The 70,476-nt window shown below is 31.3% G+C and overlaps 3 protein-coding genes and 1 non-coding gene across 4 annotated transcripts; all 4 read left to right on the top strand.

Annotated features, from left to right (window-relative positions):
* The first annotated feature begins 18,071 nt into the window (after window positions 1-18,071).
* Window positions 18,072-29,854, top strand: LOC131169579 (protein SIEVE ELEMENT OCCLUSION B-like). Its single transcript, XM_058128764.1, has 7 exons — window positions 18,072-18,189; window positions 19,029-19,157; window positions 28,513-28,694; window positions 28,775-28,831; window positions 28,960-29,402; window positions 29,482-29,588; window positions 29,679-29,854. Exons 1-7 carry the CDS (start codon window positions 18,072-18,074, stop codon window positions 29,852-29,854), a joined length of 1,212 nt encoding a protein of 403 aa, XP_057984747.1.
* On the top strand, window positions 26,061-26,167 carry LOC131170029 (small nucleolar RNA R71). The gene has a single exon (XR_009140971.1). It is a non-coding gene; the product is annotated as a small nucleolar RNA R71 (small nucleolar RNA).
* LOC131169620 (protein SIEVE ELEMENT OCCLUSION A-like) lies at window positions 29,592-31,573 on the top strand. The gene is made up of 3 exons (XM_058128798.1): window positions 29,592-29,800; window positions 29,900-30,370; window positions 30,580-31,573. Exons 2-3 carry the CDS (start codon window positions 29,972-29,974, stop codon window positions 31,216-31,218), a joined length of 1,038 nt encoding a protein of 345 aa, XP_057984781.1. The 5' UTR covers window positions 29,592-29,800; window positions 29,900-29,971; the 3' UTR covers window positions 31,219-31,573.
* A 25,925-nt stretch (window positions 31,574-57,498) lies between these two features.
* Window positions 57,499-60,703, top strand: LOC131169618 (protein SIEVE ELEMENT OCCLUSION B-like). Its single transcript, XM_058128797.1, has 7 exons — window positions 57,499-57,839; window positions 57,920-57,976; window positions 58,105-58,547; window positions 58,626-58,732; window positions 58,823-58,944; window positions 59,044-59,514; window positions 59,713-60,703. The coding sequence occupies exons 1-7, from the start codon at window positions 57,606-57,608 to the stop codon at window positions 60,346-60,348; spliced, it is 2,070 nt and encodes a 689-aa protein (XP_057984780.1). The 5' UTR covers window positions 57,499-57,605; the 3' UTR covers window positions 60,349-60,703.
* The last annotated feature ends 9,773 nt before the right edge of the window (window positions 60,704-70,476 follow it).

The following is a 70,476-nucleotide window of genomic DNA, read 5'->3' as shown; positions in this document are numbered from 1 at the left end:
GGACTCGGCGTCCTCGGCATTGAGTTTGCCCACCATCGTTCGAGGTTGCATGCGGGCGACTACGATACCTACAAATGTAATGGCGGCCCACTAGTGATATTGTCGCTCTGCGGTTGAAGCCCTCACGGTTTTTAAAGCGGCGTCGATAGGGTTACAAACCATCAACTTATATACCCGGCATCTCTCAGTGTTTTGTCGATGTAGGATTTGCCTAGGTGTTACAAATTCAACATGAACTCAAGAAATAGATATATTGTAACACCTCAGCAAATCCTACATCGACAAAACACGGAGAGATCTTCGGGTTTATAAGTTGGTGGTTCCTAACCCCTATTAACGCTGCGTTTAAAATCATGAGGGCTTCGGCCAGAGCGGTTAATATCACTAGGGGGCCTGCCATTACATTTGTGGTGTGAGCGCCCCTTGAGCGATGGTGGCAAACTCGGCGAGGACGCTGAGTCCGATAAGGGGGTGGATTGTAACACTCTGTGGCAAATCCTACATCGACAAAACACTGAGAGATCTCTGGTTTATAAGTTGGTGGTTCCTAACCCCTATTGACGCGCGTTTAAAGCGAAGTGAGGGCTTCGGCCAGAGGCGGACAATATCACTAGTGGGGCCATTACATATATAATAGGATTCACTTATTAAATATATGAATCTCACATATTTATGTCTTAAATTCATGGTGAACTAGGTTTTAAGATTGAATTAATTATTTAAGTTAGATTTCATTTATTTCGCATAAAATAATTTACATATAAAAAATATTTTTCATGAAAATTATTTTTTAAGAAAATATTTTCTATTATTTTTTATTACAACGTTAAACTAATGATATATGTTTAAGTTATACATATATTTAGAAGTGTTTGCATATTTAAATAAAATCATCAAAATTCAGAAAATGACTTCTTTTTTTACAAAAAGAAATCATTTACCTTAAAAATGGCTTAATTTTACTTTTTAGTAGAAAAATATTTTCTATTACCCCATTTTCTGAGCGTCCTAAATATTAAAAATATTTTTTATAAAAAATAAATTTTACAAAATAAATATATATATATATATATATATATATATATATATATATATATATATATATATATATATATATATATATGTATGTATATGATTTTTTTTCTGTCAAAGTACTAAGAAATAATTGATTGTAGCTAATTGCACTAAGGATACTCTAGCTGATTATATTTGAAATAATTATTTTTTAAAAGGCTTTAATTTATTTTTCTATTTTGTAAAATTTTTATTTTCGAATATTGTTATTATTATTTCTCGACCCTTGGAATATTCCTTAAAACTGGCTTTTGTTGTGAAATCAGTCCAAAGATAGTTGTGCAATTTAATTAAATGGAATCGTTTGTGATGTGAATTTAGATTTCCCTATCGTGTGCAAAATAATTATAAATTGAGCAGTGAAAGCGGTAATTAATTCTGAATCGCCAGAATGTGTTTATCTTTATAAGCTAATTAAACTTATTTATAAACTTTAAAAATAGATTGATATATTTATTTATAATCATTTTTGAACTTATAAATTAAACTTATAAGCTAAAAAAAAAATTGAGAGAAATCAGTTTTTCATTTTGGTACTTATAAGGTTTATACTTATAAACTAGTTTGATCAAGTATTTTACTATATTATTCTCATTTAATTTTTAAAATTTAATCATAAATCTCATTTAAAATCATTTTAATAATAAATATGCTTGTAAACTATTTTTTATCAAATACATTAATTGTTTATTAGTAACTTATAAAAACTTTAACGAAATACATAATTGTTTAAAATTTTAAATACATATAAGTTCAAATTAACTTATAAATATAAAACCTTTAAGTACCAATGTCTATTCATTGGAACTCATTTTGTTGTTTTTATTTTTCCTTCCTTGATTTGATTAACAAGTTTTGAAGTTGTATTTAATAAAATCTGTATTTAGAAGAGTCTTTGCTAAGTATTATCTAAATATTTTTAACTGTCTGTATATTTATTTTAAATAAAATTTAATTTTATTGTCAAAGAAATTTCTACATAAATTTCCACACAAATAACTTAGTCGTAATTCAAATCAGAGATATTTGAAGGACCATTTAAACAATCTTTTTTACTACAAAACAAAATTATCGATGGAAAAATTTGATCAGTAAATTATCGACGGATTTTCATCCGTTAGCAAAAAAAAAAATTATAAACAGAATTATGGAAAAAATTATATTTTCTGTTTATCGGGTTCAAGGAAGTAGCAAGAGAATTATGGAATCAAATGCCCAGCTCAAGACCATAAATAATCCATTGGTAATTTCTGTAGGTTATTTGACATTTTCTTGTAATTTTTTTTAACAGAAAAAAATTTTTTATGGACAATTTCAAATACCTTTACAAGTACAACCCTTACTATTGGCTACCAATAATGTATTTTTTGGATTGTCAATCCTAGGAGTGGTTTTAAATAACCTTAATAATGGCAGGAGAGCACGTAAATAGCGTGTGGAATTGGCGGGTGTGAAAATTTTAGTAGCACAACCAGCCACCACAATCAATAGCCTCTACACACAATCTAACCTAACAGTTTGCACAATCGCCTCAACATAGTAGGGACATGTCAATGGAGACAATTTTTCGATACTTTCAACAATCGTCCCAAAAGGAGAAATTATATAGTATTAATGTGATTTCATGTGATATAGAATGATAAACAAATGATAAATAGATACATAAATAAATGTATGGTTATTTAAATATAAAAAAACTATAAAGTGATTATAGATTATGGGATCCACCTATATATATATATACGTTCACCTATTTAGATCCATATATGCATATATGTCTATTTACTATTAGATTATCATTCCATGCATGAAATGGGATATAAAATCACTATTTTACTATATAATCTCTCCCTCAAAGAAGGCTAGAGGCATTTATAACCACCACTTTCACATCAACGTATTGATTTCACACTTAATAGTTTGGACTTTTATCTTTCAGTGCAAGTCTCTCAATTTGTTAGATTTCACACTTATCAAGTACTTGATAGCTCAAAGGATAAAAAATAAAAAAAAAAGTAGTTGTTAGTTGTTCTGTATTATTATTTAGGTATGAGTGCAATAATAAAAGGTATAAATTTTCTCTTCATGATGATATTAAAATTTGATGGTTTTTAAATTGGATTTCTAGAAAGACCATAAAATCGAATAATAGAATATCACTGAGTAAAATGTGTTTCTTACTGAATGACTAAATTAAATGTTCTATTAATACAGTCAGAATCTTTAAATCAAGATAATTGTTATTATATTTTGTATAATTAATTTATCTTAAAAATTTTTTATGCAATATTGTAATAGTATGAAATTTTGTACTATTTAATGAGAACTCTATTTTTTATTTTCCAAAAAAAAGAAAAAAAAATTAGCTAGTTTTTATTACATAGAAAAATTTATAATAAAAAAATATTTTACTTAATTGAAAAAAAATTACATAATAGCCATCACTTATTATTATTGATAAAAACTATTTTTTTGTTGTTATTATTGAATACATTATTCTCATGCATGGGTGGAAATATGTGCCTGTAATAATAAATTTTATTTGTCCTTTATTGATGAATTATGAACAATAACAAAAATAACCTTAATGGCCCTTGTAGTGTCATGTGGCGAGCGTGGTCCCTCTGAACTCTATTTCAGAAATATAAAATCAATTTTGGAGTCTTCAACTACAAACTTAAGTTTTGTGGTGAGTGGTTTCTTGATATTGGTATGAGAGCCTCTCAGATAAAAAAATTTAAAGTTTAAATCTAATTATCTCCATTTATTAGCTGAATATTTCAATATAAGACAAAGTAAAAATATGCTTATTTATGCTTAAACTCAAGTCCAGTAAGCTTTCACATGCCAGGCTATAACAGAAAAATGCATAATTATTCATGTAACTCTCATTTACAAACTTAAATTATTAGATTGAGTGGTTCATTAACGTGATCTAATAATTGAGTTCACATGCAATTCATTAATTTTTTACACCCACCTAAAACATTTAAAAGACGGACCACTCTAATTAATAAAATAAACAAGAAAAGATAACCAAATCCATAAAGTTATCAATCGGTAGAACCTGAATTTGCTTCAAATTGCCACCTTCAAATGTGGACATCCTATGTTTGGTATACCGACTGCATTCAAATTTTTATTAGAATTTAATATAAAATTTCATTGTATTACATTGTATCACAATCTATTAACTGTAACAAAAAATCTTTGACTTAATTACAAAAATAAGTCATTTTTTTTTTGTGTTTTAGCAATCTATTTCAAATATTTAAATTTTTGTAAACTTAGCTAAATTTCTGTCCTTAATTAAATTTTTTTTATCTTTACTTAATTAAAATTTTTTTATCTTTATGTTTCTGCATTAAATTGAGTTTACTCAATTTACAAGTGTCAAAAGCAGATATGGCTTTTTTCGCAAGTGAGAGTTGGATTGCGGGCGTGTCAGGGACGTATATGATCCCATTTATAGACGCATTTGTGCCTATTTGACTTCTAATTAGAGCGATTAATGGGAAATAAAGGACCGAATTTTTCGTTGGGTTCCTTGACTCTACTAGGATACACTTCATTAAGATCTCTACTTAATTAACTTGAAAGATGTGAGAACTGGAATTGATTATTGAGGAATTAAAAGATCACTTGTGCATATAAGAGTAAATATTGTGCTTGAAAAATAAACGTTATTCATGGTTGATTGCTTCAAAAAGTAAATATGTGCAGAAAAGACAATTTGCACTTCATTAAAAGATTAAATTGCTTGTTGATAAAATGTAAATATGTGCAAAAAGTATAAATGAGAATCTTGAGAAATTGAAAGATTAATTTGTTTAAAAATTTAAACATTTGCTGAAAATTATAAACTGGCTTGCTAAAAAATTAAAAGTTGCTTTGCATAAACTATAATATGAATAGGAAATTGTAAAGATTGGAATTGAATTTATTACAAGAATGGAAATATTTGCAGAAGAAAAGTAAATTGCTTGCTTAAATTGAAAAGTAAAGATTGGAGTTCAATTTGATGCTAGATTGAAAAGTAAATGATCTCTTAAAAATGTAAGGAGATTGCTAAACTTGAGAAAATTTGAGTTAAGATATTGATTAGTTGTTGTTGTTGTTGTTGATCTTCTGACTGAAGCCCAACATGTCAATTTATAGGCAAAGTTGTTGCTGTTGATCTTATGCTTGGTGGCCATGTATAGTGGTTACCATTTCCACCACTTACCACCTTTTTCTCTCCACTAGCCCACTTTCTGTAACCTCGCATTACCACCTAAAAGCCACCTATTATCTCTATAACCACCCACTCACACCAATTCACCACTTTCCCATAACTCTTGTTCATGCTCATCTTTCAGAAGATATTTTTTAGACACTGAATATTTGTATGTCCAATAGGTAACATCCACTTGTATGAGTAATTAATTAATTGGTTTGGCTCCATATAATTAATATCCACTATAACTGTAAGTCTTCTACTACCTTGAGCAATGAGCGCGATCACATTAAATTGACAATTTTAATTTAATATTTCAGACTCATTAATTAACTGAGCCCTAAAAATATTAAAAATTAAATTGTAGTGTAAACACTTTCACCGTCTTCTATTGTCCTTTTTCTTTCTCTCCCTCCTCTTTCCCCTTTCGCTTTCTCTGCCCTTGCCCACCCTCATGCTTCCACTGGCCCTCCAATCAATGCAACAACTCACTTTTTCTCAACTCCTCCTCCCCTCTTTATACAGAAATCAATAGGCGAAAACTAATAGCCATGGATTTCACTCCTCTCACAGACGCATTGTTCTCTAAATCCTATAATGAGATTTCTAATATTTGCAACCAACTCATGCTCAAGGCAATTTTCTTCTTTTAATTTTTGCTTTTCTTGAATTTTATTATATTTGTAACTTATTAGTTTTTCTTTTATACGTATTTTACCTCCTCTTTGTAATTGCTTTTTCAAATTCTCATCAAGTTATTGGTACCTTTTTGTTAATTATATCCGTATTCAAAATCCTAATTCTCTTGTTGGTGTCCAATTCACAACAGAGGGCAGTGGTGTATTTACTACATTGAAAGATAAGTCATATATATATATATATGACTGGACTATTTGTATTTTTACTAATAAAAAGTCGATTGATTCATATATTAATCATGAAAAAAAAATTATTTATTTTTTTATTTTTTTTATTTTTTTACATTTGTCGTTGGCAAAGAGGTTAGAGACAGATGAACTTATGTGATCCATCATCTGGGCCATTTTTATGTTATTATGTAAATTAATAAATATTTGCTTCCTCTCTAATAGGGACGTAGTATAGTGGATTTGAAATTTAATATAGGATATAACTCAACTCAACTCAACTAAGCCTTTATCCCAAAAATTTGGGGTCGGCTATATGGATTCGCTTTCTCCACTCTGAACGATTTTGGGTTAAATCCTCAGAAATGTGTAATGCTTCTAGGTCATGTTGTACTACTCTCTTCCAAGTCAATTTAGGTCTACCCCTTTTTTTCTTTCTATCCTCTAACCTAATGTGCTCTACTTGTCTAACTGGAGCCTCCGTATGTCTACGCTTCACATGACCAAACGACCTCAATCTCCCTTCTCTCAACTTATCTTCAATTGGCACCACTCCTACCTTTTCTCTAATACTCTCATTACGGACTTTATCTAGTCTAGTATGGCCACTCATCCACCTTAACATTCTCATCTCTGCAACTCTTATCTTAGATGCATATGACTCTTTCAGTACCCAATACTCACTACCATATAACATAGCCGATCGTATGGCTGTACGGTAAAATTTTCCTTTCAATTTTTTGAGAATCTTACGATCACATAAAACTCCCGTGGCACGTCTCCACTTCAACCATCCGGCTTTAATCCTATGACTAACATCCTCCTCACATCCCCCATCTACTTGAAGGACTGAGCCTAAATTTAATATAGGATAGTGTTAAAAAAAAATCCTAAACTTTCATGTTTTTAATAATTTTATCTTAAATGATTTTTAACAAAAATACCTTAAATTTTAAACTTTTTAATAATTGTACCTGTTGTTTATTCCACATTAATTTTAACAGTAAAAATTATCCAAAAAAAACTTCGAATTTTACATTTTTTAACAATTGTACCTTAAACTATTTTTTTAACAAATATACTATAAACTTTGAAATTTACTATATTTGAACCCATTGTCAGCTGTCCCATTAAATACTAACAAAAGTTCTAGATTAGTACTTCTAATCCCCAAATTAAAACTATTTAAATCTAATTTATAATAAAATAAATTATAATTGATGAATTAATTGGTCTTATTTTGGGGCTGTAAGGTGGGTCTAATTGAATTGTTGAGAGGGAATGTTGATGGGAAGTGAGGTTAATTCTTCATAAGGACAGAGTTGGGTTGAGCAGAGGTGAGCGTCACAAAGGTAATGACTTGTCGAGATGATGAAATAGTAGAAGTGGTCTCAATTTTGTTATAAATGAATTTTTTGTTTCTTTTTCTTTTCTTATAAATTGGGTTTAATTAGTATCAGTTTAGGGATTGAAAGTGGTGAATGACACCTCTTTTAGTATTTAATTAAATGGGCAATTAACAATAGGGTTTAATTGTAGTAAAGTTCAAAGTTTAGGGTATATTTATTAAAAAAAAAATAGTTTGGCAAAATCCATTATCTTTAATAGACAGCAAAGTACAATTATATAAAGTTTTTTTTATTAAAAAAAAGGTTTGGGGTAAAATTATTGAAAACCTCAAAGTTTAAGATTTTTTTGGACATTACTCCTTTAATATATTATTTTTCTTTCCTTGCTTCTTTAAAATATATATATATATATATATATATATATATATATATATATTATCTTAACTCTAGAATAGGGTTGAATATTCATGTTTGTAGATAAAAAATGTGTCGTGTACCTACATGTATAACACGAAAATGGCTAACCCAAACACAGCCCATTTAATTAATCGTGTCAAAATACTCAACCCTAACACGGATATATTTATAACATAGGTTATACGATATGACTCGTACGTATAACCTTTTAAATAAATGGGTTACTATAAATATCACATGACACTAACACATTTAATCCATTTGACATATTTAACTTATTTAATAAGGTAAGACACATTAAAAAAAATATCAAAATACATTTTTAAATGTGTGTAATAAAATGATGCTGTTAAGCAATATACATAAGTAGGTCATAATAAATTTAAATAAATAAAAATAAAAATAAAAATTTTAACCTATTTAAATAAATGTGTTATTACGCCTTTAATCGAGTTAAATGGATCAATTTGATTAAATCTATATTTTTAATGTGTCATAAACAGATTGACTTATTTATGATCCAAACATTAGATATGATGTTAAAATGGCACATTTTTTAAATTCCACGCAGATTTCTGAACTCTTTTATTTTCATCATTGGTCTCTTTTTACTTGATTTGTTTATTAACTCAATTTTCATATCGCAATTTTGATAGTTTTCAACTTCAGCTTATAAATTAGGGTTTGTAATTTTAAATAGTTTGCTAGAAAAGAATTCCATCATTTAACTGGAATACAAATATTTTATAATTTTAAGTGTTCAATTGTTATTATTTTAGTATCAAATTATTTTTTAAATCTTTTTTTCTTATTTTCATCTAGAATGCCTCAATGAATTTATACTTTTATATGCTTCAACTTATAAGTGATGAATTGCTATAAAAAAATTTAAGTGATTATTTTTCATAATATATAATAAGTTTATGATGAATAAAACATAATCAATCTATTATAATTATATGAATATTTAAATTTTAATTCTTTTCAATATTAAATCTTGCGTGCGCATTACTCTATGGAATACTAATGGTCAGCAAATAATTTTGTAGTTTTCATGCTTGACGTTGATTCATTTGCTTATGGTTGGTACCAACCATCTTTCCAATCGATCTCCTATGGACAATTATTACGTTTTCAGAGCTCAGTTCACATGCAACCAATACATTAATTTTTTACACCTAAATATCAATGGAAAATTATATATGCATCTAATATAAATTTAAATTTATATGAAAATAAATTTAATAATTATTAAATTAAATATTTATATTAAGATATTTGAAAAAATAATTAAAGTGCATAATTTTTTTTTATGAAATAATTATAATTAAAAATATTTGAAAAGTATAAAATTTTTTTCACAATTATTAAAAATAACATTGTAAATAAATAAAAAATTGAAAAATAAATACAATCTATACAAAGATACAATTTTTTTTTTAATTTTTTAGAATATTTGTTTTCATAGTCAATATTGAAATTAAAACTTTATACATACATAATTATAAAATAGTAAAGAATAAAATGATGCATGCATATTCTACTATAAGAGTAAAAAAATATATTCTAGAAAAATTAAAATGTTTTAAAAATATTGTTTCACAAAAATTAGCAAACAATAAATATAGAAACTACAAACAAAGTATTAATGGTTTAACTGTGAAAAGTAATTATGAAGTGTTAAAAAATATTTTAAAAATTTTACAGTTAAATAAGAATATTATAGTTAATTTTAAATAAATAACATCCAAAAATAATATAAAAACTAGATGACTAACAGTCTTAAATGAAATACATAAATAAATATATCTACTTAAATGGCTAGAAGTAAGGGTGTTGGTTCGATTCGATTCGAGATTTTCCTAGGAACCAGAACCAAATTAGAATTTCGAAATTTCAGTACAATTTCAGTTTGATTCTTTATTGTTTCGATTTCAGTTCAATACAGTTCTCAGTTCTTCGATTCTAGTTTGGTTCAGTACTATTCCAGTTTGATTCTCGGTTCTTAAAATAATTTTATGTTATTATTTCCTTAAAAAATCATACTTAAATTAACATTTAAGTTTTAAATTGAGTTGTTAATACATAATATATCATATAATATATCATATAATATATCTTTTAGCTATACCTAAATTATATAATCTTTAATTATAAAGTGCATATATAACTTAAGATTAAATATATTATATAATATAATAGTATATCATATAATATATATTTTAACTATTTATTAATTATATAATATTTAACTATAAGATACAAATATAATTAAGAATTAATATATATATATATATATATATATATATATAAAAGATAATAGTATATTTATAATTAAGAATGATAAGGTCATTTAATATATTTATAACTAAAATTATTAACAAAATATAGAAAAATGAAATGTAATATTAATTTATATTTTGTTCATAATTATATATACATAAATAAGTATATATAATTATATTAAAAGTATATAATACATCTTAAAAAAAACATAAAAAAAATATATAAATTTAATTCTTGGTTCAATTTCGATTCGGTACGATTTCGGTACTGTTCTTGTTTAGTTATTAATGAAGAATCAAAATAAAACTAAAGTATCAAAATAAATTCAGTTCAATATAGTTCCTATTGATTCAGTACGATTATTCAGTTCGATTCGATTTGGTTCCCTCAAAAACCATGCATAGCCCTAAATAGAAGTATGTACCTCTAATGATCCCTCTGTCTATTTTTATTTATAACTTTTTAATAATTATTTTATTTAAAATTATTTATCATTTTAAAAGATCAATTATTTTTTTAATTTTATTTATTATTATTATTATTATTATTATTAAGTATAATAATTACTTTTATAATTTTTTAAAATTTTATCTCATTACTTCTCTTTTAATTAAATGAGCTATGATTTAAATAATTTAATTAAAAGTAATAAAATTTTATTTATTCAATCTTTATAGCCTCCAGCTGTCATCTGTCTTGTGGTCCCAACTAATTATGAAATACTTTTAGTGTATAATTATTTTCATTCATAATGATGTTGATTCTGTATTTTTAAATTTAAAAAATAATTAATTTTTAAAAATAATAAATATATTATTTTTTAATGGATCGCATACGTTAGATGTCTCCTAATCGGAGGTGAGCTGACAACAGGGTTGCATTTATTAAAATTTATTAAATATATTTATTTACTACTGACACGCTTTACAGCTTGCCCGCTGCAGCGTTTCAATTTCTCACATGATAAAAACATGAGTAATGTTATTCATATTTAATGTGATGATATCACCCTCCTCACGTCATCCATTATTAAATGTGGTAAAACAAGTACATCTATTTATCAATTAATTTAATTCTTAATATTAATATATTGATAGCGCTTTGAAACTTATTACTGCACCTTTTATAGTATTAACTACATATAATTTGTTTTTTTTTTTAATTTTATCCATTATTTCTATTATGTAAATATTTATCTTAATTTATTTATTATATTTTTTAAATTTATAAAATAAAAAAATAAATTGAGAGACTAACTTTTTATTTTAGTGTTTATAAACATCATATTTATAAGTTAATTTAATCAAATATATTATTATATTATCTTTATTTAATTTTAAAATTTCATAACGTATCCCATTTAACATTATTTTTAATAATTTTATTAATAAATGTGTTTATAAGCTTTTTTTAATAAATATATCAACTACTTATTAATTATTTATAAGTATTTTAATAAAATATGTAGCTGTTTAAATTTTTTAATACCTATAGCTTATAAATTAATATTTATAAGTTAAGTCAAATACCTTCTAAATATTATAATAAATATTTATATAATTTTTTAAGTGAGATAAAAGATAATTTAGTCAATTTATCGATATACTTTTGTAAAAATAAAGTTATTTAATTAATTTTTTAATTACAATGCAAAATATGACATATAAAAATAGACAAAAAGAGTTGTATTTTTAACGGAAAATATCTCTTGTTATTGTTCTTGTAATTTAATCGGCTCGGTTAATAAGATATTTGATGATAATATATCCTTTGACTGGAAATCCTAATTATAAGCCGAATACTGTAATCAAACAAATTAAAGATCATTCAATTTTGATGCTTAATTATGAAGGAATTAAAATATTTATATAGTCATTAATTTGTGTGTGTATTTATTTATCTAAACAAAAAAAATTTGATATAGAGAGACTGAGTAACATAATCAAATTTTATTTAACATCAGAATATATAACTTAATATTTATAATAATTTTAATATAATTAATTTTACTTAATTAAAATGTCAAAATTAAAGAAAATATATTTAAAAATTTATAATAAACAAATAAAATTGAATAATTTAATAAGATAAATAATTCAATCGTTATTTAGATAAATTAATACTATATTTAAACTTGAAATGTAATTATAGTAAGATTAATTTAGTTTAATAGCTTGTTAAAATAGGAAACTAATGTTGAAATTAAAACTTTTAACAAATTATAGTGATCATGGTGCTAAATATGCTAAAATTACTCTTATTGTATATGTGTGTGTGGATAACAAATACATTATGACAATTAATAATGGTGATTGCCTTTGAGCTTTTTAGGGAGGTTGAAATAAGCCCATTTGAACTTTTTTTTTCAAATTAATCTTTAAACTTTTAATTAAGTTTAAATTAATCCTGATTTTGGTAAAATATTATGGTTAATAATAAAATATTGTTTTCTCTAATTTTAAATTTTAAAACTTATTTATTATTTCCAATTAAATTAACAATTGAAAAAATAAACTCAACTCTATACATTTAATTGAAAAAAAATCAAGAATATTCATTTCAAATCGAACATCAAGAACCGGAAATCATCACCAATGACCGTGCTACAATTCTCACTCAGAAATTACCAAGAAAATTCATGATATTATGAATCCAGACATATGAAGGACAAAACAAACACAACTTCACGAAAGACAAAACTCAATGCTCGTTTTTGTGGGACTTATTGTGCTCTTTAGCAACAATAAGAAATGGATTGGTTTAGGATATGAGTTAAATGGAAATTTTTTATCTGCACCAAGATGTTAATAGAAAATTATTTAAATGTATTTTTAAGTGAAATCTACCTTGATTTTAACTAAAATGATAATTATTGATTGGTTAGATGCATACACCTTGGTGTAGGTAAAAATTACTCTGAGTTAATATTTAATTATTTAAATTAAAAAAAATTATTTTATTTTTTGGCCAAGAATTGGATTTATTTAACATTTTGTGGACTAATTTGGCTATAAAGTTAAAAATTAATTTATTTGGACATCAAGAAAAAGTATATGGCATATTTGGACTTGTTCCAAATTCAAAATGGCACTGAAAATTGAGAATTCAAAAGTTAACATGGTGATCAGCATGAATCAATTCAAATTTAATCATTTGAGTTGATTCAATCCATTAAATTTGCTCGCTCAAATAATAATTTAGCTTGAAAGATTACTTGACTCATAAATTAACTCAAAACTTTTATATGTAATAATTCAATGAGTAGAATAAAATAAATGAAAAATGATATATAATTTAAGATGATCTGAAAATTCATTAAATTTGATCCGTCTATCACAGCTAATTATACATAGGACAATTGCTTCAATAATTCTTACTTATGGGGCACATTATTATTGATGTGGATTTTTTTTTTAACTAGACTCGATTCACTATGAATCCAAAATACAAGATATATGGTGAAATTTACAAATTAAATACATGAATTTTAAATATTTGTGTCTTAAATTTATGATAGATCCGGTTTGGGCAAAAATTTTTCTCTTGATGCCTATTTAAAGGGTGTGGAGGAACTCATTTTGCAAGGAGCTAGCTAATTTGAAGACTCCCAAAGTCCCAGACTTGGTCTTCCGTCTCCGACTCTCTCCGTAAATTTTCCATTTAATAACCCTCCTTCCACATATCCACACCCTAATCTTGCAAACATGTCTTGGTTATCCAACGTTTCCTCACTGAAGCAGCAAGTTGATGCGTCCCAACCGCAAGTGCACGGGTCGTACAAGTAGTATAGAAAAATATCGATCCCACGAGGAGTTGTGTTAATGATTGAATTTTCGATATAAAAGTTGACTAAATTGAAGTATTTATGAGATTAAAATGATGAATTAATGGGTAATGGAGTGTGAAATCTAATTGTGCAAAATTAATATTCTATTCAACAATGTATTAATTAAACTAAAATTGCATCAAATAGAAATAAGCAAGTTCAAATATGGCAATATTTAAATTGGCGAATGATTAAATTCGATTAGAAATTAACAATGGTAAAAGCGATTAGGAGTTCGGGATTTCATATTCGAGCTATTTTGGGATTTTAAATTGGTTATCCAATCTTGTGAAACTAATGGGTTTTAAGGAGATTAATTCTTAAATCCTTTGAATTCCCTTTCGAGTGAGACAAAGAGTGCCTTAATCAAACTAATCCTACTTTCGTGGAGTTAGAATTAATTAAGACCCATTAAGTTCTTTAATTAATCTATGAATCCTCTTAATCCTTAGCCTATTTCTAGGTCTAAGTTAATTAAGTCCAATTTCACGATTATCTATCACAAGGCCTTCTCCTTTCTGCTTCAACCATGGATTAAGAACATTACTCAATGGGATCCTACATTAAGCATGTCATTAAGCATACAAGAAATGAATAAAACTCATTAAGACCACAAAATATAGATTACCCAATCAAAATCCACAAAATATCCCAAATATTACAACCCTTACTCCAGAATCAAAAGTAAACTACTCACTATCCATAATGCTTACAAGATATGATGAGTTTAAATGGAAATAAAGCTTTAATCTAAGCTAAGTAAGTAATTAAACACTAGAAGTGTAGAAAAGTGTAAAGAAAGAAAGAAATCTGCAAATCTTAGTTGAAAATGGTGTGGAAGGTGAAATGACTCCTCAAATTCTGCTTAGCCTCCTCCTTTCTTCCTTTGCTCCTTGCCTCTTCCTTCTAAAATGAGAAAATGGGACTATTTATATCATTTTTCTGACATGGAGCCCTAAAATAGTATGTTCTAGGAGGAATACATTAAGGGACTCTTACGACTCATTAATGAGCTCTTTGGGATCTGCATAAGTGGATCGCATAAGTTATGCATCCCTTATGCACATTTCTACGATTCTGGGTTACTTATGCGAGCTGCATGACTTAGTGCATAGGTTATGCACAATTTCGTGAATCTGCATAAGGGAGGTGAGAATGTGCATAAGCCGTGCATCTCCTTATGCACATTTAATTTGGTTTCGAGCAGTGTTCTTCCTCCTTATGCAGAATCGCATAGCTTATGCGCAAGTTATGCACAGTTTAAATCAATGCATATTTCACTTGAAAACTTGTTTTGGCATCTTTTTGCTGTAGAAGACACTCCTCAATGGCAAAATTCTCTTTAGTCCTTCAAAAACACCATTTTTTCCTACAATACAAAGCAAAAATTACAAATTAATCCAAAGTTGACAATTATGGAAAACTAACTAAATAACTAATGAAATTAGCTAAAAATGACTAATAACCAAATAAAATGATTGTGAAATTAGACCTAAATGACTATGCAAAATATGTGCATCAAATACCCCAAACTCAAGCTTTTGCTTGTCCTCAACAAACTTTAAAATGTGATGCAAAGTTTTTAGGGGTGCCTTATCCAAAGAGTTATGAAAATCACTCATTAAGGTAACTTAACACACCTTTAGCCATACCAACAATCCATATACCCATCCTTCAAAATGCAAAGAATTTAATGCTTATCCAAGCTTTCACCGCTTAGCCATCAAGTCAATTATCATTCAAATCCCCAAACCAACTAGTCAAAAGAGAGAGTCATGCTCAAAAGGAATTCTAGGACAATTGATAACCAAAGTATCTCAACATGGAATGATAGAATTGAATGAATAGATGAATAGTTTTCCAATCCCATAGGCAAATTCCCTACTCCTATCTCCACTAATGTAGCAAGTACTATCAAGAGATCAAAGGTCTTTTTAGGGATGTAGTGGGGCCATGGGGTTCAAAATGAGACTAAGAAGAAAGATAGGTAAAAAGGATTCAAAGCATGAGAATATTTTCAATTTTGAAACATAAGGTACACTTTATTATATATATATATATTTTTTATATGGGAGAGAAGAATACACAATGAGGACTGTCAAGTGCTAGCATAGTTTACAAAACACATAAAATGGAGGGACATTTTGATACTTTAACTTGTATTTTGTATTTTCTTTTGATGATTGTCCCTAAAATTGCCACCCCCAAACTCATTTCTTTTGATACTTTGGGTGGATTTCTTTCATTTTGAATGGCAATAGTGAAAAGCACATATACTAGCACTTTTACAAGGTGACAAGTATTTCTTCTCCCTTTTATTGTATTTTTTTTTCTTTTCTTTTCTTTTTCTCTTTTTCTTTTTTCTTTTTTTTTTTTTTAATACCTAATATTGTAAATAATTATTCTCATGAAAAGGGTTGGAGTGTTTGGTTCATTGGCTAGGTAACAATAAGGATTCCAAGAAAAATTAGAGGTAAAAAGGCTCAAAGGGGTTTGCAAGGGTCAATTTTAATTAGGAAAAGGGCCAAAGGTTTAAAATGAGAAGGTTTAAATCAATGAATGCCTAATCATCTCTCTTTTCAAGTACAAGCTGGTATTTCGCCTTGAAAGGTTTAGAAAATTTGTTCTAGGATTGGTGAGACATCATTTGACTACCTTATATCCAATAATTCCCTAAACACTTCCATCTCCAAATGACTAATTGGGTGGCTTTTTGGCTAAGAAGATATAGGCAAGAGATAGACACTTCAAAACTTTGCACCTCTTAGGAAACTTTCAATCCACAAACCCAACTAAAGGTAAGTCAAATCACTCTCATAGGCAACTTTTCAATACTCAAGGGATTTGGCAAAAGATTTTAATGCATGATGCATGATTCCTAAAATGAGTAATGCATGAACTAAATGGAGGAAGTCTATTTGTATGCAATTTGTATAATTTCTAAGTGATGTATAATGTGTGTGTAGATGTGTTATGTATATATATGTATGGATGTATATGTAAAATATTTACAATATATGTAAATGAAATGGGATGAGATGTTCCTATACTCAAAATGTAAAAAAATGAAGCAAAAATCAAAATGAATGTGCACCCCCAAACTCAAAATTGGACATTGTCCTCAATGTCTCAAGTAGTGCATTATCAAAATTCAAAGTAAAGAGAAATTACCAGGAATTGTGAAATTTAAGAGCAAAAGGAAAGAGTTACCTGGTATAGAGCATTCAAGGTAAAGGGATGCATAAGAAGCTGCACAGGTTATGCGGAGTTAAGTGCTGTCCAGAACATGTGCATAGGTAAGGTGCATAAGCCATGCAGTGCTGCATAAGAGGCAATAGATGTGGCATAGGCTATGCAGGACAGTTGCATAAGGGAAATACAACTGCGATTCTGAAGTAGCGAAAAGGGTTGCACAGGCTATGCAAAGGTTATGCATGAGGAAATTCATATTGTCAGGTATACAAAAGCTCTTGCATGGGAATTGGCAAGGGGAAATGTACAACCAAAGAAAAGTATGGGAATATAGACAGTATGGGCAAATATGTACAAAAACGCAATAAGTGCAATAAAAATCAAAGAAGACGAATTTAATAGCAAATAAAAAAAACTTAAAAGGAAACAATTTAAAAGAAACTAATTGAGCAAATCAACAAAATCCAAAACAAAGTATAAATGTTTGAACATATTTACAAAGAAAAGGTCCTACAAGATTGAACAAAAGTAAACTAAACACTAATCTATGTCTATTGTTTTTCCTTTGTCCAAGGATGTTGCTAAGGGGCTGGTGGCTGCTGCCGGCTGTCGAAATGATGGTGCAGGAGGAGGTGATGGAGGTGGGGGTGGCATGCCCAGGAAAATCATGAGTTGCTTCACCATTTCCTTCAGTTCTTTCTGTTTGTCCCTGGTTTCCATGACAAGGTCAAACAGTTGCTCATGACGATCCTTTAGTGTATCAAGACCACTGTCAAGCTTCCTATCCACAAAGTAGATATCATCACTAAGCCTGTCGAGGTAGGTGAATAAGGCTTTAGTGTTGAATGGAGGAGGTCTTTGTGGATGAGGTAGGTTCAGGTTTAGGAGGAATGGAAGCAGAGGTAGTGGAGTGTCTGAGTAGGCCGAGGGGTGGGGTAGGGGTAGTAGGGTGCTGTGGGGCTGGTTTGAAATGTTTGGTTTCTGGTTGTGCAATAGGCTCGATTTACCAGGTGGCGTGGTGTCATCAAAATATGATAAATGGAACCCTGTTTTGGTTAAGTGTGCAGTATCAAAATAGGAAGTGTCCTCAAGTGCTGGGATTGAGTGCTCTGCAGGATTAAAGCCAAAATGTTTGGCTATGACAGTGATGAGTCCACCCAAAACAATATCACCAATGGATTTGGTGGCAATATGCAGCACATGTTCGCAAAGAAGTAACACGAGACACCTTCACTTTGTGAAATGCACACCATAACATAAAAAGTTCAGATTTGCCCACAGCACCAGAACTAGGCCCTCTGCCCAATATGGTGCTAGCCATCAACCTATGAATAAACCTAAGTGCAGGGTCAAGGATTTGGGATGTTTTGGACCTACCAGAGAAGGTTTGGGGTTGATTTGTTATGATTCTCCAAAATTGGGCAGATTCGGATGCCTTTATTGGCTACCTCTACTCCAGATGTGGTACTCTAAAGAACCCATCAATTGCAAAACCAAAAATGCTATGAGATTGATCCAATGACAGCTCTCTATGTTGCCCCAAGCATCTAAATGTCATAATTGGCTTATGGTCTACATCATGCAAGTTGAGGGTAGCAGAGAATGACGAAATAAACTCCAAAACTAGAATTGGATAAACTACCTCTTGCTGATGCACAAATTACATCCAACCCATACCACAAGAAATGCAACTACATTATCAAATAAACCCAGAGATTGTAGAGCATCCGCAGATATATACCTAGTAGGTTGTACTTTCCTATCCTTGAGTCTTTTGAAAGCGGCTTTTTGAATTGTATCAGGGAGAGGCCAAGGCAGTTTGGATACAAATGGGGTTCTTTGGCTGTCCTTCTCTTTGGAAGAAGGTGTAGAGGCTGGAGCCTTTGGTTTTGTAGGAGGTGGTTCCGAAAATGGGGTGGGTGGGTCTTTGCGTTTGGACAGAGGAGGAGCAGAGGGCATGGGTCGCACGGATTTGGACCTAATTTTGCGTTTGTATGTGGTTGATGGAGGTGGTGGTGGTGTCGTTTGTGGTGGAGGATTGGAAGGGGGATGTATCGAAGACAATGGAGTGACTTCAAGAGGAGAGGCGGGGCGGGAATGGGGAGGGGAATCCATGGTCGATTGGAGAAGAGATGGAAATGTAGGGGGATTTAGGGTTTGTGTGATTAGAGCGCTGGAGAAGATGGGAGAGAGACGGCGAGAATGCCGGAAAGAAATGGAGGATGAAGGGCGGTCGTGGGGTTCAAGAGTCGGGAAGTGGAGGTGGTGGGAATGGCTTTTGCTGAAAATGAATTTGAATCGGGTTGTAGGAGATTGCATAAGGAGAAAATGATTTATGCATAACTTGTGCGTGTTTCAAAAAGGATTTATATTTCAGAAAAGTGCTTATGCACAAGTGCATAGGTTATGCACTGTCCTTATGCATGTTTCGGTGACCCTGAAATGGTGAGGAGCGAAGTCATGCGGGAGTGCATAAGTTATGCACTCCCCTTATGCATCTCTCGGCAATAATTGTTTTTCAGAAACTTGGGTCATGCAGATGTGCATAAGCTATGCACTCTGCTTATGCACTCTGCGGCAATTTTTGGGATTCAGAAATTTTGGTTATGCAGAAGTGCATAGGCTATGCACATTCCTTATGCAGGTCTCGGCAACTTTTGGGATTTTCTGTTTTCTGGTTATGCAGGAGTGCATAGGCTATGCACTCTGCTTATGCACTCTTCGGCTGAATTGATTTTTTTGGAGATCTTGGTTATGCAGAGGTGCATAGGCTATGCACCTTCCTTATGCACCCCTCGGCAAGGATGATTTTTCTGGGTTTTTGGTCATGCAGAAGTGCATAGGTTATGCACTCTGCTTATGCAACCTTCGGCTGAATTGGAGCTGTGGGATTTTGGTTATGCAGAAGTGCATAGCTTATGCACCTTCCTTATGCAAACTTCGGCAGAGAGAGAAAATGAAGGATTTGAAGTTATGCAATTGTGCATAGGTCATGCACTCACCTTATGCAAGTTTTAGATATGAATTGTGACACACTGAGGTTATGCAGAGGTGCATAGGCTATGCACCTTCCTTATGCACTTGCAATAAAGGTGAAAAATGGCAAGAATTTTGGTCATGCAGGATTGCATAAGCTATGCAGTTGCTTATGCACAAGTTTAACAAGATCAAGAATGCAATAGAACATGGATTGCAAGTGTGAAAGATACCTGAATGATGAAATATAATTCTATGAAGAACAAACCATTAGAAATTTTCACCAAAAACACATCAATATAGTCTCAATTCATCAAAAGTGCATCACATAAGCATGTAAAAATGGATCCTACATAAAAGACCTTTGAGAGCTATGCCATTTTGACTCAAATTCTGCAAATCAACATTTAGCACATAAAACTCCATAAAAATCTGTATAAAGTTGCATCAAACCACAAATGAGAAATGAAATCTCCAAGATTTGCCAAGAAAATTCAACATTTCTACTTTGAATCCTACAACCCAAAGAAGCTCAAAACAAAAATGACTCACTTACCACCATAATATCATTATAAGCACAAATATTAGAAAATTACCCACCCAACCTCACCAAAAACACATGTAATCTGCTGCAGATTTTATTGTTCTCTGCATAAACCGGATAGCAATTTCAGCAGTTCACCAACCTTTCTCCATTGATATACATCCAACCTCATCAAAAATACAAGTCATTGGCTGCAGACACCCCTTTTTGCTGCAGATTTTATTTTTCCTCTGCATGAACTAGATTGCAGCTCACGCCCGCATTTATGCAAAAAAGCTTATCGATTCTTTTGAAGGACTAAATTTGTCAAGTTAAGAATTACTTCCCAATAGTTCACCAATTTCCCTTCTTCATTGAATTACATCTACAAGAGACAAAATTTAACAATGTCAAAAATTGAATTTGGGGAGATTTAAGATAAAAACAAAATTAATGAAAATGAAAGTAAATCAACAAAAGCAAAATAAAAGGACTTGGGATGCCTCCCAAGAGGGCTAATTTATAGTCCTTATTTGGACTTTTCATGAATTTCACTGAAAAGAGGTGAGGGATTGGAGAGCTTGTAACTTGCTCCTAGTATTGGGTCTCCAGTTATGTAATGCTTCAATCTATGCCCATTGACCTTAAAATACCCAGATTTTTCACTCCAAATTTCTATTGCTCCATAAGGGAAAACCTTAGAAACTCGATATGGACCAGTCCACCTTGACTTGAGTTTTCCAGGGAACAATTTCTATCTTGATTTGAACAACATAAATGAATCAACTTATTTGAATTTCTTTTTGCTCAGATGCTTATCATGCCAATATGTTGTTCTTTCTTTGTAATTACGGGCACTTTCATAAGCATCCATCCTCAATTCCTCAAGCTCATTAAGTTGTAACAACCTTTTCTCACCAGATTGCTTAAGATCAAAATTCAAGGTCTGAATGGCCCAATATGCTCTATGTTCTAGCTCCACGTAAATGACAAGACTTACCATACACCAACCTAAAGGAGTAGTTCCTATAGGGGTTTTGTAGGCGATCCTATATGCCCATAAAGCATCATCTAGTTTGATAGACCAAACTTTCCTAGAATAGTTCACAGTTTTCTCCAAAATATGATTGAGCTCTCTGTTAGAAAATTCAACATGTCCTGAAGTATGAGGATGGTATGGGGTAGCTATCTTGTGAACTACACAATACTTCCTCATTATTCTCTCAAATTGCTTATTACAAAAATGGGAACCCCATCACTAATTATAGCCCTAGGAGCTCCAAATCTGCTCAAGACAAATTTTTCAAAAATTTTACTACCACTCTAGCATCATTAGTTGGAGTTGCAATAGCTTCCACCCACTTCGACACATAGTCAACCCCAACTAAGATGTATCTATTACCATATGAAGGAGGGAATGGCCCCATAAAATCTATTCCCAAACATCAAATAATTCCACTTCAAGAATATTATTTAGGGCATTTGATCTCTTTTGACAAATTTCCACTCCTTTGACATTTATCACAATCCAACACAAATTTCCTCACATCCTTAAAAAGATTTGGCCAAAAGAAACCAGCTTGCAAAATTTTACTAGTTTGTCTTAGAGATGCCAAAATGTCCTCCATAATCAGAAGCATGGCAATGATGCAAAATACTCTGGATTTCCTCTTCAGGAATACATCTTCTAATTAGACCATCACAACATCTCCTAAAGAGTAAAGGATCATCCCATCTATAAAACTTCACTTCATGCAAGAACTTTTTCTTTTGTTGCCATGTCATACCTAGAGGTAAAACTCCACAAGATAGATAATTCACAAAGTCTGCATACCAAGGTAGTTTAGCAACAAGAGAGAAAAGTTGTTCATCCAAGAAAAACTCATCAATAGGATTTCATCCAATTCTTCACCATCCAATTTCAACCTACTAAGATTATCAAGAACTACATTTTCAGCTCCCTTCTTATCTCTAATCTCCAAATCAAACTCTTGTAGCATCAGAATCCACCTAATGAGCCTTGGTTTGGCCTCCTTTTTACGGAGCAAATACCTGATGGCTGCATGATCTGAAAATATAACCACCTTTGAGTCAATAATGTAAGGTCTGAACTTTTCCAATGCAAAGACAATTGCCAAAAATTCCTTTTCAGTTGTTGCATAATTTGTTTGAGCGTCATCCAGTGTTCTACTAGCATAATAAATAGCATAAGCCTTTTTGTCCTTTCTTTGACCAAGAACAGCCCCAATTGCATAGTTGCTAGCATCACACATAATTTCAAAAGGTAGGCTCCAATCAGGTGGTTGCATGATTGGTGCAGTGATGAGAGCTTGCTTCAACCTGCAAAAGGCATCCAAACACTCTTGGTCAAATTCAAATGGTGTGTCATTACTTAACAAATTAGACAAAGGTTTAGCTATTTTAGAAAAATCCTTAATAAAGCGTCAGAGAACCGGCATGTCCTAGGAAACTTGAATTCCCTTGACATTGGTAGGAGGAGCCATCTTCTCTATCACTTCAACTTTGGCTTTATCAACCTCTATTCCTCTGTTAGACACCAAATGTCCAAGCACTATCCTTCTGAACCATGAAATGACACTTTTCCCGCTTTAACACAAGGTCGATTCGCACATCGCTGCAAAATTTTAGAAAGGTTAGCCAAGCATATATCAAAAGAAGATCCATAAATGAAAAATCGTCCATAAAAACCTCCATTATGTCTTCAATGAAATCTGAGAAGATTGCCATCATGCACCTCTGAAAAGTGGCTGGTGCATTACACAACCCAAATGGCATCCTTCTATAAGCAAAGGTTCCATATGGGCAAGTAAAAGTGGTTTTCTCTTGATCATTTGGATGGATAGGGATTTGAAAAAAACCTGAATATCCATCTAAATAGCAAAAGTAAGAATGCCTAGCTAGTCTTTCCAACATTTGATCAATGAAGGGAAGTGGAAAATGATCTTTTCTAGTGGCAACATTTAATTTTCTGTAATCTATGCACATTCGCCAACTAGTCACCGTTCTAGTGGGAATTAATTCATTATTTTCATTTTTGACCACCGCTATTCCACCCTTCTTTGGGACAACATGTACCGGGCTTACCCAAATCATGCGAGATGGGATATATGATCCTGCATCAAGCAACTTCAAAATTTCCTTTTAACAACTTCTTTCATATTTGGGTTCAACCTCCTTTGATGTTCAATAGATGGTTTACAATTTTCTTCCAAACTGATTCTATGCATGCAAAAATGTGGGCTTATTCCTTTAATGTCATCTATGGTGTATCCCAAAACTTTCCTAAATTTTCTCAACACTCTTAACAACTTATCAGCCTCTAAAGTACTCAAGTTTGCATTTACAATTACTGGATAAGTGTTATTAGTGCCAAGAAATTCATACAGAATGAGAAGGAAGTTGCTTAAGTTCTACCTTAGGTGCATCTTCTTCCTTGAATGATGATTGCTTAAATTCAGCTTTTTCCTTTTGTGTGAGTTGAAAAACTGGAGCAGAAATGAATGGTGGACTTCCCTCTAAGTGTTGAGTATATGCAGCTACATGAGGGTTGTCATAGTCTATGCCTCCTCCATGAACCAAACAATTTTCAAGTGGATCTTATGGATATTTCTTTCTGAAGTGTTCTTCAACCAGCTCATCAATAATATCAACTCTCAAGCAAGTATCGACTTGAATGATGCTTTTTCATAGTGTTATTGATATTGAAAATTAATCGCTCTTCACCAACTCTAAGAGTAAGCTTTTCTCCTTTCACATCAATCAATGCTCTACTGTAGCTAGAAAGGGTCTCCCAAGATAATTGGAATATTAGAATCTTCCTCCATGTCCAAGATGACAAAGTCAACAGTATATAGAACTTTCCAACCTTCGGGGCACATTCTCCAAAATCCCTTCAGGATACTTGATTGTTCTGTCAGCTAACTGAAGAGAAATGTGGGTTGGCTTTAGATCTCCCATGTTGAGCTTTTCATAGATAGAAAGGGGCATAAGGCTAACGCTGGCCCCTAAATCACATAGAGCTTTTGTAGAACAAGACTCTCCAATGTGGCATGGAATTGAAAAACTCCCTGGATCCTTAAGCTTTGGAGGAAGTTTCCTCGGAGGATAGCACTACATTCTTACTCACAAAGCTACAGTTTCATCATCTTCAAGTTTTCTCTTATTTGAGAGAATTTCTTTCAAGAATTTTGCATAAGAGGGCATTTGTGAAAGAGCATCAACAAAAGGCACATTTATGTAAAGTTTCTTCAAAACCTCTAAGAACTTCCCAAATTGCCTATCAAGCTTGGCTTTGTGAAATCTTTGAGGAAAGGGAAGTTGTGGCTTGTAGGGCTCAGGAGGTATATACTTCTCTTCTTTTTCTTCAAATTTCTCCTTACATTTTTCTGCACTCTCTTGTTTTCCACTCTCATCAGTTCCTTTCTCATTTTCTCTCTTCTCACTGTTTTCACTCTTCTCATCATTTATAACTTTACCACTTCTTAAAGTAATAGCTTGACAATGCTCTCTTGGATTTTCTGGTTGACTTGGAAGCTTTCCAAAAGATTTGGCACTTGAGGAAGATGCTTGTTGTGCAATCTGGTTTTCCAAAGATTCATTGTGTGTTTGCATTTGTTCCAGCCTTGCTTTCACCTCTCTCATCTCCTCATCATGCTTATTTTGGTTGGCAAGAATCTGTTGCAATAAAGCTTCATGGTGGAATTTCGTTCTTCTTTGTTTTGGTGGAGGGTTCATATTTTTCTGAAAATTAGGCAATGGTTGCCTATTTTGCTGATATGGAACTTGACTTTCTTTGTGTGGTTGAAAATTGATTTTGAACTTGATTTTGCTGATTGCCCCATGAAAAGTTGGGATGATTCCTCCAATTTGGATTGTAAGTTTGAGAATAAGGATTCCCCATTTGCTTGTTTCCATAATTACCAACATATGCCGCTTGTTCTCCATAATCTACTCCACGGTGGTAGTTTCCTCTGCATAAGCCACTTGTTGTGAACTTCCAGCTGATGATGTTGAACTAACCAACATACTCAAATCTTCCATCTTCTTAGCAAGGACATTTGTAAGTGCATCAAACTTTGCATTAATCATGTTGAATGGATCAAGATCATACATCCCAGCAGCTTGCCTTTTCTGAGTTGGAGCTGGTCCTCTTGGACTACTCCAAAGATGAGTATTCTTTGCAATTTTCTCTAATAACTCATAAGCTTCATCTTCATGCTTTATAATAAATTCTCCTCCTGTTTGAGCATCAATAATTCCTCTGATTGCAGGAGTGACATTTGTGTAGAAATTCTGATTTATCATCCATTTTGGAATGGCATGATGTGGGCACAATCTTTCCAATTCCTTCCATCTCATCCATGATTCATAGAGAGTTTCATCTTCTCTTGGTCTGAAAGATGTCATTTGATTCCTCAGCTCTTGAGTTTTTCCAGGTGGAAAATATTGTGCAAGAAATGCATCAGTTAGTTGCTCCCAATTTGTAATGGAGTTGTGAGGTAAAGAATCAAGCCAATCCAATGCTCTATCTTTCAAAGAGAATGGAAATAGCTTCAATCTTGCTGCATCATCGGACACTCCAGTTGTTTTGCATGTCGCAAATCATAGCAAATTTCTTCAAGTGTGTGTGTGGATTTTCAGAAGGATGTCCTCCAAATTGAGAGTTTTGGATCATTTGAAGAACTCCAAAATCCATCTTGTAGCTGTTTGCATCAATCCTTGGTCTTGCTATGCTCTCTCTCAAGTCATCAAAACGAGGAAAAGCATGATCCATCATACTTCCCCTAGGCACGTTTGCATTAACAACTTCTTCTCCTTGGGCTTCATTTTCATTGTTTTGACCATTTCAGATTACCAACACCAATTCTAATTCTTTCATCACCATATTTGCTTCAATTTCGGTTTCTCTCAAGCTTCCTTCCTTCTTACGTTTCTTTCTTGTTGGCCTTGCAAAATTTCTCAATTTCAGGATTGAAAAGTAAGGTTGTGTCACTTGAGCTTCTAGCTCTTCTCATAAAAGATTAAAGTACCTGAAAAAGAACAAACAAACACAAAATGAAAAGATAACAAAGATAAAACTAAAAACAACTAAAATAATCAAGAATTCAATCTTAAACAAACAACTCCCCGGCAACGGCGCCAAAAACTTGATGCGTCCCAACCGCAAGTGCACGGGTCGTACAAGTAGTATAGAAAAATATCGATCCCACGAGGAGTTGTGTTAATGATTGAATTTTCGATATAAAAGTTGACTAAATTGAAGTATTTATGAGATTAAAATGATGAATTAATGGGTAATGGAGTGTGAAATCTAATTGTGCAAAATTAATATTCTATTCAACAATGTATTAATTAAACTAAAATTGCATCAAATAGAAATAAGCAAGTTCAAATATGGCAATATTTAAATTGGCGAATGATTAAATTCGATTAGAAATTAACAATGGTAAAAAGGCGATTCCGGAGTTCGGGATTTCATATTCGAGCTATTTTGGGATTTTAAATTGGTTATCCAATCTTGTGAAACTAATGGGTTTTAAGGAGATTAATTCTTAAATCCTTTGAATTCCCTTTCGAGTGAGACAAAGAGTGCCTTAATCAAACTAATCCTACTTTCGTGGAGTTAGAATTAATTAAGACCCATTAAGTTCTTTAATTAATCTATGAATCCTCTTAATCCTTAGCCTATTTCTAGGTCTAAGTTAATTAAGTCCAATTTCACGATTATCTATCACAAGGCCTTCTCCTTTCGGTGCTTCAACCATGGATTAAGAACATTACTCAATGGGATCCTACATTAAGCATGTCATTAAGCATACAAGAAATGAATAAAACTCATTAAGACCACAAAATATAGATTACCCAATCAAAATCCACAAAATATCCCAAATATTACAACCCTTACTCCAGAATCAAAAGTAAACTACTCACTATCCATAATGCTTACAAGATATGATGAGTTTAAATGGAAATAAAGCTTTAATCTAGGCTAAGAAGTAAGTAATTAAACACTAGAAGTGTAGAAAAGTGTAAAGAAAGAAAGAAATCTGCAAATCTTAGTTGAAAATGGAGTGGAAGTTTAAATGACTCCTCAAATTCTGCTTAGCCTCCTCCTTTCTTCCTTTGCTCCTTGCCTCTTCCTTCTAAAATGAGAAAATGGGACTATTTATATCATTTTTCTGACATGGAGCCCTAAAATAGTATGTTCTAGGAGGAATATATTAAGGGAATCTTCTGCCAGCTCATTAATGAGCTCTTTTGGGATCAGATAAGTGGATCGCATAAGTTATGCAGTCCCTTATGCACATTTCGCTGATTCTGGGTTACTTATGCGGTCGCATGACTTGGTGCATAGGTTATGCACAATTTCGTGAATCGCATAAGGGAGGTGAGAATGTGCATAAGTCGTGCGATCTCCTTATGCACATTTCAATGGTTCTGAATGTTGTTCTTCCTCCTTATGCGTAATCGCATAGCTTATGCGGCAAGTTATGCCTGATTTAAATCAATGCATATTTCAGCTTGAAAACTTGTTTTTGGCATCTTTTTGCTGTAGAAGACACTCCTCAATGGCAAAATTCTCTTTAGTCCTTCAAAAACACCATTTTTTCCTACAATACAAAGCAAAAATTACAAATTAATCCAAAGTTGACAATTATGGAAAACTAACTAAATAACTAATGAAATTAGCTAAAAATGACTAATAACCAAATAAAATGATTGTGAAATTAGACCTAAATGACTATGCAAAATATGTGCATCACAAGTGACTCAAGGTCTCCTCTCGGCTACGAAACTATTGGAGTCCGATGATGATGCAATATTTAAGAAAGTTCAAGAAACCCATAAACCTCAGGGTCGCCAAGTTGATAACATTGACGGCTTATTCAGTATCATTGGCAAAATCTTGCTTCATGACAATCCCAAAAGCGATCATGATGTTCCAAATGTATGTTCAAATTTCTCTTCTCCATTCTTATTAGTTAAAAATTATGAAATACTGACATGATAGTAATTATTCTTTTGCAGGAAAAATCAGTAGTGCATGAAGTACCGGCTTCCCTCATAAACAAAATCTGCTGCAAGGTTTTCTTGATAACCGATGATGATATATGATTGCATTAAATTCTTCCTTCATTCATATAATTACATTAAAGTTTAGTTACTGATTTTGGAGTCACTGACGAATCTTTGAACATGTTTGTAATCTACAGCTAGCATGCAATTGCACGGATAGAGATGCGGAAGAAACAACTATGACGATTCTCGAAAAAGAACTTCAAAACTATCTGTGGGATGAAAAGCTGGTTATTGTGGCAGCTGCTTTTGCAGTGAATTATGGTGAATTTTATCTGCTTACTCAGCTTGACACTCCAGATCCAGTTGCCAAGAATATGGCTTTCCTTAAGCAGCTGCAATTCATCAAGGAAATTGGCAGTGCATCCCAAAATCTCTCTGGAGCAATTAATGAGCTTATCCACGCCATAATGACTGTAATCAAATGTGTTCTCCTGTTCAGTGTTCTAGATCCTAAGTATTTTGAAGCTGAAGAACAACCATCTGCCCCGACTGAAATAGCCAGAGCTACCTACTGGACGATTTATAGTGTTGTGACCTGCGGCTCTTATATTGCTAAACTTGTTGGGTTGAGAAATCAGTAAGTCTTGGAATGCTTCCTTAATCCATTTTTTTTATTTCCAAGTAAATAAAACAGAAACCAATTTACTGTATTTCAGGAACACCATGGCAGAAATGACATCGCGACTGAAAACGCTGGCTTCTAAAGTTAGTAGCATGCAGAAAGTCCTGCAAGTTAAATTTTCTCATCGCAAACATCAAATTGGTAATTAAGCCCTTTATTGGCCATTCTAACTTGACCTTAACAACCCCTTCTCGGAATTACTGAATAAAGATCACCATTGGGATATTGCAGAAACTTACAAGTGGCTCATCAATCGTTTCAACACATACCAAGACCATACCATCCTCAGCGACTTATTTGACGTCGAGGGTGGGAAGACAGCCCTTGTGGTAGGCCATGACAACAAGAAAGAGGTTCGCAATTTACCCAATTTCAACTCTGACACTTCCCAGCATCTCACTTGTTAAGTATTACAAGCTATAGTTTTAAAATTCTTTTCGAAACAAATGCAGGTCGATATTAATTCGCTAAAGGGCTCCAACGTGTGGCTGCTCATATCTGGTCCTGATGCCTGTCATGCAGAAATGAAGACTCTTACTAAATTGTACCTAAAACTGCAAACCAAGGAGCAGAATAGGTATCATATAGTGTGGCTTCCAATTGTGGACGAGTTCAATGAACGCGAGTTTTCGTCATTGCAATCCCTGATGCCTTGGTACACAGTGCGAAATCCTAAAATCGTCAAACCAGTGGCCATTAGGTACATCAGGGAGGTATGGAAATTCACAAATGAGACAATTCTGGTGCCACTGCTTCCAAAAGGACATGCAAAATCCCTTACCCCTCGTACTCTTGACCCGCTGTGGATATCAGGAGATTTGCTCAGCCTATTCTCTGTTCACGATCAAAAGAAATCACTGTGGCATCAGAATCTGCAGATAACCCTGGATCTACTTCTCGGAGGAATTTATCCAGAAGATTCGGTAATTTTACATTCCTATAATTTATATTTATAGTTTTTTTTTATAAGATAATAAATTTTATTTTTTAATTAGACTTCAATTGGAGTTTGAACTCGCAAAACTTTCTTTTTTTTTTTATCAAAACTGAGTCAAGAGATCATTGATTAAATTTAATTTAGCTTTTAAGTATTTTTAGTAGACTAATTAAAATATGAGTGTATATATATCAGTCGAAACCAGCTTCAATCTTATGCCTTTACGGAGGAGAAGACATCAAGTGGATCGAGGACTTCACCACTATGATAAATCGGGTTAAGAATTTCACAAAGATAAGCATAGATTTGGTTTATGTGAGCAAGAGCAATGCCATCGATCATTACAACAATGCCATTTTCGATTTCATCACGGCAAAGAAGGTTGGTGGATACTGGAAAGCTGATGAAACACACAGTTGGCACTTTTGGACCCGATTGGAAAGCATCTTTTCTTGGGGGATACGAGATGGCAAGAATGCTAAAGAAAACAATACCATGAGAGATGTCATGTCTTTGCTAAGCTTCAATGGCAGCTACAAGGGATGGGCTGTGTTTGGTCAATTAGGATCATCTCATAAAGTGGTGAAAGCCACAGGAGAAGTCGTTCTGGATGTGTTGTTAAGGATAAATAACTGGTGGAAAGCTGGCACGAACGTTGATTCTTTTGTGCTAGCACTCAACCAACAGATCGAACAACATCTTAAGGTCCAAAAACACCATTGTTATCACATTGTTCTCCCCACCACTGTTCCAAGGGTCCCAGATGAGATGATGATATGCGCAATTTGTGATCGTAAAATGGGCAAGTATCTAATGTACCGTTGCTGCGAGTAGTGACCAAGCTTGGCTTGTTATGGTGAAGGTGATCACCGGCCATCTGGTGTTTCGTTGAAAGAATAAATAAATAATTAATGCGAGAATTTTCTTGCATTGCAATTTAGGATATTCTGTGTTTTAGTGGTTAATGTCTAGACTGGACGATTAACCAGTCTCCACATAAGTATGTGCTTGTGTGTATGTTAAGTCTAGCTCTATACGAGCTAAGTATGTGCTTGTGTATGTTGTGCAATAAACCTTGAATGCTTGCAGTGCAAACACCTCCCCAGTTTGGTGTGCTTTCAAGGAACTGTTATAATAAAACTTGAAGGCTGTATTAAGCCTCTATCAATATATGTGTCTCTTTGTTCTACGTAATTGCTAATTAAGGGGGTAAGGACTCAATATTTTATTTACTTTTGTTCTTCTGAAATTCAGTTGCTCATTTCATCCACAAAGACCTATTGTAATGGAATTTAAAGTTGCATCTGACTTCAAGAATTTGCAGCTTTTGAAATTGCATATTTCAAATGAAATAAAGAATTTTAGAGGATATTATATGTTTTAGCTATATCCAGTAATTAAACCAAGCAGACCTTTGAAAAAAAGAGAGAGAAAAAAAAAAATAAAACTTGATATCCTTGGTTCCTCCAGAAGAGAATGAGGAAAAAAATGCATTTTTCAATTCATTGCATCTTATCCAAAAGATTTCCCCTTCAATTTGGAGGAGAATGGAGGGAAATTAGTACTATTTATATGGAAATTATCTCATTAGCCTTCTACATCTCCCCCATCATTTCTGCTCTTCTCTCAGCTGTTCATGGTCACTTTTGTGAACTTTTAGCTTGTAGATGATGTTCATCTATGTGGTTGGATTGTTTTCAGAGAAGGGAAAGATGCAGGAGCTTCCCAATTTGCAAGCTGCATTGATCCTTGGTTGGTAAATAGACTCACTTGTCTTACCGCCGGTCACAGTTTATGATCCAACAGAGACTGAAAGTTGTCTAACTTATATTCAGCAAATTGTATCTAATTATATCACACAACAAATTGTTAATTAAAAATAAATTTGATTCAAGCAATTTGCATAATTATATGCTATAAAGTGATCAATTAATCAATAATTAACTATATCTTTAGAATATTGGCCAATGAATGTATAATGATATTGACAAAAATAATATTAAACCTCAAAGGCAAAATTATTATTTTGTTTTTGAAAGAAAGAAAAACAATCATTATACTTATATTTGAGTAATTAACTTAGATATAAGAAGATAAATGAGGGTATAATAAGTATTCTCCCTCCTTTTATATAGGGTAGAAATTATTTTCCTCTTATATTCTAATAATTTATTTAAACATCATATATAAAAGAAATTTGATTTTTTTCCTTTTATTTTTTCTATTCAATTTCTTTTCGTTTCCTTCACAATTAAGAATCATATTTGTTGGCACTGGGTGGGGATAACCGGTGGGCGACAAGATCTGCCTAGATCTCTTCAGTTCATGGTGCTTGGGCTGCTACTCTATAAAGAGTTGGAGTTGCGCCTCTACTAATAGCTTAAGCTTTTGGCACAGTGGTAAGCGTTTGATCTTAAAATTGGTATCAAAGCTTGTCTCCCTTGCTTGAGGTTTGAACACCTTAGAGAGATCCTATAATGGCTGGCACATTTAACACAGCTAGTATCCTTGCACCTTTAGTTGAAGGACACTCTATCACTAGACTACCTTTATTTAATAGTTCTAATTACTCTTTTTGGAAAGTTAGGATGAGAAACTTTATACAATCTGTTGATATTGAAGCATGGCAAAGAATTATTAAAGGTCCTAAAATTCCATTAGAATTACATGCTGATGGTTAAAGAGAAAAACTTGAAGAGGAATATAATGAACTTGATTGGAAGAAATTTTCTTCAAATGCTAAAGCTTTAAATATTCTTCATAGTGCACTTGATGCAACTGAATATAACTGTATTTCAAGTTGCACATCTGCCAAAGAAGTGTGGGATAAACTTGAAGTCGCTTATGAGGGGACTAATCAAGTGAAGGAATTAAAAGCCAATAGACTTGTTTGAGAGTATGAGCTATTTGAGATGAAACCTGGAGAAACCGTTTTAGGAATGAGCACAAGATTTACTGATTTAGAGAATGTCCTCAAACCACTTGAAAAGAAATTCACTAAAGAAGAATTAGTTAAGAAAGTCTTGAGGTCACTACCTAAATCATGGGAAACAAAAGTAATAGTGATCTTTGACACCAAAGACTTCTCCAAATTCACTTATGATGAGTTGATTAGTTCTCTTATTGCTCATGAAATGCTTTATGACAAGAATAAGAGCAATGTGGATGATGAAAAGAAAAAGAAAGGATGTTATATTTTTATGGCTTGAAATTTTTGGATATGCTTTTCATGGGTCCGAATTGAGATCTGACCTAAAAGTTTCATGTTTTTTGCTACCCGATTGGGAGAAAAAGTGAGATCTGTGGTAGTAGCAGAGCGGGCTGATAGGTCTAGGCTCGAAGCCCACCAATGATCTCGTTAGGGGTGCGGGGGCAACGCCCCCGCTGTATGGACCAGTATAAATATTGTAATATTCTACCCTTTGCGATAGAGTTGTGAGATATTTGGGAAACACACTGGGGTTAGAGCTTGAGAGTTTTAATTGATTGTATCTTGCTCTTTGCATCATAGTGGAACTTTTTCTCTTGTCTTGCCTTTGGACATAGACCTTGCAGTTGAACCACGTTAAATCCTATGTTATTCTTCTTCTCTTTTCAATACTGTGTGATTGTGTGATTTGTGTGTGTGCTTTAGATTTGCGTGCTTGTTATAACAAAGGAATTGCCTTGAAATCAAACAAAGAGGATGAGATAAGGAAAACTATAGCTTTTAAGGCTGCCTCAAGTGATAGCTCCAATAGTTTAAGTGATGAAGATGATATTGCTATGATTGCAAGAAGATTCAAGAAAGCATTCAAAAAGGGAGGTTCAAAATATAAGAAATTTCTAGAGAAGTATTCTCCCAAAGGTGAAACAAGCAAGGATCAAAGTGAGATCAAATGCTTCAAATGCAACAAACCTGGCCACAACAAACCAAATTGTCCTAAACTAAAAAAGAAGAATTCAAAGGACAAGAGCAAGTGAGCATTAGTTGCTGGCTGGAAGGATAGCGATGACTCTTTAAGTGATAACTCAATTGACAAGGAGGTTGCACACATTTGTCTCATGGCTCTAGAAGAGAATAAACCAAAAAGTTCTCACCAAAGAGAAAGCAACAATGAGATAAATAATTCTAAATCTCTTAGTATTGAAGAATATGAAGATGCACTACCAAAGTGTTTGAAGAATGCAAAGTTTATAAGAAAATATGTTCTTCTTTAAACAAAGAAATTGCTTCTTTAAGATCAGAAAATATTTCTATGAGTATTGCTATGCAAGAAAACAAGTGTTATAAAAATCAAATGCTTTTGTTTGATGAGTTGAAAAAGGAGATAGAAGATTCAAAAACTACTTATGAAAAACTCATTGAGAAAAACAAGGTTTTTAAAGCCAAGGTGGAATCTTTGATAAATGATTTAGCTAAATTCACCAATGGCACAAAAATTCTTAATACTTTACTTGGTTCTCAAAGATTATCAAATTAAAAATCTGGTCTTAATTATGATGGATTCATGCATTATGGCAAATACAAAAATTTCTTTGTGAAAGCTTCATCTTCTTCGTTACTAAATATTATTTGCTTCTATTGTAATCAAAATGGTCATATGGTTAGTCATTGTCCCATAAGGAAAGGTTCCTTAAAGGTGAAAAAGATATGGGTACCTAAAGGAACAGTTTCTAATGTCTCTAAGGACCCAAATTTGCTTGGGTACCGAAGAAATAGTCAACAGTGGTATGTTGATAGTGCTTGCTTAATGCACACGACTGCAGACAAAGAAAAATTCTCAAACCTTACCATGGAAAGTGGTGGACATGTGAGATTTGATAACAAAGGCAAAGCTTACATCATTGGAAGTGGCTCCATTAGGAAGAATCCAAGCATAAAGGATGTTGCACTAGTTGAAGGTTTGAAATTCAATCTTCTTAGTGTAAGTCAACTATGTGATAAAGGTTACAAAGTTATTTTTAATTCTTCACATTACGAGATTAGGAGTTTGGATGATGATTATACATTATTCATTGCACCTAGAAGTGAAAATGTATATTTGCTTGATTTGAATGATATTCAAAATGGAAAGGAAAAGTGTCTTCTGTCTTTTAAAGAAGATAGTTGGTTGTGCATAAAAGACTTGGTCATGCTAGCATGCATGTGATTTCAAAACTTTTAAGATGTGATCTTACTAAAGGTTTGCCAAAAATTAAATTTGAAAAAGATCATGTTTGCAAGCCTAGTTTTCTTGGAAAACAAATCAAAGTTTCTTTCAAACCAAAGATGTTGTTTCTACATCTAGACCTCTTGAGTTATTGCATCTTGATTTGTTTGGTCTTATTACACCTATAAGTCTTGGTGGTAAAGCATATGCTTTAGTCATAGTGGATGATTACACTAGCTATACATGGACATATTTTATTGCATGCAAGGATGAAACTTTTGATGTATTTACACCCTTTTACAAGAAAGTACAAAGTGAAAAAAGCTTAATCATTTCCTCCATTAGAAATGACCATGGGAGAGAGTTTAAAAAACAATCTTTTAATGAATTTTGTTCAAACAATGGTATTTTCCATAACTTTTTGGCTTTTAGAACTCCACAACAAAATGGAGTTGTAGAGAGGAAAAATAAAACTTTACAAGAAATGGCAAGAACAATGCTTTATGAAAACAATCTTCTAAAATATTTTTGGGCAGAAGCCGTAAACACTGCTTGCTATATTTTGAATAAAGCAATAGTTAGACCAATTTTAAAGAAAACCACCTATTAGTTGTGGAAAGACAGAAAGCCTAACATTTCTTACTTTCGTGCATTTGGTTATAAGTATTACATTTTAAATAATAAGAAGGATAACCTCAAAAAGTTTGATGTGAAATTGGATGAGGGTATTTTTCTTGGATATTCCATACATAGTAAAGCCTATAGAGTCTTTAATAGGAGAATTTTGTTAGTTGAAGAAACTATTCATGTTATGTTTGATGAAACTAACAACTTTTTGAAAAAAAAGATTATTTTTTATGATGATGATGAACTAAGTAGAACTTTTGGAACAAAAAGGGATGAGACTCAGAAGCAACGAAGTCATCCTATTAATGAGCCTCAAAGTGCAAATGCGAATGGAATTGTCAATGAAAATGCAAATGAGAAAGATCAAAAAGGTAATCAAGAAGTATAGCCCAATATTGAAAAGCTCCAAATTAATGAACCACATTATGATGACCTACCTCAAGAATGGAGATATCATAGAGATCATCCAAAGGAGGACATCATTGATAGCCCTTCACAAAAGATGATGACAAGAGCTCAACTTTGAAAATACTTTGGTAATTTTACATTTATTTCTCAATTAGAACCAAAGTCTTATGATAAAGCTCAAAGTGACGAGAGTTGGATTCTTGCTATGCAAGAAGAACTCAATCAATTGGAGTGAAATAAAGTATGAAAACTTATTCCTAGGCCTAGAAATCATTCTATCATTGGTACTAAATTTGTTTTAGGAACAAAATGGATGATATATGTTATTAGAAATAAGGCTAGACTAGTAGTTCAAGGATCCATTCAAGAGGAAGGTATTGATTTTGATGAGACCTTTGCTTCGGTTGCTAGAATTAAAGCTATTAGGATGTTATGTGCATTTGAATGTTATAAGAATTTTATGTTATAATAATGAATGTTAAGAGTGCATTCTTGAATGGTTATATTGATGAAAAAGTTTGTGTTGAACAACCACCGGGTTTTGAAAGCTATGAATTTCTTGATCATGTTTATAAACTCACTAAGGCCTTATATGGATTGAAACAAGCCCCTAGAGTTTGGTATGAGAGGTTTAGTAAGTTTCTTTTAGAAAATGGTTTTCAAAGAGAAAAAGTAAACAACACACTTTTCACAAAGATGCACAAACATTATATGCTTATTGTTCAAATTTATGTTGGTGATATTATTTTTGGTACTACTAATGCTTCTTTATGCAAAAGCTTCTCTAAGATGATGCAAAATGAATTTGAGATGAGTATGATTGTAACACCCCAATTTTAGAAATAATAATAAAGACTAATTTATAAAAGATTTGGGGAGAAAATTTTACTTTTTAATTAGACTTAAAAGTGGAATTTTAGAAGTTTGGGTGAAAAAGAAAATCTTGGAAAAGTTTAAGGACCGAAAGGGAATTACTTAAAACAATAAAAATAAAAATAATAATAATAATAAATGATTTTCTGGAATTGTGTTCCTCCGCCATACCAGTAGGATACGTGGCACTAATCTATTTGGAAGGAAAAAAAAAAACAATAATAGTAAAGTGTAGATAAAGCCGAAGAGAGAGGGAGGAAGATATTTTTCTTCTCATTTCAAAAAAAAAAAAATCCTTTCTGCCATTCTTTTTCTAGGAAGTTCCATCTCCATTACTCTCATCAAAAGAACCGTAGCTCTTTTCTTTCAAATTTCATTCTTTTCTTCCATGGATTCATCGATGTTCAAGTTTAACTCCATCACTTTTAAGAGATTAAAGAACCAAAAAAAAAAAATTTAAGGAGAATGGTACCATACTTGTGTTGTCCTAGATGGAAGATATGGCAAAAAAAAAAAGAGAAAAAGTGTTTCAGCACTTCACCATGAGATATTGGGTTTTTCTTAAGAAAGGTGAATACCCAAACTTTAATTTTCTCTCTCAATATTTTAATTTTCTTAAACTTGTCAGTTGTCATAGATTGCATTATATTTCTCAATACCTCTAGAGAGATGATGGATCTGTTTATAGGAAAATTTAGGGCAACTATAGCATTTGGAGAAATGTTTAAAACTAAATCCTCGTCCTACAACTCCTTCCACTTGTATTTTTAAGAGAATACAAGAGTCTCCAAGGCTGGAAGGACTGAAAAGAGAGAGAAACATAGTCTGAACTGTAGAGAGTATGTAACCACAGGGAAATTTGAGGCTACTTGCCAATATCATCTCCATCTCTAGCAACCAGCAGTAGCTGGGACAACAACTGGCCTTGAATCTTCTGCTTTCTCATGTTCCATGTTAAGAATCTTGTTGTTGATCAAGTTATGGGGAGCAATTACATTTCGGATCAGGGAAGAAGGATAGATAACCAACATCATATAATTGGTTTTAACAGCAAAAGCCTTGATTAAATTAGCTACATTGAGGTTTGGAAGTAGATTGAATACATGCTGTAAATGGTACAAATATGTGATATTTTAGAAAGGTAAAAGTTGGGGTATCTTTAAAATACTCTGTATATAAGTGATATTTTAGAGATCCTAATAGCCTTAAATTGGGTATGATATTGATAGGTTAAATCAATTTAATTTATTTTTATGGTTTATAAGGTTAGGGAAAAAAAATATTAATTACAAATATGTGCCAATAAAAATAATAATGCGTGGGTTTTAGAGCATCTCATTTGATAATTATGGGTAGCTGTGCGGGTAACTCAAGGGCTATGTAACTTGCAGCCGCCAGAAGACATATTTTCCTTTGGAAAGATCTTAATTTGGTTTGACCATGAATTTGGAGAAGGGGACAGGACATAGAACTTGTTACTTGGTGCCTGAACATGGGTGCTGATAGAAAAGTGATGAATTGTTCGACAATTCACGTGCTAAATGGGCAATGTCTTCACTAATAAAATGAGAGATATAAATCAGACCATGCACACTTGTATTAATAAATCAAAGGGTAAATGGTGGGGACAAGTTCCCACAAATGAAATGAGTGTTGTAATAATAATATGTATATTATTCATTATTTAGTTACTATAACAATAAATATGATTAATTTTTATACTTTAATATATAGGTATATATTTCACATTAGAAATTAGAAATAGAAAATTTAACAGCAATCTTATTTACCCTGGATCAAGGAGAATAATACAATAAAATAGAAGGATACTAGAGAGGCAACTTATTTATCAGAGGCTTGAGAATAGAATGGATTAATGCAATTTAAAAAAAAAAGAGTTGTTTCTCTATTGGAGAACCACAAAATTTCTATGAGAAAGCTTAATGTAAATTACTGGAAAAAAATAAAAATAAAAGTAATAAGAATAAAAAAATTCGTAAATGATTTTCTAGAATTAGAATTGAGCTCAAGCTCCAACAGCATTACATTTTAAAGTCATTAACAATGCACATTAGTAGAGAATTGAGAGCTACATGGACCTGATCCTCCATTTTGTAATCGAGGTACATAAGCAGTCTTCGGGTGCAGTCCAAAGTAGGTTAATTTTAATTTTCTTTATTTTCAAAGTTTCCTTTCTATATCTTTAAATTTTGAATCTAGAATAATATTTATGAATTTAACATGTTAGTTATTTATGTATTTTAAGATAGTTAATATATTGTAATATAAATTAAATACATTTTCCATGTTAGTTATATAATTTGAAATAGGTGGATTGGTTGTGACAATGATGGGTGAACTCTCCTGTTTCTTTGGATTACAAATTAAGCAACACAGTGATGGTATCTTCATTAATCAATCCAAGTACATTAAAGACATGCTAAAGAAATTCAAGATCAATGATTTGAAGAGTATTGGAACTCCTATGAGCTCCACCATCAAGTTGGAAAAGGATGAAAAAGGCAAAGATGTTGATCAAAAGCTATATAGAGGTATGATTGGCTCACTTTTGTATTTAACTGCATCTAGGCTTGACATCCATTTTAGTGTTTGTTTGTGTGCTCAGTTTCAATCATATCCCAAGGAATCTCATCTAATTATTGTTAAAAGAATTTTTTAAATACCTCATTAGCATGCACTCAATTGGTTTATGGTGTGCTAAGTGTGACACATTTGATCTAGTTTGTTATAGTGATTCTAACTTTGCTGAAAGTATATTAGATAAAAAGAGTACTTTGGGTACTTGCCAATTACTAGGTCATGTTTTAGTGTCTTAGCATAGCAAGAAACAAACTTATATAGCTCTTTCCACTGCTAATGCAAAATACACTGCTGCAGGAAGTTGTGTTGCCCAAATCCTATGGATGAAGCAACAATTAGAAGATTTTAGTATAAAAGTTTATCATGTTCCTATAAGGTGTGATTACACTAGTGCCATCAACCTAACCAAAAATCCAATTTAGCACTCTAGATCAAAACACATATAGATTAGACATCACTTTCTTAGAGATCATATTCAAAATGGTGACATTGAGTTGGAGTTTATTCCCACAGAACAATAACTTGCAGACATTTTTATAAAACCACTCAATGAGGAAAATTTTTGTAGGATTGGAAGAGAACTTAGCATAAGTGAAGCTATTGAATTATATATACTGCATTTGATATGAATTTGCTACTTAATTTGGTTGAATATGTGTTTAGTGTTACATTATGTGTATATGTGTTTTTAGTTACTCACTGCAGTTGTTTAGTTTTTTACCTGTATAAAATTTGGCCATCTAGATTTCCAAATTAGTTAATGAATTTTGCTTTTGTATATATTTGCGAACACACCTATTTTAAAATCGGTTTCTTTTTAACGGGTATTTTTGCTCTCTTTATATTTTCCTTTGACAAATATACCCCTAAGTGAAGTGTCTTTTATATCTTTAAAGGGTAAAAATGGCTTTTACCAAAATGAGATTTCCCAGTTCTCCTTGAAAATCAATTTTCATTTTCAAAATTTGAATCTTATTCACATTTTTGGTAACTGTTATCCATCTTTTCAATCAATCCCTTAAAGTTTCCTTATTTTTTGCTGCAAATTGATTCTCCATTACCTTAGATACCCAAATTTCTCTCAAAACCAAAAATCGCCAATTTTTTTCTTCAAAATCCCTAAACACTAAAAACCCATTCTTGCTCAAACCATTACCTTTCTCTAAAATCCTTCAAAAATCAATGGCAAGGGTAAAGCAAGTAGGGATGAGCACTATTCGGTTTAAACCGAAAAATCAAACCGAACCGCCTTAATTAGATAATTCGATTTGGTTTTTGATATAATTCGGCTCGGTTCGGTTTAATTTTGTAATTTAAAAATTTGGGTTATTTTAGTTCTGTTCGATTTTGGAGGAAAAAATTGGTTTGAACCGAATTGAATAGTATTTTTTATTTTTGAATTAATTTATTTTTATGGAGAATTTATGAATTATATGTAATTTTATATATATATATATATATATATATTGCTTAATTTCATTGATTAATGGTTATTAGGTTCAAACTAAGGTTAAAATCAAACTAAATAACTTGAAAATCAAGTCAAAATTTAAAAAAAAAAGAAGCAAAATTCGGAACCGATCGGTTTGAACCAAACCAAACCAAAATAAAGCAATTCGATTTGATTCGATTTTTTATTTATTTCGGTTCGGTTCAGTTCTAAAATATAGTAATTCGATTTTGGTAATTTAATTCATTTCGGTTGAATGCTCACCCCTAAAAGCAAGTGGCTCATAAACCTCAAAAATTCTTGGGTGATGCTATGAAAGCTGCTGGCAGATTCAAAAAAGGAAGAGAAGAAGAGACTAAAGTTGAGGATAGTGATGAAGAAACAGAGACAATGGCAGAACTAGTGAGAAAGAGGAAAGGAAAGGTATTGCTGGGTCTGAACCTTCCAAGAAAAAGAAGAAAGTTGAGAAGGCCCTACTCTAAAACCCTTTCTGCAACAGAACATTTTTAAACCAAGGTATATCAAATGGGATTCTTTCTATGGTTTACCTTATGAATTTAAGGATCTATTTACTTTTCTGGAATTTTCTGAGTTGAATGAATTTTATTACCCTTATTTGATTCAAGAATTTTACGGAAGTATGAAAGAAGTCATTAAAAGAGAAAGTTTTAGTGTGAAGGTTAAGAAGAAGAGTAAGGTTATTAATGTTGATTTTATAGCCTCCGCTTTAAACCTTCCTAACGATGGCAATAGGATTGGAACTTTTAATTGTCTATATTTCCAAAGGGTACACCTAAAAATGACATGACTAATATTAGTCTAGTCCCTCAAAATTTTAGGATTTTGCAATCCTTCATTAGATGTTTGCTTAATCCTAGAAGTGGTAGCCATTCAAATGCAAATAGCCTTTATTTGTGCATTATGTGGCATTTGGTTAACAAAATCAAGTTTAATTTGCCATATTTGATTTTCAAAGTGATTGCCAAGCCTAGTAAGTATCGAAGATTGCCATATGCTGTGCCTTTAACTCTAGTATTTCAAGTTATGGAGTTGATTTAAGCAAAGAAAAGAAGTATAGCAACCCTATTCATATTAAGGAGATCTTCAAGGCTGATGATGGTAGGAAAAGAAGTAAGAAAGGAGAGAAAAAGCAAGATGAAGAAACTAAGATTGAAGTTGAATATGAATTAAAATCAAACTTTGAAATAGAATCTGATATTCTAGTAAGTAAGTTGAAAGAAGGAGGTTCTAAGATAAAAGAAGGGAAGAGTTCTAAGAAGGAAAAGAAAAAGAAGTTGAAAATGTCAGAATTTATAAAAATGGCTAAGGCAAATATGGATATGATGAAGGAAATCAAGGAAATTAGTGGATGTAGTTTGATCATTTTGGACAAATCTCATGAATTACAATAAGTAATTATGGCTGAGCAAAATGCCAAGATGGATATGTTGATTAATAGAATGGATAGGCAAGAATGGTTCATGAAGAAGATTGCCCAAAAGTTATTGGGAGAATCTTTTCTAAAGTTTGGAGACTTTGGAAGCTACCCACATGGTACTACTGGTATTAGTAATGCAAAGACAGTTGGTTCAAGTGGACTAAAAATTTCTAAAATAAAAAGAGGAAGGAGAGAGAATGTAAAGACTAATGAGAAGGGAAAGGAAAAAAGTAAGCCAGCTGAGGATGAAGAAAAAGAAAAAAATGATGAGAATGGAGTTACTGCAGAAAAAAAATTAGAAGAAGAAAAAGAATCTGATAAGGAAAAATTAAATGAAACTTCCTCATCTCATACTAAAAGCAACAGTAGTAATGAGAATGGAAAAAGTGGAAACATAAATGGTTCTAGTCAAGAAGAGGAGAAAGGAGATGATGGCAACAAGAAAGCCGAACCACTATAAATATTGTGTTTGATAGTCTTCTTCCCTTAACTCTTTAATTTCTAGCACTTTATTACTCTATTATATATTGAATGTGTTGAGAATTGGTTTTATTGAGTTAATATTGAGCTTAAACAATCAAACCTGCATATTTTGAACTATATGTGAAAGAAATACTTGATATTAAGTTATTATCTTATGATTCAGCTACTTTGTGTGTATAACTTGTTAGGTCACTTAGATTATACTTTGAAAATAGAGTTATACACATATTTATAAGTGCTTAGCCATAATTTTTTACTCAGTCTTGAGTAAGGATTGAAAAATTGCCTAAAGTGTCCAATTCACCCCCCCCCCCCCTTGTCACTTTCTTTAGGACAACAAATTGATATCAAAGCCAAGGTCATGAGTTTGAATCCCTGGCAAGTGCTACGGGGGATTATTGGCACTAGGTGGGGATAACCCAGTGGGCCAGCATCCTGCCTAGATTCCTTTAGCCCATAGCGCTTAGGCTGCTATGCTATAAGGAGTTGGAGTTGCGCCTATGCTAACAACTTAAGCTTTTAGTATGGTGGTAAATGCTCGATCCTACATTATTAAATATTAATGTCTAGACAATTAATCTCCCTCAATGGTAGTTGAGCCAATCTTTATATGAATTTTTTTGCTATTTTATTTTAAATATGCTTTCAAGGAACTGCTATAATAAAGCTTGAAGACTGTGTCAAATTTCTTTATATATGTGTGAATAATATTTTATTTACTTTCTCTCCTTGTCTCTTTCACTTTCCTCACACAAACAATGAGTATATCATTTTCATGGTCCAGTACATTAATTAATTTGCTTACACCTGGAGTTTCCCATCTCTTTCAATTGATCTTGGTGAATGTAACTCTTTAGATTTCTCTCTCACACACATATATCCGTTTCTATCCTTACACTAAATTTTTATTCATTGCAATCGTTATACATACAATGATTTAATTATAATTATTAATTATTATGGGATTCACATGAGATCCATCACAATCAACAATTATAATAAAATAATTATACATATATTAGTTTCATTATATAATTTTTCTCTTACACTACACACATGTATATATCCTTTTCTGTCCTTACACTACACAAATATATATCCTTTTCTGTCCTTGCAGCACTCCAATTTATCACATTTCAAAATTATGTATAAATTTCATAAATATGCACCTTCTTTAGCATCTAACACTCAATTTTTAAATCAATCGATATTCATATATTTAAGATTTTTCTAATATCGATTAGCAACTAATTATAAATTGATTGCCAAATTTTTAAAAATTAACTAGTTTACTAAAAAGAGCCTCAAATGACAAATTGGCTATGAAGTAACCGATTTTAGTCGGTTGTAAAAATCGATCACAAAACTAATCATATTTTATAGTGGAATCCGTGTTGTCATATGTAGAAACACATTTTTTTTATGTAAATTTTTCTTAGCTATACTCAATTCACCATGAACTCAAGAAATAGATATATGATGGGATTCACTTATTGAATATATGAGTCTCACATATTTATTTCTTAAATTCACGGTGAACTAAGTTTTAAGATTGAATTAATTATCTAAATAAGTTTCATTTATTTTGTAGAAAATAATTTATATGAAAAAAATATTTTTAATGAATATTATTTTCTAAGAAAATATTTTTTATGAAAATATTTCTATTATTTAATTACAACGTTAAACTAATAATATATGTTTATATTATGCATATATTTACAAGTGTTTGGTCATTTAAATAAAATTATCAAAATCCAAAGAATGACTCTTTTTAAAGAAAGAAGTCGTTTACCTTAAAAAGGCTTAATTTTACTTTTGAGCAGAAAAATATTTGCTATTAACCTATTTTCTTTGTGCCCTAAATGCTAAAGATATTTTTTATAAAAAATATTATATATATATATATATATATATATGATTTTTTTTTCTGTCAAAGTACTCAGAAATAATTGATTGTGGCTAATTGCACTAAGGATACTCTAGCTGATTATATTTGAAATAATTATTTTTAAAAGGCTTTAATTTACTTTTCTATTTTGTAAAATTTTTATTTTTGAATATTGTTATTATTGTTTCTCGACCCTTGGAATATTCCTTAAAACTGGCTTTTGTTGTGAAATCAGTCCAAAGATAGTTGTGCAATTAATTAAATGGAATCGTTTGTGATGTGAATTTAGATTTCCCTATCGTGTGCAAAATAATTATAAATTGAGTAGTGAAAGCGGTAATTAATTCCGAATCGCCAGAATGTGTTTATCTTTATAAGCTAATTAAACCGATTTATAAACTTTAAAAATAGATTGATATATTTATTTATAATCATTTTTGAACTTATAAATTAAACTTATAAGCTAAAAAAAAAATTGAGAGAAATCAGTTTTTCATTTTGGTACTTATAAGGTCTATACTTATAAACTAGGTTGATCAAGTATTTTACTATATTATTCTCATTTAATTTTTAAAATTTTGTTATAAATCTCATTTAAAATCATTTCAATAATAAATATGCTTGTAAACTATCTTTTATCAAATACATTAATTATTTATTAGTAACTTATAAAAACTTTAACTAAATACATAATTGTTTAAAATTTTAAATACATATAAGTTCAAATTAACTTATAAATATAAAACCTATAAGTACCAATGTCTATTCATTGGAACTCATTTTGTTGTTTTTATTTTTCCTTCCTTGATTTGATTAACAAGTTTTGAAGTTGTATTTAATAAAATCTGTATTTAGAAGAGTCTTTGCTAAGTATTATCTAAATATTTTTAACTGTCTGTATATTTATTTTAAATAAAATTTAATTTTATTGTCAAAGAAATTTCTACATAAATTTCCACATAAATAATTTAGTTGTAATTCAAATCAGAGATATTTGAAGGACCATTTAAACAATCTTTTTTACTACAAAACAAAATTATCGATGGAAAAAATTCCATCAGTAAATTATCGACGGATTTTCATCCGTTAGTAAAAAAAAAATTATAAACAGATTTGAATTCTGTAAGTAATTATGTAGCTAATTATATTTTCTGTTTATCGGGTTCAAGGAAGTAGCAAGAGAATTATGGAATCAAATGCCCAGCTCAAGACCATAAATAATCCATTGGTAATTTCTGTAGGTTATTTGACATATTCTTGTAATTTTTTTTAACAGAAAAAAATTTTGTATGGACAATTTTAAATACCTTTACAAGTACAACCCTTACTATTGGCTACCAATAATGTATTTTTTGGATTGTCAATCCTAGGAGTGGTTTTAAATACCCTTAATAATGGCAGGAGAGCACGTAAATAGCGTGTGGAATTGGAGGGTGTGAAAATTTTAGTAGCACAACCAGCCACCACAATCAATAGCCTCTACACACAATCTAACCTAACAGTTTGCACAATCGCCTCAACATAGTAGGGACATGTCAATGGAGACAATTTTTCGATACTTTCAACAATCGTCCCAAAAGGAGAAATTATATAGTATTAATGTGATTTCATGTGATATAGAATGATAAACAAATGATAAATAGATACATAAATAAATGTATGGTTATTTAAATATAAAAAAACTATAAAGTGATTATAGATTATGGAATCCACCTACATATATATACGTTCATCTATTTAGATCCATATATGCATATATGTCTATTTACTATTAGATTATCATTCCATGCATGAAATGGGATATAAAATCACTATTTTACTATATAATCTCTCCCTCAAAGAAGGTAGAGGCATTTATAACCACCACTTTCACATCAACGTACTGATTTCACACTTAATAGTTTGGACTTTTATCTTTCAGTGCAAGTCTCTCAATTTGTTAGATTTCACACTTATCCAGTAGTTGATAGCTGGTTCTCAAAGAAAAAAATAGTTGTTAGTTGTTCTGTATTATTATTCATGTATGATTGAATAATAAAAGGTGTAAATTATCTCTTTATGATGATATTAAAATTTCATTGTTTTTAAATTGGATTTGTAGAAAGACCGTAAAGTCAAATAATAATAGAATATCATTGAATAGAGTGTGTTTCTTATTGAATGACTAAATTAAATGTTCTATCAATATAATCAGATTCTTTAAACCAAGATAATTGTCATTATATTTTATATAAGTAATTTATTTTAAATTTTTTTATGTAAATTTGTAATAGTATAAAATTTTATACTATTTAATGAGAACTCTATTTTTTATTTTCTAAAAAAAAGGAAAAAAATTAGCTAGTTTTTATTATATAGAAAAATTTATAATAAAAAAATATTTTACTTAATTGAAAAAAAATTACATAATAGCCATCACTTATTATTATTGATAAAAACTATTTTGTTGTTGTTATTATTGAATACATTATTCTCATGCATGGGTGGAAATATGTGCCTGTAATAATAAATTTTATTTGTCCTTTATTGATGAATTATGAACAATAACAAAAATAACCTTTATGGCCTTTGTAGTGTCATGTGGCGCGCGTGGTCCCTCTGATCTCTATTTCAGAAATATAAAATCATTTTTGGAGTCTTCAACTACAAACTTAAGTTTTGGAGTGAGTGGTTTCTTGATATCGGTATGAGAGCCTCCCAGACAAAAAAAATTAAAGTTTAAATCTAACTATCCCCATTTATTAGCTGAATATTTTAATATAAGACAAAGTAAAAATATGCTTATTTATGCTTAAACTCAAGTCCATTAAACTTTCACGTGTCAGGCTATAACAGAAAAATGCATAATTATTCATGTAATTCTCATTTACAAACTTAAATTATTAGATTGAGTGGTTCATTAATATGATCTAATAATTGAGTTCACATGCAATTCATTAATTTTTTACACCCACTTAAAACATTTAAAAGACGGACCACTCTAATTAATAAAATAAACAAGAAAAGATAACCAAATCCATAAAGTCATCAATCGGTAGAATCTGAATTTGCTTCAAATTGCCACCTTCAAATGTGGACATCCTATGTTTGGTATACCGACTGCATTCAAATTTTTATTAAAATTTAATATAAAATTTCATTGTATTACATTGTATCACAATCTATTAACTGTAACAAAAAATCTTTGACTTAATTACAAAAATAAGTCTTTTTTTTTTTGTGTTTTAGCAATCTATTTCAAATATTTAAATTTTTGTAAACTTAGCTAATTTCTGTCCTTAATTAATTTTTTTTTTATCTTTACTTAATTAAAATTTTTTTATCTTTATGTTTCTGCATTAAATTGAGTTTACTCAATTTACAAGTGTCAAAAACAGATATGGCCTTTTTCGCACGTGAGAGTTGGATTGCGGGCGTGTCAGGGACGTATATGATCCCATTTATAGACGCATTTGTGCCTATTTGACTTCTAATTAGAGCGATTAATGGGAAATAAAGGACCGAATTTTTCGTTGGGCTCCTTGACTCTACTAGGGTACACTTCATTAAGATCTCTACTTAATTAAGTTGAAAGATGTGAGAACTGGAATTGATTATTGAGGAATTAAAAGATCACTTGTGCATATAAGAGTAAATATTGTGCTTGAAAAATAAACGTTATTCATGGTTGATTGCTTCAAAAAGTAAATATGTGCAGAAAAGACAATTTGTACTTCATTAAAAGATTAAATTGCTTGTTGATAAAATGTAAATATGTGCAAAAAGTATAAATGAGAATCTTGAGAAATTGAAAGATTAATTTGTTTAAAAATTTAAACATTTGCTGAAAATTATAAACTGGCTTGCTAAAAAATTAAAAGTTGCTTTGCATAAACTATAATATGAATAGGAAATTGTAAAGATTGGAATTGAATTTATTACAAGAATGGAAATATTTGCAGAAGAAAAGTAAATTGCTTGCTTAAATTGAAAAGTAAAGACTGGAGTTTAATTTGATGCTAGATTGAAAAGTAAAAGATCTCTTAAAAATGTAAGGAGATTGCTAAACTTGAGAAAATTTGAGTTAAGATATTATTTCTGTTAGGTGTTGATTGATTAGTTGTTGTTGTTGTTGATCTTCTGACTGAAGCCCAACACGTCAATTTATAGGCAAAGTTGTTGTTGTTGATCTTCTGCTTGGTGGCCATGTATAGTGGTTACCATTTCGACCACTTACCACCTTTTTCTCTCAACTAGCCCACTTTCTGTAACCTCGCATTACCACCTAAAAGCCACCTATTATCTTTATAACCACCCACTCACACCAATTCACCACTTTCCCATAACTCTAGTTCATGCTCATCTTTCAGAAGATATTTTTTAGACACTGAATATTTGTATGTCCAATAGGTAACGTCCACTTTTATGAGTAATTAATTAATTGGTTTGGCTCTATATAATTAATATCCACTATAACTGTAAGTCTTCTACTACCTTGAGCAATGAGCGCGATCACATGACAATTTTGATTTAATGTTTCAAACTCATTAATTAACTGAGGCCTAAAAATATTAAAAATTAAATTGTAGTGTAAACACTTTCACCGTCTTCTATTGTCCTTTTTCTTTCTCTCCCTCCTCTTTCCTCTTTCGCTTTCTCTGCCCTTGACCACCCTCATGCTTCCACTGGCCCTCCAATCAATGCAACAATTCACTTTTTCTCAACTCCTCCTCCCCTCTTTGTACAGAAATCAATAGGCGAAAACTAATAGCCATGGATTTCACTCCTCTCACAGACGCATTGTTCTCTAAATCCTATAATGAGATTTCTAATATTTGCAACCAACTCATGCTCAAGGCAATTTTCTTCTTTTAATTTTTGCTTTTCTTGAATTTTATTATATTTGTAACTTATTAGTTTTTCTTTTATACGTATTTTACCTCCTCTTTGTAATTGCTTTTTCAAATTCTCATCAAGTTATTGGTACCTTTTTGTTAATTATATCCGTATTCAAAATCCTAATTCTCTTGTTGGTGTCCAATTCACAACAGAGGGCAGTGGTGTATTTACTACATTGAAAGATATATATATATATATATATATATATATATATATATATATATATATGACTGGACTATTTGTATTTTTACTAATAAAAAGTCGATTGATTCATATATTAATCATGAAAAAAAAATTATTTATTTTTTTTATTTTTTTATTTTTTTACATTTGTCGTTGGCAAAGGGGTTAGGACAGATGACCTTATGTGATCCATCATCTGGGCCATTTTTATGTTATTATGTAAATTAATAAATATTTGCTTCCTCTCTAATAGGGACGTAGTATAGTGGATTTGAAATTTAATATAGGATACAACTCAACTCAACTCAACTAAGCCTTTATCCCAAAAATTTGGGGTCGGCTATATGGATTCGCTTTCTCCACTCTGAACGATTTTGGGTTAAATCCTCAGAAATGTGTAATGCTTCTAGGTCATGTTGTACTACTCTCCTCCAAGTCAATTTAGGTCTACCCCTTTTTTTCTTTCTATCCTCTAACCTAATGTGCTCTACTTGTCTAACTGGAGCCTCCGTATGTCTACGCTTCACATGACCAAACCACCTTAATCTCCCTTCTCTCAACTTATCTTCAATTGGCACCACTCCTACCTTTTCTCTAATACTCTCATTACGGACTTTATCTAGTCTAGTATGACCACTCATCCACCTTAACATTCTCATCTCTGCAACTCTTATCTTAGATGCATATTACTCTTTTAGTACCCAACACTCACTACCATATAACATAGCCGGTCGTATGGCTGTACGGTAAAATTTTCCTTTCAATTTTTTCAGAATCTTACGATCACATAAGACTCCCGTGGCACGTCTCCACTTCAACCATCCGGCTTTAATCCTTTGACTAACATCCTCCTCACATCCCCCATCTACTTGAAGGACTAAGCGTAAATTTAATATAGGATAGTGTTAAAAAAAAATCCTAAACTTTCATGTTTTTAATAATTTTATCTTAAATGATTTTTAACAAAAATACCTTAAATTTTAAACTTTTTAATAATTGTACCTGTTGTTTACTCCACATTAATTTTAACAGTAAAAATTATCCAAAAAAAACTTTGAATTTTACATTTTTTAACAATTGTACCTTAAACTATTTTTTTAACAAATATACTATAAACTTTGAAATTTACTATATTTGAACCCCATCGTCAGCTGTCCCATTAAATACTAACAAAAGTTCTAGATTAGTACTTCTAATCCCCAAATTAAAACTATTTAAATCTAATTTATAATAAAATAAATTATAATTGATGAATTAATTGGTCTTATTTTGGAGCTGTAAGGTGGGTCTAATTGAATTGTTGAGAGGGAATGTTGATGGGAAGTGAGGTTAATTCTTCATAAGGACAGAGTTGGGTTGAGCAGAGGTGAGCGTCACAAAGGTAATGACTTGTCGAGATGATGAAATAGTAGAAGTGGTCTCAATTTTGTTATAAATGAATTTTTTGTTTCTTTTTCTTTTGTTATAAATTGGGTTTAATTAGTATCAGTTTAGGGATTGAAAGTGGTGAATGACACCTCTTTTAGTATTTAAATGGGCAATTAACAATAGGGTTTAATTGTAGTAAAGTTCAAAGTTTAGGGTATATTTATTAAAAAAAAAAAATAGTTTGGCAAAATCCATTATCTTTAATAGACAGCAAAGTACAATTATATAAAGTTTTTTTTTATTAAAAAAAAGGTTTGGGGTAAAATTATTGAAAACCTCAAAGTTTAAGATTTTTTTGGACATTACTCCTTTAATATATTATTTTTCTTTCCTTGCATCTTTAATATATATATATATATGTATATTATCTTAACTCTAGAATAGGGTTGAATATTCATGTTCGTAGATAAAAAATGTGTCGTGTACCTACATGTATAACACGAAAATGGCTAACCCAAACACAGCGCATTTAATTAATCGTGTCAAAATACTCAATCCTAACACGGATATATTTATAACATAGGTTATACGATATGACTTGTACGTATAACCCTTTAAATAAATGGGTTACTATAAAAATCACATGACACTAACACATTTAATCCATTTGACATATTTAACTTATTTAATAAGGTAAGACACATTAAAAAAAATATCAAAATACATTTTTAAATGTGTGTAATAAAATGATGCTGTTAAGCAATATACATAAGTAGGTCATAATAAATTTAAATAAATAAAAATAAAAATAAAAATTTTAACCTATTTAAATAAATGTGTTATTACACCTTTAATCGAGTTAAATGGATCAATTTGATTAAATCTATATTTTTAATGTGTCATAAACTGATTGACTTATTTATGATCCAAACATTAGATATGATGTTAAAATGGCACATTTTTTAAATTCCACGCAGATTTCTGAACTCTTTTATTTTCATCATTCGTTTTGGCATAGCTAAAAAGTTAAATTATTTACTGATTAAGATATATATTCTTGGTCTCTTTTTACTTGATTTGTTTATTAACTCAATTTTCATATCACAATTTTGATAGTTTTCAACTTCAGCTTATAAATTAGGGTTTGTAATTTTAAATAGTTTGCTAGAAAAGAATTCCATCATTTAACTGGAATACAAATATTTTATAATTTTAAGTGTTCAATTGTTATTATTTTAGTATCAAATTATTTTTTAAATCTTTTTTTTTCTTATTTTCATCTAGAATGCCTCAATGAATTTATACTTTTATATGCTTCAACTTATAAGTGATGAATTGCTATAAAAAAAAATTAAGTGATTATTTTTTCATAATATATAATAAGTTTATGATGAATAAAACATAATCAATCTATTATAATTATATGAATATTTAAATTTTAATTCTTTTCAATATTAAATCTTGCGTACGCATTACTCTATGGAATACTAATGGTCAGCAAATAATTTAGTAGTTTTCATGCTTGACGTTAATTCATTTGCTTATGGTTGGTACCAACCATCTTTCCAATCGATCTCCTATGGTCAATTATTACGTTTTCAGAGTTCAGTTCACATGCAACCAATACATTAATTTTTTACACCTAAATACCAATGGAAAATTATAACATGTCCAGGGTTCAGTTCACGCACAATTATATATATATTGACTGCATCTAATATAAATTTAAATTTATATAAAAATAAATTTAATAATTATTAAATTAAATATTTATATTAAGATATGTGTAAAAATAATTAAAGTGTATAAATTTTTTTTTATGAAATAGTTATAATTAAAATATTTGAAAAGTATAAATTTTTTTTCACAATTAAAGAAAAATGACTTTGCAAATAAATAAAAAATTGAAAAATAAATACAATCTATACAAAGATACAATTTTTTTTTAATTTTTTAGAATATTTGTTTTCATAGTCAATATTGAAATTAAAAACTTTATACATACATAATTATAAAATAGTAAAGAATAAAATGATGCATGCATATTATACTATAAGAGTAAAAAAATATATTCTAGAAAAATTAAAATGTTTTAAAAATATTGTTTCACAAAAATTAGTAAACAATAAATATAGAAACTATAAACAAAGTATTAATGGTTTAACTGTGAAAAGTAATTATGAAGTGTTAAAAAAATATTTTAAAAATTTTACAGTTAAGTAAGAATATTATAGTATATTTATAATTAAGAATAATAAGGTCATTTAATATATTTATAATTAAAATTATTAATAAAATATAGAAAAATGAAATGTAATATTAATTTATATTTTGTTCATAATTATATATACATATATAAGTATATATAATTATATTAAAAGTATATAATACATCTTAAAAAAAAACATAAAAAAATATATAAATTTAATTCTTGGTTCAATTTCGATTCAGTACAATTTCGGTACGGTTCTTGTTTAGTTATTAATGAAGAATCAAAATAAAACTAAAGTATCAAAATAAATTCAATTCAGTATAGTTCCTGTTAGTTCGGTATGATTATTCAGTTCGATTCGGCTCAATTCCCTCAAGAACCATGCATAGCCCTAAATAGAAGTATGTGCCTCTAATGATCCCTCCATCTATTTTTATTTATCACTTTTTAATAATTATTTTATTTAAAATTATTTATCATTTTAAAAGATCAACTATTTTTTTAATTTTATTTATTATTATTATTAAGTATAATAATTACTTTTATAATTTTTTAAAATTTTATCTCATTGCTTCTCTTTTAATTAAATGAGCTATGATTTAAATAATTTAATTAAAAGTAATAAAATTTTATTTATTCAGTCTTTATAGCCTCCAGCTGTCATCTGTGACTTGTGGTCTCAACTAATTATTAAATACTTTTAGTGTATGGTTATTTTCATTCAAATGATGTTGATTCTGTATTTTTAAATTTAAAAAATAATTAATTTTTAAAAATAATAAATATATTATTTTTTAATACATCGCATACCTTAGATCTCTCCCAATCGGAGGTGAGCTGACAACACGGTTGCATTTATTAAAATTTATTAAATATATTTATTTACTACTGACACGCTTTACAGCTTGCCCGCTGCAGCGTTTCAATTTCTCACATGATAAAAACATGAGTAAATGTTATTCATAGTTAACGTGATGATATCACCCTCCTCACGTCATCCATTATTAAATGTGGTAAAATAAGTACATCTATTTATCAATTAAATTAATTCTTAATATTAATATATTGATAGCGGTTTGAAACTTATTACTGCACCTTTTATAGTATTAACTACATATAATTTGTTTTTTTTTTTTTAATTTTATCCATTATTTCTATTATGTAAATATTTATCTTAATTTATTTATTATATTTTTTAAATTTATAAGATAAAAAAAATAAATTGAGAGACTAATTTTTTATTTTAGTGTTTATAAATATATTACTATATTTATAAGTTAATTTAATTAAATATATTACTATATTATCTTTGTTTAATTTTAAAATTTCACAGCGTATTTCATTTAATATTATTTTTAATAATTTTATTAATAAATATGTTTATAAATTATTTTTTTAATAAATATATCAACTATTTATTAGTTATTTATAAGTATTTTAATAAAATATGTAGCTGTTTAAATTTTTTAATACTTATAGCTTATAAGTTAATATTTATAAGTTAAGTCAAATACTTTCTAAATATTATAATAAATATTTATATAATTTTTTAATTGATATAAAAATAATTTAGCCAATTTATCGATATATTTTTGTAAAAATAAAGTTATTTAATTATTTTTTTAATTACAATACAAAATATAACATATAAAAATAGACAAAAAGAGTTGTATTTTTAAGGGAAGATATCTCTTGTTATTGTTCTTGTAATTTAATCGGCTCGGTTAATAAGATATTTGATGATAATATATCCTTTGACTGGAAATCCTAATTATAAGCCGAATACTGTAATCAAACAAATTAAAGAGCATTCAATTTTGATGCTTAATTATGAAGGAGTTAAAATATTTATATAGTCATTAATTTGTGTGTGTATAAACAAAAAAAATTTGATATAGAGAGACCGAGTATCATAATCAAATTTTATTTAACATCAGAATATATAACTTAATATTTATAATAATTTAGTATAATTAATTTTACTTAATTAAAATGTCAAAATTAAAGAAAATATATTTAAAAATTTATAATAAACAAATAAAATTTAATAATTTAATAAGATAAATAATTCAATCGTTATTTAGATAAATTAATACTATATTTAAATTTGAAATGTAATTATAGTAAGATTTATTTAGTTTAATAGCTTGTTAAAATAGGAAACTAATGTTGAAATTAAAACTTTTAACTAATTATAGTGATCATGGTGCTAAATATGCTAAAATTACTCTTATTGTATATGTGTGTGTGTATAACAAATACATTATGACAATAATAATGGTGATTGCCTTTGAGCTTTTTAGAGAGGTTGAAATAAGCCCATATCAACTTTTTTTTTTCAAATTAATCTTTAAACTTTTAATTAAGTTTAAATTAATCCTGATTTTGGTGAAATATTATAGTTAATAATAAAATATTGTTTTCTCTAATTTTAAATTTTAAAACTTATTTATTATTTCTAATTAAATTAACAATTGAAAAAATAAAATTAGCTCTAAACATTTAATTGAAAAATAATCAAGAATATTCATTTCAAATCGAACATGAAGAACCGGAAATCATCACCAATGACCGTGCTACAATTCTTACTCAGAAATTACCAAGAAAATTCATAATATTATGAATCCAGACATATGAAGGACAAAACAAACACAACTTCACGAAAGACAAAACTCAATGCTCGTTTTTGTGGGACTTATTGTGCTCTTTAGCAACAATAAGAAATGGATTGGTTTAGGATATGAGTTAAATGGAAATTTTTTATCTGCACCAAGATGTTAATAGAAAATTATTTAAATGTATTTTTAAGTGAAATCTACCTTGATTTTAACTAAAATGATAATTATTGATTGGTTAGATGCATACACCTTGGTGTAGGTAAAAATTACTCTGAGTTAATATTTAATTATTAAAATTAAAAAAAAATTATTTTATTTTTGGGCCAAGAATTGGATTTATTTAACATTTTGTGGACTAATTTGGCTATAAAGTTAAAAATTAATTTATTTGGACATCAAGAAAAAGTATATGGCATATTTGGACTTGTTCCAAATTCAAAATGACACTGAAAATTGAGAATTCAAAAGTTAACATGATGATCAGCATGAATCAATTCAAATTTAATCATTTGAGTTGATTCATCAATCCATTAAATTTGCTCGCTCAAATAATAATTTAGCTTGAAAGATTACATGACTCGTAAATTAACTCAAAACTTTTATATATAATAATTCAATGAGTAAAAAAAAATAAATAAAAAATAATATATAATTTAAGGTGATTTGAAAATTCATTAAATTTGATCGGTCTATCACAACTAATTATGCATAGGACAGTTGCCTCAATAATTCTTACTTATGGGGCACATTATTATTGATGTGAATTTTTTTTTAACTAGACTCTATTCATCATGAATTCAAGATACATACATAGTGGGATCTACATATTAAATACATGAGTCTTACATATTTGTATCTTAAATTTATGATAGATCCAGTTTAGGCAAAATTTTTTCTCATGATGCCTATTTAAAGGGTGTGGAGGAACTCATTTTGCAAGGAGCTAGCTAATTTGAAGACTCCCAAAGTCCCAGACTTGGTCTTCCGTCTCCGACTCTCTCCGTAAATTTTCCATATAATAACCCTCCTTCCACATATCCACACCCTAATCTTGCAAACATGTCTTGGTTATCCAACGTTTCCTCACTGAAGCAGCAAGTGACTGCTCAAGTGACTCAAGGTCTCCTCTCGGCTTCGAAACTATTGGAGTCCGATGAGGATGCAATAATTAAGAAAGTTCAAGAAACCCATAAACCTCAGGGTCGCCAAGTTGATAACCTTGACGGTTTATTCAGCATCATTGGCAAAATCTTGCTTCATGACAATCCCAAAAGTGATCATGATGTTCCAAATGTATGTTCAAATTTCTCTTCTCCATTCTTATTAGTTAAAAATTATGAAATACTGACATGAAAGTAATTATTCTTTTGCAGGAAAAATCAGTAGTGCATGAAGTACCGGCTTCCCTCATAAACAAAATCTGCTGCAAGGTTTTCTTGATAACCGATGATGATATATGATTGCATTAAATTCTTCCTTCATTCATATAATTACATTAAAGTTTAGTTACTGATTTTGGAGTCACTGACGAATCTTTGAACATGTTTGTAATCTACAGCTAGCATGCAATTGCACGGATAGAGATGCGGAAGAAACAACTATGAAGATTCTCGAAAAAGAACTTCAAAACTATCTGTGGGATGAAAAGCTGGTTATTGTGGCAGCTGCTTTTGCAGTGAATTATGGTGAATTTTATCTGCTTACTCAGCTTGACACGCCAGATCCAGTTGCCAAGAATATGGCTTTCCTTAAGCAGCTGCAATTCATCAAGGAAATTGGCAGTGCATCCCAAAATCTCTCTGGAGCAATTAATGAGCTTATCCACGCCATAATGACTGTAATCAAATGTGTTCTCCAGTTCAGTGTTCTAGATCCTAAGTATTTTGAAGCTGAAGAACAACCATCTGCCCCGACTGAAATAGCCAGAGCTACCTACTGGACGATTTATAGTGTTGTGACCTGCGGCTCTTATATTGCTAAACTTGTTGGGTTGAGAAATCAGTAAGTCTTGGAATGCTTCCTTAATCCATTTTTTTATTTCCAAGTAAATAAAACAGTAACCAATTTACTGTATTTCAGGAACACCATGGCAGAAATGACATCGCAACTGAAAACGCTGGCTTCTAAAGTTAGTAGCATGCAGAAAGTCCTGCAAGTTAAATTTTCTCATCGCAAACATGAAATTGGTAATTAAGCCCTTTATTGGCCATTCTAACTTGACCTTAACAACCCCTTCTCGGAATTACTGAATAAAGATCACCATTGGGATATTGCAGAAACTTACAAGTGGCTCATCAATCGTTTCAACACATACCAAGACCATACCATCCTCAGCGACTTATTTGACGTCGAGGGTGGGAAGACAGCCCTTGTGGTAGGCCATGACAACAAGAAAGAGGTTCGCAATTTACCCAATTTCAACTCTGACACTTCCCAGCATCTCACTTGCTAAGTATTACAAGTTATAGTTTTAAAATTCTTTTTGAAACAAATGCAGGTCGATATTAATTCGCTAAAGGGCTCCAACGTGTGGCTGCTCATATCTGGTCCTGATGCCTGTCATGCAGAAATGAAGACTCTTACTAAATTGTACCTAAAACTGCAAACCAAGGAGCAGAATAGGTATCATATAGTGTGGCTTCCAATTGTGGACGAGTTCAATGAACGCGAGTTTTCGTCATTGCAATCCCTGATGCCTTGGTACACAGTGCGAAATCCTAAAATCATCAAACCAGTGGCCATTAGGTACATCAGGGAGGTATGGAAATTCACAAATGAGACAATTCTGGTGCCACTGCTTCCAAAAGGACATTCAAAATCCCTTACCCCTCGAACTCTTGACCCGCTGTGGATATCAGGAGATTTGCTCAGCCTATTCTCTGTTCACGATCAAAAGAAATCACTGTGGCATCAGAATCTGCAGATAACCCTGGATCTACTTCTCGGAGGAATTTATCCAGAAGATTCGGTAATTTTACATTCCTATAATTTATATTAATAGTTTTTTTATAAGATAATAAATTTTATTTTTAATTAGACTTCAATTGGAGTTTGAACTCTCAAAACTTTTTTTATCAAAACTGAGTCAAGATATCATTGATCAAATTTAATTTAGCTTTTAAGTATTTTTAGTAGACTAATTAAAATATGAGTGTGTATATATCAGTCGAAACCAGCTTCAATCTTATGCCTTTACGGAGGAGAAGACATCAAGTGGATCGAGGACTTCACCACTATGATAAATCGGGTTAAGAATTCCACAAAGATAAGCATAGATTTGGTTTATGTGAGTAAGAGCAATGCCATCGATCATTACAACAATGCCATTTTCGATTTCATCACGGCAAAGAAGGTTGGTGGATACTGGAAAGCTGATGAAACACACAGTTGGCACTTTTGGACCCGATTGGAAAGCATCTTTTCTTGGGGGATAAGAGATGGCAAGAATGCTAAAATAAACGATACCATGAGAGATGTCATGTCTTTGCTAAGCTTCAATGGCAGCTACAAGGGATGGGCTGTGTTTGGTCAATTAGGATCATCTCATAAAGTGGTGAAAGCCACAGGAGAAGTCGTTCTGGATGTGTTAAGGATAAATAACTGGTGGAAAGCTGGCACGAACGTTGATTCTTTTATGCTAGCACTCAACCAACAGATCGAACAACATCTTAAGGTCCAAAAACACCATTGTTATCACATTGTTCTCCCCACCACTGTTCCAAGGATCCCAGATGAGATGATGATATGCGCAATTTGTGATCGTAAAATGGGCAAGTACCTGATGTACCGTTGCTGCGAGTAGTGACCAAGCTTGGCTTGTTATCGTGGAGGTGATCACCGGCCATCTGGTGTTTCGTTGAAAGAATAAATAAATAATTAATGCGAGAATTTTCTTGCATTGCAATTTAGGATATTCTGTGTTTTAGTGGTTAATGTCTAGACTGGACGATTAACCAGTCTCCACATAAGTATGTGCTTGTGTGTATGTTAAGTCTAGCTCTATACGAGCTAAGTATGTGCTTGTGTATGTTGTGCAATAAACCTTGAATGCTTGCAGTGCAAACACCTCCCCAGTTTGGTGTGCTTTCAAGGAACTGTTATAATAAAACTTGAAGGCTGTATTAAGCCTCTATCAATATATGTGTCTCTTTGTTCTACGTAATTGCTAATTAAGGGGGTAAGGACTCAATATTTTATTTACTTTTGTTCTTCTGAAATTCAGTTGCTCATTTCATCCACAAAGACCTATTGTAATGGAATTTAAAGTTGCATCTGACTTCAAGAATTTGCAGCTTTTGAAATTGCATATTTCAAATGAAATAAAGAATTTCAGAGGATATTATATGTTTTAGCTATATCCAGTAATTAAACCAAACAGACCTTTGAAAAAAAGAGAAAGAAAAAAATAAATAAAACTTGATATCCTTGGTTCCTCCAGAGGAGAATTGAGGAAAAAAATGCATTTTTCAATTCATTGCATCTTACCCAAAAGATTTCCCCTCCAATTTGGAGGAGAATGGAGGGAAATTGGAAATTATCTCATTAGCCTTCTACATCTCCCCCATCATTTCTGCTCTTCTCTCCGCTGTTCATGGTCACTTTTGTGAACTTTTAGCTTTTAGATAATGTTCATCTATGTGGTTGGATTGTTTTCAGAGAAGGGAAAGATGCAGGAGCTTCCCAATTTGCAAGCTGCATTGATCCTTAGTTGGTAAATAGACTTACTTGTCTTACTGCCGGTCACAGTTTATGATCCAACAGAGACTGAAAGTTGTCTAACTTATATTCAGCAAATTGTATCTAATTATATCACACAACAAATTGTTAATTAAAAATAAATTTGATTCAAGCAATTTGCATAATTGTATGCTATAAAGTGATCAATTAATCAATAATTAACTATATCTTTAGAATATTGGCCAATGAATGTATAATGATTTTGACAAAAATAATATTAAACCTCAATGGCAAAATTATTATTTTGTTTTTGAAAGAAAGAAAAACAATCATTATGCTTATATTTGAGTAATTAACTTAGATATAAGAAGATAAATGAGGGTATAATAAGTATTCTCCCTCCTTTTATATAGGGTAGAAATTATATTCCTCTTATATTCTAATAATTTATTTAAACATCATATATAAAAGAAATTTGATTTTTTTTTCTTTTATTTTTTCTATTCAATTTCTTTTCGTTTCCTTCACAATTAAGAATCATATCTGTTGGCCTTTGGGTGGGGATAACCCGGTGGGCGACATCTGCCCGAATCTCTTCAGTTCATGGTGCTTGGGCTACTACTCTATAAAGAGTTGGAGTTGCGCCTCTACTAACAGCTTAAGCTTTTGGCACAATGATAAGCGCTTGATCTTAAAATTGGCATCAAAGCTTGTCTCCCTTGCTTGAGGTTTGAACACCTTAAAGAGATCCTATAATGGCTGGCACATTTAACACAGCTAGTATCCTTGCACCTTTAGTTGAAGGACACTCTATCACTAGACCACCTTTGTTTAATAGTTCTAATTATTCTTTTTGAAAAGTTAGGATGAGAAACTCTATACAATCTGTTGATATTGAAGCATGGCAAAGAATTGTTAAAGGTCCTAAAATTCCATTAGAATTACATGCTGATGGTTATAGAGAAAAACTTGAAGAGGAATATAATGAACTTGATTGGAAGAAATTTTCTTCAAATGCTAAAGCTTTAAATATTCTTCATAGTGCACTTGATGCAACTGAATATAACTGTATTTCAAGTTGCACATCTCCAAAAGAAGTGTGGGATAAAGTTAAAGTCACTTATGAGGGGACTAATCAAGTGAAGGAATTAAAAGCCAATAGACTTGTTTGAGAGTATGAGCTATTTGAGATGAAACCTGGAGAAACCATTTTAGGAATGAGCACAAGATTTACTGATTTGGATAATGTCCTCAAACCACTTGAAAAGAAATTCACTAAAGAAGAATTAGTTAAGAAAGTCTTGAGGTCACTACCTAAATCATGGGAAACAAAAGTAATAGTGATCTTTGATACCAAAGACTTCTCCAAATTCACTTATGATGAGCTGATTAGTTCTCTTATTGCTCATGAAATGCTTTATGACAAGAATAAGAGCAATGTGGATGATGAAAAGAAAAAGAAAGGATGTTATTTTTTATGGCTTGAAATTTTTGGATATGTTTTTCATGGGTCCGAATTGAGATATGACCTGAAAGTTTCATGTTTTTGCGACCCGATTCGGGAAAAAAGCGAGATCTGTGGTGGTAGCAGAGGGCATGGGCTGATAGGCCCAGGCCCGAAGCCCACCATTAATCTCGTTGGGGGTGTGGGGGCAACGCCCCCGCTGTATGGACCAGTATAAATATTGTAATATTCTACCCTTTACGGTAGAGTTGTGAGATATTCGGGAAACACACTAGGGTTAGAGTTTGAGAGTTCTAATTGATTGTATCTTGCTCTTTTCATCATAGTGGAACTTTTTCTCTTGTCTTGCCTGTGGACATAGACCTTGCAGTTGAACCACGTTAAATCCTATGTTATTCTTCTTCTCTTTTCAATACTGTGTGATTATGCGATTTGTGTGTGTGCCTTAGATTTGCGTGCTTATTATAACAAAGGAATTGCCTTGAAATCAAACAAAGAGGATGAGATAAGGAAAACTATAGCTTTTAAGGCTGCCTTAAGTGATAACTCCAATAGTTTAAGTGATGAAGATGATATTGCTATGATTGCAAGAAGATTCAAGAAAGCATTCAAAAAGGGAGGTTCAAAATATAAGAAATTTCTAGAGAAGTATTCTCCCAAAGGTGAAACAAGCAAGGATCAAAGTGAGATCAAATGCTTCGAATGCAACAACCCTAGCCACAACAAACCAAATTGTCCTAAACTAAAAAAGAAGAATTCAAAGGACAAGAGCAAGTGAGCATTAGTTGCTGGCTGGAAGGATAGCGATGACTCTTTAAGTGATAACTCAATTGATAAGGAGGTTGCACACATTTGTCTCATGGCTCTAGAAGAGAATAAACCAGAAAGTTCTCACCAAAGAGAAAGCAACAATGAGATAAATAATTCTAAATCTCTTAGTATTGAAGAATAAGAAGATGCACTACTAATGTGTTTAAAGAATGCAAAGTTTATAAGAAAATATGTTCTTCTTTAAACAAAGAAATTGCTTCTTTAATATCAGAAAATATTTTTATGAGTATTGCTATGCAAGAAAACAAGTGTTATAAAAATCAAATACTTTTGTTTGATGAGTTGAAAAAGGAGATAGAAGATTCAAAAACTACTTATGAAAAACTCATTGAGAAAAACAAGGTTTTTAAAGCCAAGGTGGAATCTTTGATAAATGATTTAGCTAAATTCACCAATGGCACAAAAATTCTTAATACTTTACTTGATTCTCAAAGATTATCAAATTAAAAATCTGGTCTTAATTATGATGGATTCATGCATTATGGCAAATACAAAAATTTCTTTGTGAAAGCTTCATCTTCTTCGTTACCAAATATTATTTGCTTCTATTATAATCAAAATGGTCATATGGTTAGTCATTGTCCCATAAGGAAAGGTTCCTTAAAGGTGAAAAAGATATGGGTACCTAAAGGAACAGTTTCTAATGTCTCTAAGGACCCAAATTTGCTTGGGTACCGAAGAAATAGTCAACCAATTTCAGGTATGCCTTCGAAGTAGGTAAGAATATCAACAGTGGTATGTTGATAGTGCTTGCTTAATGCACACGACTGCAGACAAAGAAAAATTCTCAAACCTTACCATGGAAAGTGGTAGACATGTGAGATTTGATAACAAAGGCAAAGCTTACATCATTGGAAGTGGCTCCATTAGGAAGAATCCAAGCATAAAGGATGTTGCACTAGTTGAAGGTTTGAAATTCAATCTTCTTAGTGTAAGTCAACTATGTGATAAAGGTTACGAAGTTATTTTTAATTCTTCACATTATGAGATTAGGAGTTTGGATGATGATTATACATTATTCATTGCACCTAGAAGTGAAAATGTATATTTGCTTGGTTTGAATGATATTCAAAATGGAAATGAAAAGTGTCTTGTGTCTTTTAAAGAAGACAGTTGGTTGTGCATAAAAGACTTAGTCATGCTAGCATGCATGTGATTTCAAAACTTTTAAGATATGATCTTACTAAAGGTTGGCCAAAAATTAATTTTGAAAAAGATCATGTTTGCAAGCCTAGTTCTCTTGAAAAACAAACCAAAGTTTCTTTCAAACCAAAGATGTTGTTTCTACATCTAGACCTCTTGAGTTATTACATCTTGATTTGTTTGGTCTTATTACACCTCTAAGTCTTGGTGGTAAAACATATGCTTTGGTCATAGTGGATGATTACACTAGCTATACATGGACATATTTTCTTGCATGCAAGGATGAAACTTTTGATGTATTTACACCCTTTTACAAGAAAGTACAAAGTGAAAAAAGCTTAATCATTTCCTCCATTAGAAATGACCATGGGAGAGAGTTTAAAAAACAATCTTTTAATGAATTTTGTTCAAACAATGGTATTTTCCCTAACTTTTTGGCTTTTAGAACTCCACAACAAAATGGAGTTGTAGAGAAGAAAAATAAAACTTTACAAGAAATGGCAAGAACAATGCTTTGTGAAAACAATCTTCTAAAATATTTTTGGGTAGAAGCCGTAAACACTGCTTGCTATATTTTGAATAGAGCAATAGTTATACCAATTTTAAAGAAAACCTGCTATCAGTTGTGGAAAGACAGAAAGCGTAACATTTCTTACTTTTGTGCATTTGGTTATAAGTATTACATTTTAAATAATAAGAAGGATAACCTCAAAAAGTTTGATGTGAAATTGGATAAGGGTATTTTTCTTGGATATTCCATACATAGTAAAGCCTATAGAATCTTTAATAGGAGAATTTTGTTAGTTGAAGAAACTATTCATGTTGTGTTTGATAAAACTAACAACTTCTTGAAAAAAAAAGATTATTTGTGATGATGATGAACTAAGTGGAACTTTTGGAACAAAAAGGGATAAGACTCAAAAGCAACGAAGTCATCCTATTAATGAGCCTCAAAGTGCAAATGCAAATGGAATTGTCAATGAAAATGCAAATGAGAAAGATCAAAAAGGTAATCAAGAAGTACAGCCCAATATTGAAGAGCTCCAAATTAATGAACCACATCATGATGACCTACCTCAAGAATGGAGATGTCATAGAGATCATCCAAAGGAGGACATCATTGATAGCCCTTCACAAAAGATGATGACAAGAGCTCAACTTTTAAAATACTTTGGTAATTTTACATTTATTTCTCAATTAGAACCAAATTCTTATGATGAAGCTCAAAGTGATGAGAGTTGGATTCTTGCTATGCAAGAAGAACTCAATCAATTGGAGAGAAATAAAGTATGGAAACTTGTTCCTAGGTCTAGAAATCATTCTATCATTGGTACTAAATTTGTTTTAGGAACAAAATGGATGATAAAGGGCATGTTATTAGAAATAAGGCTAGACTAGTAGTTCAAGGATCCATTCAAGAGGAAGGTATTGATTTTGATGAGACCTTTGCTTCGGTTGCTAGAATTAAAGCTATTAGGATGTTATGTGCATTTGAATGTTATAAGAATTTTATGTTATAATAAATGGATGTTAAGAGTTCATTCTTGAATTGTTATATTGATGAAGAAGTTTATGTTGAACAACCACCGGGTTTTGAAAGCTGTGAATTTCCTGATCATGTTTATAAACTCACTAAGGCCTTATATAGATTGAAACAAGGCCCTAGAGTTTGGTATGAGAGGCTTAGTAAGTTTCTTTTAGAAAATGGTTTTCAAAGAGAAAAAGTAAACAACACACTTTTCACAAAGATACACAAATATGATATGCTTATTGTTCAAATTTATGTTGGTGACATTATTTTTGGTGCTACTAATGCTTCTTTATGCAAAAGCTTCCCTAAGATGATGCAAAATGAATTTGAGATGAGTGTGATTGTAACACCCCAATTTTAGAAATAATAATAAAGACTAATTTATAAAAGATTTAGGGAGAAAATTTTACTTTTTAATTAGACTTAAAAGTGGAATTTTAGAAGTTTGGGTGAAAAAGAAAATCTTTGAAAAGTTTAAGGACCGAAAGGGAATTATTTAAAACAATAATAATAATAATAATAATAATAATAATAATAATAATAATAATAATAATAATAATAATAATAATAATAATAATAAATGATTTTCTAGAATTGTGTTCCTCCACCATACCAGTGGGATACGTGGCACAATCTATTTGGAAGGAAAAAAAAATAACAATAATAGTAAATTGTAGATAAAGTCGAAGAGAGAGGGAGGAAGATATTTTTCTTCTCATTTCAAAAAAAAAAAAAAAAAATCCTTTCTGCCATTCTTTTTCTAGGAAGTTCCATCTCCATTACTCTCATCTAAAGAACCATAGCTCTTTTCTTTCAAATTTCATTCTTTTCTTCCATGGATTCATCCATGTTAAAGTTTAACTCCATCACTTTTAAGAGATTAAAGATCTGTAAAAGAACTAAGAAATTTTGGAATAAGAATTCTGATCTTTATTGCCCCAGAAATCAAAGATATATATAAAAAATTACAGCTAACAAATAGGTTCCTAATCAAGCTAAACTACCAAAATTGTATCAGAATCATACAACAAAAGGTAAGAACAGATATACACACAAAAATTCTTAAACAAATGCCCTAAATAAATGCAAAATAAGTGGCAGCTAACAGATGCCTTTCCAATACCCCCCATTAAGTTGGAGCATGGAGATCTCGAATGCCCAACTTGCGAAGAAGAAAGTCAAACTGATCCTTTCCCAACGCCTTTGTGAAGATATCCACAGGTTGCATTGAACTACGTACATAATCTATTCGAATGTTACCATTCAATATCTCATCACGGATAAAATGAAAGTCCACTTCAATATGCTTGGTACATTCATGATAGACGGGATTAGCAGCTATATGCAGAGCTGCCTGACTATCACAATACAAATTCATAGGTTCAGTATGCGCCACACCAAGAGAATTCAATAATCCTTTCAATCATTTAAGTTCACGAGTTGTAGTACTCATAGACCGATATTCGACTTAGCGGATAGGCGAGACAACATCTATTGCTTTTTAGTCTTCCACGAGATAGGGGATTCACCCAAAAGAATAAAATAACCGGTCAAAGACCGTCTCGTCAAAGGACAACTAGCCCAATCAGAATCACAATAAGCAGACAATTTGAGATCACAATTGGCATGCGATGTCTCTACGACACAGATTTCCTTTCAAATAATGCACAACTCTAACAATTTGCCTCCCAATGAGCTTTCTTCGGTTGTTGCATGAATGAGCAAGAATATGCACACAATAAGACAACTTGGGCGAGTTATTGTTAGATAAATAAGCCGTCCCACGGGCCTTTATCTTGGCGGGGTCATCCACATCATCACTCTCGGTGAGGCCAACTTGTGATTTTGTTCAAGAGGAGTTTTAGCGGCTTGCAACCCGATAATCCAACTTCTGAAATTACATCCAATGCATACTTACATTGACACAAGAAAATACCATTCGAGTTTCTGGGTACTTCAATCCCTAAGAAAAATTTCAGCTTCCCCAAGTCTTTCATATGAAAGCAACGACTCAAATAGTTCTTGAATTTTTATGCAGTGAAACATCATTCTTTGGAGATAATAAGGTCATCCACATAAACAAGCACATTCAATTGAACAGTCCCAGCTCGAAAAGTGAACAAAGAGTAATTTGAATATGATTGCTGGAATCCATAAGCTTTCAGAGATGCAGCCAATTTCGCAAACCAACATCTAGGTGCTTACCGCAAACCGTATAGAGATTTCCGGAGTTTACAAACCTTCCCTGGTGATTGAGAAGCAAATCCAGGCGGCATCTTCATGTAAACCTCTTCCTCCAAATCACCGTGTAAGAAAGCATTTTGGACATCCATCTGATGGAGTTCCCAATTCTTTGGAGCCGCAACGATAAGAAAGGTGTGCACAGTAACCATTTTTGCTGTAGGAGCAAAAGTCTCCTGATAATCTATGCCTTCAACTTGATTATTTCCCAATATCACTAACCGTGCCTTGTATCGTTCAACACTTCCATCATAATTGTATTTAATTTTGTATACCCACTTGCTTCCTATTGCTTTCTTCCCAAATAGTAGATTTTCAACTGTCCATGTACCATTATCCTCCAAAGCCTATATTTCTTTTCTCATAGCCGCTCTCCACCGTTCATCCTTAACTACTTCTGCATAAGAGCTTGGTTCATGTGCTGTAGTAATGGCTGCCAAAAAACATCGGTGTTATGCAGAGAATTTATCATAACCCACATAATGTGCTATAGAGTAAGGCGTACTTGAGGAATCAGATTGGGAAGGTGAGCATACCGAGGGGCTTGTTTTGATGGCGTTTGTCACATATTCCTTCAAACGAACACTAGGTTGCTTGGCCCTTTATCCCCTACCTAGTTGCTCTTCAACAACTTCACCTCTATCCACTCCCTCACTGTTTTCATGGATCAATTCTTAGTTTCAGGATTTACCTCACTTTCTCTATCCACACTTTCATCGTGCTCCTTTCCTAAGTTGTTCTCTAAACCATCAACTTCATCACCCAACTCCTCAACTCCATTTTTAATGAGTTCATCACCCATTGTTTTCTCATTTGCATATGGAAATTACATTTGTGAATACCACGTCTCTTGATACAAAGTATTCTTTAGTTTCCAAATCATACAATCTCCATCCCTTCTTTTCAAATGGATACCCAACAAAAGCACACCTACGACTTCTACTACCAAATTTATCCTTATCCCGATTCAGATTATGCGCATAGCACAAACAACCGAAAACCCGAACGTGTTTGTAAGAAGGTAATTTCCCAAAGAGCATCTCATATGGGGTTTTACCATTTAATAACATAGATGGAGTCCTATTAATCAAATACCCGGCTGCAAGTACACATTCTCCCCAAAATTCTATGGGTAAATTTGCTTGGAAACGCAAGGCTCTTGCCACATTAAGAATATGATGATGTTTTCTTTCCACTCGGCCATTTCGTTGAGGTGTTCCTACGGGAAGTCGATGCAACATCCCTTGTTCATCAAAATATTCTTTCAACCACATAAATTCACTTCCGAAAATTTTCACATTTTTTTCAAATTGGCGTTTAACCATCACAATAAATTCTTAAGAACACAAGCTACTTCTTGTTTTCCATTCAGCAAATATATCTAAATAGCACGAGAGTAATCATCAAAAATTGTTAAGAAGTAAATTGCTCTATAAGAAGTTGGGACTCTATAAGGTCCCCACAAATCACAATGTATCAATTCAAAACAACCATCAGCTTTATTGTCACTAGAAAAGAAAATCTCTCTTGTTTGCTTTGCTCTAAAACAAACTTCACAAGTTTTATTAGTTTTCCTAACTATGCTACCAGCTTCTGGAATTAACTCTACCACCTTATAAGAAGGATGACCCATTCTCTTATGCCAAAGCTCAAAAGACCCCACATCAGCTACCTTGCAAGCATGTACCGATGTCACTCCCTTGAGAAAGTACAGCCCCTCGCGTTGCTCACCCGCTCCAATCAGGTTCCTCGAATTTAGGTCCTGTATAGCACAAATTTTGTTAGTGAGTTGAATAACCAAATTTGAATCATTAAGTAGTTGTGATACAAAGATCAGATTGTAATTCAAATTTGGCACATAAAGGACTCGTTGCAATTTCAAGTCTCCTCCAAGCAACACAGTTCCTTCTTTCACCGCCAAGGTCTTTTCTCCATTTGGTAACCCGATTGAGCATGGCACAATGTCACGCAATTCATTAAAAAATGCCAACGTTCCTATCATATGATGGGAAGCTCCTGTGTCAATAATCCAAGGAAATATC

Source organism: Hevea brasiliensis, chromosome 10 (genome assembly GCF_030052815.1).
Source record: "Hevea brasiliensis isolate MT/VB/25A 57/8 chromosome 10, ASM3005281v1, whole genome shotgun sequence".
In the NCBI taxonomy this organism is placed as follows: Eukaryota; Viridiplantae; Streptophyta; class Magnoliopsida; order Malpighiales; family Euphorbiaceae; genus Hevea; species Hevea brasiliensis.
The sequence above is the reverse complement of the archived record's forward strand: the minus strand, read 5'-3'. Positions and strand labels throughout refer to the sequence as shown.

Coding starts and splice junctions, on each gene's coding strand:
- LOC131169579 (XM_058128764.1), top strand. CDS start 18,072: ATGGAGGAGGTCTTTGTGGATGAGGTAGGTTCAGGTTTAGGAGGAATG. Junction 19,158..28,512: donor TGGGGTGGGTGGGTCTTTGC/GTTTGGACAGAG, acceptor GTGCATCACAAG/TGACTCAAGGTCTCCTCTCG. Junction 29,589..29,678: donor TCATCGCAAACATCAAATTG/GTAATTAAGCCC, acceptor GGGATATTGCAG/AAACTTACAAGTGGCTCATC.
- LOC131169620 (XM_058128798.1), top strand. CDS start 29,972: ATGAAGACTCTTACTAAATTGTACCTAAAACTGCAAACCAAGGAGCAG. Junction 30,371..30,579: donor GAATTTATCCAGAAGATTCG/GTAATTTTACAT, acceptor TATATATATCAG/TCGAAACCAGCTTCAATCTT.
- LOC131169618 (XM_058128797.1), top strand. CDS start 57,606: ATGTCTTGGTTATCCAACGTTTCCTCACTGAAGCAGCAAGTGACTGCT. Junction 58,945..59,043: donor GCCATGACAACAAGAAAGAG/GTTCGCAATTTA, acceptor AAACAAATGCAG/GTCGATATTAATTCGCTAAA. Junction 59,515..59,712: donor GAATTTATCCAGAAGATTCG/GTAATTTTACAT, acceptor TGTATATATCAG/TCGAAACCAGCTTCAATCTT.